The sequence below is a fragment of the Setaria viridis genome, chromosome 8 (assembly GCF_005286985.2).
Source record: "Setaria viridis chromosome 8, Setaria_viridis_v4.0, whole genome shotgun sequence".
NCBI lineage: Eukaryota > Viridiplantae > Streptophyta > Magnoliopsida > Poales > Poaceae > Setaria > Setaria viridis.
Window position 1 is genome coordinate 708,126 of NC_048270.2, and position 64,696 is coordinate 772,821.

Consider the following 64,696-nt stretch of genomic DNA (forward strand, 5'->3'; position numbering starts at 1 on the left):
TGGAGAGCAGCTGCTGCTCGACGACGTGGCGCTCCGGGCTGTCCTCGCCGTAGCTGGCGTCTAGCGAGTCGAAGAGCGCCGAGTAGTAGTGGATGGCCTCCACGAAGCGCGCCAGGAAGGAGCCCGAGTGGCTCAGGTCCTGCTCCACCATTGTCACCACCTTCGGGGCCAGCCTGCAATGCAACCCGTGGTCCACGGAGGGAGACAGCATCAGTACCAGCATTTCGTGGCCATTAGATTCCGCTGCTGGCAGAACAAGATTCAGCCAGCAACACTTAATGATGCATCAAATCAAGGACAATGCAGTTTATCTCATGGTTCCCTCAAAAGTACAGTGGACAGATGTATAGAAGTCAATCAGCTTCTGGAGGTTAGAGAAAGATAATGCCTTTGACAAGCTTTTGGGCTTAGCTTCGTGATCTATTAAGAAATGATGGTTAGTCGAAGATGACAGTTATTCCATTTCAGTAATCATGATTCCGGCACTAGGAACTAGAAACCTTTTTGGCATGGAAAGTCGGCCATGATGATAAGAACTTTCAGCTCCCGCCTAGTGATCCACTAACCAAATTCAAGCAGGATCTTTTGTGGTTGTTTCTGGGATCACCAAAGACCGTCGAAGAGTTCGTCTCAAAAGCATTGTAAAGATGCAACCTTTTTAGCCTAGAAAGTTGGCCATCATGACTAGTAAAGGTTTGGAGCTCCAAACGCAGTTTTTTAGTACGGAGTACTATAAACCAAGGGAGTATGCTTGTACCGGATGTAGTACTACGATTGATGGCTGACATGGTTAAAGTGTTTTCGGGATGGAAAGTAGTCATGATGGTAGAAGGAAGCAGCAAGGATAGGATTTGACATGGAAGGAAGCAAGAAGGCAACCTTTGGATGAGCCAGAGCGTGTTGGAGTCGGAGCCGGTGACGTCGTAGAGCGAGTGATGGAGCCAGTGGACGGCGACGGCCTCCCGCCGCGTGACGCCCAGCTTCTCCGGGTCCACATTGCCGGCCTTCTCGGCGACGGCGCAGAACTCGAAGGGCAGGCCGAGCGTGTCGGCGAAGTCGGAGAGGCGCTTCCCCGTGGCCTGGAGCGCCTCCATGGACGCGCCGAGGCCGGTGAGCCTCACCCTGGGCGGGCCGCCGGGGCGGGAGGCGAGGATGTGGAAGAGCCCCGGCCACTGAAGCCCCTGCATGATGTCCAGGTCGATGATGTGGACCCGTTCCTCCCGCTCGAACGCCTCCTGGATCGCCTGGTTCGCCGTGAAGTGCGAGAACTTGACGAACGGGCTGATCCCGTTGAATACCTGGAACGCGGCGGCGACGCGCCCGTGGAGGCGCGCCGCGGCCGGGGACGCCGGCGGCAGCGGCGCGTACAGGCCCAGGCAGGAGCTGACGAGGCGCGCCGACATGGCCTCCGCGAAGTAGGCGGCAACGCGCTGCGTGGAGGTGCCGAAGGGCGTGGCGAGCTCGGCGATCTCCAGCAGCGTCTGGTGCGCGTCGTCAAGATTGTCGGCGTTCACCGCCTCGGCGCACTGTAGCAGCAGCGTCAGCAGGTGTAGCCCCTCCTCATCGCGCTGCTTCCGCCGCTGCTCTTCTTTCCTCTCCTTGGCGGCCGCGGCAGCAGCGGCGGCGGCTGCGGCTGCTGCCGCGGCGGTCTCCTCCGCTGTTGGCGGCTTGGGCTCCTCCTGCTGCGGTGACGGATTCGTCGGCTCCCCCACCTGCTGAGGCTCGTGGCGGCGCTTGTCTGTTACTGTGAGTTGGGGCGGCGGGGGAGGAGGGAGCGCGGGCACCGGCGGGAGAGCAGGAGGATGCGGGAGAGGCTGGTGCAGTGGAGCGGCGGGGTCGGCGGCGTTGAGGAGGGAGCGGAGGCGGAGCTCGAGGAGGGAGGCGAGGCCGGGGTTGCAGGGGTGGATGATCTCGCGGACGTTGTGGATGAGCTGCGCGACGGAGACCACGGCGCCGCCGCTGCTGCCGATGATGTCGCGGATGATGCCGTCCACCCACGCCGTGGTGGACGCCGCCACCTCGCCCGCCGGGGGCGCGTCCACCTCCGCGTGGTGGTGGTGCTGCTGCTGGGCCTGGAACGCGGGGAGGTGGAGCTGGGTGGGCAGCGCGGGCAGCTGCGCGCTGGTGGCAGCCGACTGCGGCGGCGGGGCACCACCACCGGATGCGGCGGCGGCCGTGACGTCGGAGAGGTCGCCCGTGACGTGGCGGCGCGGCGGCGGGAGGTCCATGTCGGGCGCCGGGCGCTTACGGACCATGGCGGCGGATTCTTGCTGCTGTTGGTCTAGGTGGTGTAGGTACTGGAGGAGGTGGTGGTCTTGGGGGGAGGGGAGCGGCGGCAATAAGGAGGAGTGGGAGGAGGTGGAGGCGGTGGCATGGGAATAAGCAGGGGATGCGGCGGAGGAGGACGAGGGGAAGAGGAGGAGGGAGGACGAGCCCATCTACAAGCGCCAAGAGGAAGCCGCCGCGCGCATGGCGATCGGGTCGGGCAGCGCGGCGTGGGAGGAGGGAGGGCAGCTGGGATTTTTATGTGTTTTGGCGCCGCGCGGGCTGCCGCTGCTGATGCAGTGGGAAGCGCTGAGGTGAGAAGCGGATGGATGAGTGGAGTAGGAGTAGATGACCGCGAATGCGGGAAGGGAAGGGAGTAAAGAGGAAGACGCCGCCGGGAGACGAACAAGCACAAGAGGTTTGGTTTGGGTTAGGAGGAGACGCTAATTTATGGAGCCGCGGCAGCAGCAGTAGGAGCGGTAACATTTGCTTCGGGTTCCGTGCCTACTCTCCTCCTTTTCATTAAACTTAACAGAGAGTAAAAGGTAGTACATTTTTCAGCAACAATTTAAATTAGTTTCTTTGTCACCAACTAATGGAAAAAGGGAGCAAGTTTGTCAGTAATTTGTATTTGAATGTTAGTATCCATGTTCAGAAGAAAATGCCCTTTTTAAAAGTAGTAAAAATACAAAATTATGCATGGATATAAGGTTAGTGGGGCTTTTATTCATGATATTATACAGTGTAGCGCGAATGACTAGTAAAGTTTGCTACTTCATGTTTAAGCTAGCGTGATTATAGATCCATGTCAAAATATGAAACTCAAACTCAACCAATCACTTCCAGAGTGGTTAAACTCATTATCCGTGACCATTTTCTTCCATTACTTCTTCAGCAGCTCAGCTTTCGCTCCTCTTGACATTCAATACAGAATCTCAATTTGACAAGCGATACGCTTTGTAAAAAAAAACAACTTCCTATTAACTTATTGAAAAAAGCTTTCTTAAATATTTATTTGATGAAATTTATTGAAGACCTATTTAAACAAGATTCGAAATGTTTAGTGAGACAACTCTACAAGTTCAGAGGAATGTAGAAAGTAAATTGTAAGCTTAGGGACTCAATAAAACAACCAAGCAAGTTCGGAGACGCATGGTGCAATTTTAATAAAATGCACAATTAGTCTATATTCCCCATTTAGTTCGGAGAAAAAGAGATATGCCTCTAAAGCATGAGTTTCCTGTCTAAACTTCTCTTGTGGTTTTACGAAACTTTCTTAACTTACTTCTCTTCCGAATTAGCATAAAACTATGTATGTGACATATAGAGATAGATGAATACAATTGTATTTGCTGAATTAACAGCTCAATAATCATCCTAGTTGGATGATATAATGAATATGTTATCATTAGGAGTTTACTCCCTCTGTTTCCAAACATAAGTCTATTTGATACCAACACAGACTTCAATATCTTAACACTTTGACCAACAATACCTGTGTAAGTAGGGTATTTCAAAGAGAAAGTGCAATATGCTATGAAAAGTATGTTTCATAGGCAAATAAAATCAATTAACATAAACATTTTCTTGTTAATTTATATAATTTTTAGGCTCAAATTCAGGATTGGAGGCAAAAGTAGTTATTAGCTATATTTCGAAAATACCCAAGCCGTCCCACACACAATAATACCATTGCTAAATTTTCTTTCTACACATTGCTTCTTTTTTTTTTGTTGTCCCCGCTAGGTGATTGCATCACTACTTGATTGCACTTGTTGACCAGTAGTTATCGTTTACAGAAAGGTTTGTGATGTCAGCCTTGGAAGGAATCCTAGCCACTCCGGATTTGCACGCAGCGACACTAGTGTACCCAGGAGGTCGAAACGTTGTTGTCTACGGGGTCTTTTAGCAAGTCTTGTGTTGAACTTTGTCCATGCATTCTTCTTTTGACCATGGCACACGGCAGAATCATCTATCAACTCGCCTGTGAGGTCGGCGTGAGCCACGAAAGGCAAGGCGAAGAAGCAGAGACAGAGAGCCCCATCCCTGGCTGGGTGGCTGGCTACCGATTCCGATGTGCAATCCGAGTGAGATTCTGTGGTTGCGTCTCCATCGTTGTCCTGCTTTGTTTGTCACCGTTTCGCTATCAGCGCGATGGCCAAGGCTCTCAAGGCTCCGTCGTCATCGTCGGCATGCCGTTGCCCGTTGCGAGCGGCAATTAAGCTTTCTGCTTTTGCTCTAGTTTTGCAGGCTTCTCGTCCATCTCCAAACTTTCTGTTGGCAAGATAAACTTTCTTAGATGATGAAACAAAAGTTAACCACATTTTGCATCGGTGCAGTTTAACTAGTCGGATTTTGACTCTCGATCGGGGGAGTTTGCAAATGCCCTTGGTGGGTCTAGATCGTGAAAAGGGCAGGTGCATCGTGGATTGGACCCCGGCCGGCTTTCCAGTGGTGTCTTCACTTGACTTGCATGCGTGTGTGGCCTACGGGCCTCGTTTCCGGTTCCCGAATGGAAAAAGGGTCTCGCCTTTTCTTGCAATCTTTTTCGTCACTTGCCCTTGTTCTGCGTACCGTATGCATGCTTCCGTTTCCATTTCCACGCACGGCCGGCCATGGAAATGGAGCCGGCCGAGTGCATCGAATCGAAGCACACTCCATTTGCATTCGCGTTGCTCGGGGTCGCCGCTCGCTCCGTCCCCAGACCACATTCAACGATGCCCGTTGCACGTTGCTGTTCCAAGACCAATTCTCCTCTCTTCTAGGGTCTTGATCCAGTGATCCTTTCCCAATGTCCCCTTCGTTGATGGATGGAGTCAAATGCTACTGCTTCCATTGCACTACTCCTAGGTAGCATATGGCTACAGCAAATTTTCTGCCGCCATTACTTGGCTGCAGTGCAGTGCAGCCAGGGTTGCTGAGAGCATAGAGAGACGAGCTCAGACAAGCCTGCAACCTGCAATCCTCACTCACTGTTCACTCCGATTCATAGGTGCGCAGGCGGCGGCCAGGGCAGCACCTCAATTTACTCCCCCTCCACTGATCATCTCATCTGCCATGGTCTCCTTTCCTTTCCCTAGCGGGCAGGCTACAGCCAGCAGGCACTCCGGCCTGTCTTGCTAGATCACCTCAATTCCTTTGTAATCTTGATGTCTCTCGCATTTGTAAATATTCTGGGACCCAGATTAAACGGACCAGCAGCTGCCCGTCCAACCAATTGTGCATGGCTGCATGCACACCACACGGCCGGTCTGCACCTCACAAGTAGTCATGAGACATGTAGCACAAGTATGTATAGCTCGTTGATCTCCTGAGCCTGTGCTGTCTTGGCCCCTCTCTAATTTTGCTTCTTTGCAGCATGCCGCGCATGTTACAGAGCTAATATGTCGCAAGTTCGTCATTGTCTGGCCATCTATTGGCTCTCACGCGCTCCTTCATGGATCCTCTGGCTCTGCTCATGCGCCGTCCACCATGCCCGCACCATCCGCTGCCTTGCCGAAGCGTCCTTGTTGATTGCCAGTTGCAAAAATTAAAGCAGCGAGTATGAGCGCCAGCATCCGCGTCTCCGTAGTCCATAGCACAGTGCTGGCACCTGCCCAGCTTACTTTGTTGCCATGGTGCTTCCGAGTGCTGCATGCAGCCGTGTAGCAACTAATTGCAATGCCAAAGCCAACTAACACTTTAGATAATTTAGGTGCCAACCATTCCACACTATATATGCTAGAGAACTATACTCAATTAAGCAACTTATTGAGAGGACATTTGCATAGATTTTTAAAAAATACTGCACTATTTCATTGTTTAGAAAACGGGCATACATCAATTTCTATGTATATGTGTTGTTGTGTCATGAATACTAGGAACTTGGCCGCAAAAAGCTGGGTCCGCCACCGCTCACAAGGGAACAGTGCTACTTGGAAATGGAATTATAGTACGAGTACCAAATTGTAAGGAGTTCGTGCAAGTGCCTAACCCTGTGGGCTGTGGCTCTCTGTGTCACATTTCTCTTAATCACAGCAATGGAATCAAAGATCATCCGCCACTGCCTCACGTACGCCATGCATTGATCAAGGACTATGAATTAATGGTAACACATGATCCATGTGTAGCCGTCTACCGTACCACACTGTGTTGCGTCCAAAAAAATTAGATTAACCTAGGAGAAGCTAGACAATTGTTCATTAAGAAGAAGAAATATGCATCCAAATTCAAGCTAGAGGGGACTCAAATCTGGATGGTTAGAGTGCACGACCACACCTCCCACTCTAACCAGTTGAGCTAGGCTGGTTGCGTCCTCAGCCTGCGCTCGGTTTCAACGCTCATGTCTGTGACCCGTGGAGCGCGCAGTCAATTCAACCATGTCCATGTACCCGTACTCTGGGCGGGCAAGTGTTTACTCTTTGGTCTGACTTCTAAATGAAATTCTAAATGAAAGTCTCATAGATCGCTTCACCTAACGTAAGTTATGGACACGACTGTACGCTTCAGGTTCTGCTACTACTACGGTAGCAGCGCTACCTGCTTTTTTCACCCTTTCCCTTAAAAAGGATTAGCTCAATAGTTTTCAAGTTTAACCTAGAAAAGAAATGGTCAGATGTATTTTTTTTCTATGTTTCTATGATACCTCTCTTTTTTTAGTGAGTTTTGTTAAATATCCCATTAGCAATAAAGTTAAGGTTAAAGGTTTGTTTAACCTGAACAAACATAAAATTTAAACGGAGGGAATATTATCTTTACCCTTTGCCCTTTTTTTCCATGGAGAACTTTATTTCTTAGCTCTCTAAAATGGAATATTTATGATCTTTCTCTTCGGAAGCAAGACCTGTTCATATTCTGATTTCTGAACTAGTTAGGGTTGGTGTCAAGACTACCCATCGTTAGATAGATCATCATCATAGACACGCGACCCCATTGGCGCTGCAGACTTCATCGATCATGCATGTGTAGTAGCTGGAAAGAACGAAGGAAGGTTTGGGTCAACACAAAGAATGCGTCTGCAACTACTCTAGTAGCCTTTTCGGTGAGCATTTGACTTGTTGCATTGGAGGCACGTCGCTCGAGGGCCAAGGATCCTATGGCAGCTGGCTCAACCAGATCGATCAGGAATCCATGTGTACTCTACGAACGTGCCATGAAAAAAGTGACTCGGATTTCCAGGACTACTCACACGCTTGCACTTTTCCTGTCAGCAGTCTACTGAGAATAAAAAGCGAGCCATGATTATTCCATCGGATGCGGGTACGGACGTGACATTGTGAATAACGACTAGCGGAGGATCGACTTCCATTACCGGTAATTCTTTACGCGGTCGGTAACCAATACTAAACTGCAAGCCATATCACATTATTACGGATGATTTATTTCTTTTCGTTTTTTACCTTTTTATTTTAATTCATATTCGTATTCAACGCAACTTTTACTATTATTATATTAATATATCAACCCATTCAAATCCAAGTATCACAAGTATCAACCCATTCAAATCATTAACACTCAATAGTTCCTACATCAATACTTAAAGTCTTAGAAAAAACAAGTTCAAATCCATATAAAAGAGTACAATAGAGTATATCCATGCATGCTACATATTTAATAATTTGTGTCGCTTATGTAGATATGCCACATAGCTTAAGTCTCCAATCGTAAAGCCTACAACTTCATCAATATAAGCTAGAGCATGAATTAGTGCACTCTCTAGCGCTTCACAAGGACGATCACATGCACCACCATAAATCTCGAACAATGGAGGCGACGTCAACTGAAATGGCTTGTAGAAAGTGAGATGAGCATTGTCGGTGTTTTATATTGGCAACCTACCAAAGGGGTATCCGAGGTAGTAGATTGGTCGGTGGGGAATCACCGAACCTAGAACTTGAAGGTAAAAGCGAGGACACAAGACACGGATTTATACAGGTTCAGGCTGCCAGAGTAGCGTTATACCCTACGTCCTGTTTGGGGTGTTGTATATTACGCACTGTGCTAGAGTGTTGAGTTATGAGGATTTGATCCTCTGTTGTCTCTAAGCTGCCGATCTAGATACCCCTGCCCTCCTTTATATACTCCAGGGGGCGGGATTAGTAGTCGGTTACAAGGAGGAGTCCTAGTAGGATTACAGAGAAATCCTTGTAGGAGTCCGCCTTCTTTCTTCTTTGCGGGTGCTAGGGATCTATCCCTGACAAGCCCCCGAGTGCTTCATAGTCGAATGTAGCAGTCTTCGAATATTTTTAAGATCCTCGCCGAGTAGTTCTTGTGCTCTTTGAATACTTTGTCTGGCTGAATCATCAAAGTTCCTCAAAGCTGCCACGAGGCTATGGTGTGCTCAAGCCTTGATCATCTTGATATTGTTATCTTCATATATGGAGGGCGGCGAAAGTCGCACTCCATATGGAGTAGCCCCCGAGCCTTAGGTTGAATCAAAGAAAATCAGGCTGAGGGTCAATAAAATCTTGAATCTTCTTCTTTTATCTTGAAAAAATTAACTATTGGGTGTAGCTTATCAGCTTCCGAGCCTTGGATTGATTGAATAATCAATACAAGGATCTTAAATCTTCACGTAAGTCATCATCCGAGTAGTTTTGCGGCGTCCAGCCCTCGAGCTTATGCCCAAGTGTTTGGAAATTGCAGAGGGATGAACTGCTAATTTTTGGAAATTGCTAAGTGTTTGGAAAAGATGAAGTATTTGTAGGTGGGACACTTTAGAACTAGTGCTAGCCTTTGCCCGGTACTAAATTCCTTCATTTAGTACCAGGCAGGGCTCCCAGCCGGTATTAAAGTTGCTTAATGGCAGGATCTGAAATTAGGGGCATTTAGTACCGGTTCCAGCATTTGCCCGGTACTAAATTAATCCATTTAGTACTGGGCATGCTTCCAACGGGTACTAAAGTTGCCAAATTGGCGGGAGCTGAAACTGTCCGCCTCCAGTAGTTTTCTTTCCCGCCCGCATTATCTTAGTTCTAATAAAATGTTTCAATCATTATGACAAGGTTGTCACATGTATATATGTATATATGTATATATATGAAATAGTAAAGATAAAAATTCATCACAAATATTAACTAGAGTACATTACATATGAAATTCATCATGCATATTAAATCTTACATAAATGAGATACTTAGAATCTAGGATCGTCCATATCGTGACCGTTAATCATCGCAACATACAAACTACAATTCATATTGATAATATCGATTCCTAAGAACCTATTGACATAATCTAGCACATATATTAAGTCTTACATAAATGAGATATTTAGAACATAGGATCGTCCACATCACGACTGTTATTTTAGGAGACAAAAAAGATACACCAATCCTAAAATAATGGTACAACATGAGATCTATGAGTCCATCTACTATGGTTGAATATCATAAAGGCATCTTGAAATAATTGTCCAAACGTCTTTTGGAGCAAGTGCCATATTTTTCATAATAGAAGTATGGTGGTCCAATAGCCTACCAGGCAAAAGACCTGTTCACATGTCAGTGAACAAATCTCTGCCTGAACCGGCTATTGGCCACCATACTTCTATTATGAAAATCTGGCTCCAAAAGGTGTTTTGAAAACTATTTCAAGATTCTTTTATGATGTTCAGCTAGAGTTTGTGGACTCGAAGTTCTTCTGTTCTCTGGCATTGGAGGAGTGGAGGTGTTACATCCATTATCGGTCCATTGCATCGTATTACGTGAAAAATGGACATAGAGCTTCATATTAGATAAAGAACTTGATTAATATTAGGTAGGGGAAAGATAGTTAGTCCTCACTCTAAAAACTCTCTATTCTCCTTGTTCTAAAAGATCAACAAGTACTCCATTTGTAACATAAAACTCATTCTAAAAAACTCTCCATTCTCCTCATTCTAAAAAACTCTCCATTCTCCTCGTTCTAAAAGATCAACAAGCTAGTACTCCATTTGTAACATAAAACTCATTCTAAAAAACTCCCCATTCACCTCACTCTAAAAAACTCTCCATCCTCCTCATTCTAAAAGGTCAACAAGTACTCCATTTGTAACATAAAACTCATTCTAAAAAACTCTCCATTCTCCTCACTCTAATAAAGCAACAAGTACTCCATTTGTAACATAAAATTAACTCATTCAAAAAAACTAGAATACTATGACTAGAGGAGGGAGAATGAAGTTGCTAGAGGAAGCTAAGGAAGCAACTCATTTATATATAGAGCAAATGGTTGACATTAGTACCGGTAGTAAATGGTTTCATTTCGTACCGGTTGAAGCTACTAACCGGTACTAAATGGCATTCTCACCATTTAGTACCGGCTGAAGCCACCAGCCGGTACTAAATGGCTTCACGAGGAATCTAGCTGTCGGCCAAGCGGTCCACATGGCGCCATTTAGTACCAGCTGAGGCTCCAAATTGTTACTACATGACTCCGGTGGCACTGTGCGTGACGACTAGTACTGACGCCACGCGTTACTACCGGACGAAAAGGCGTCCGGTACTAACTTGTTGGACGAATACTCCGTGTCTATGTTAGTCTTAGAATTCTACGAAGTCAACTTTATAAATATGACCATTGACCAGCATTCAGTCAAATTACAGACATGCTTGGTGTATAAAAGTTATATAAGTAAATTTATATTCCATAGTATATCTTTTTACGGTATTAATTTTGTAGCAATAATGATATGCTTCAAGAGAATTGCTGATCAAATTATAGCTCTAGAAACAATATCAAATCCTAATTAATGAGCCTGTAAAAATGAATGGAGGTAGCACTAAAACTATAGTTCAATAAATATTGTGCAAATATATAGTTTTCAAATATTAAGAGTTAAATAAATATATATTTCAAATATTAATAGTTAAATAAATACAATTTTCTAAATATTGTATACTGCTCTTGTGTGTGCACGCTCTTATTGGTGCTTTGGGCTTTGCACCTGCGGCAACCGCATTATTGACCTCAGTATTGGCTACCACGACACAGGAGGACTATAATCACCTTAAGCAAATCATCGGCTTACACTCCGGGATAAAATGATTATGATGCTTACATCACGAGTGAAAAGGAATGGTATAAATAGCCCTTAAATCAAAGCCCCCAAATGTCAAATGGGGTTCTCTCTATTTTTCTACGGCCACAAAAATATCTTCAACTTCATCAATAGCTATCATGGATAGAGGGATTCCTAGAGACCCCCTAGGAACGGAGTGTATATGTGGGTGCTCAAAATAAGGAGCCAAGTAGAGGTCTGCTGGAGTTTGTTTATTTGACTTGACCTCTAAACTTGGAGTAAGGGACTGTTTAGAGCCAAGTAGAGGGCCTGCTGGAGTTCGTTTATTTGACATAACCTCTAAACTTAGAGTAGGAGGCTGTTTAGAGGATCTGCTGAAGTTTCTCTAAGGATATTAGAAGAATCCGGATGCTATACTAAATTTTGGAAATTTTAACAGTAGTGCCCCTCTAACTTGATACAATTTGTGTTTTTGTTTCCCCGCTGACAATTGCAGTGCATTCATCATTGGAAATGTGATAACACTGATTGAGTTTCCAATACAACTCTCTCTCTTTTTGGGTGAAACATAGAAATGTACCGTGCTAGTCAAAATGATTAGTGGTGATTAGCAGCATTTTGAGCAGCAGAAACGTGCGCGGTGGGCACAACGCAAACATTCAGCCAAGCAACAGGGGGCGGGACCAGACAGAGATAGCAGTAGGGTGCATGCATGGCTGATATGTGGTGGCGGATAAGGAATGAACGGTGGACGAAAGAATACAAGGTATAGAATACAAAAAAAGCAAAGTAAAAGGTCGGGCAAACGCGATGCAACAATCAGTTTGATCAGGTAGCTGCTGCAAGCCTGCGAGAGCATGCTACAAGCTACGAAACAGGCCAGGCTGCAGTAGTGAGGACCCGTTGGATCGATCGACGATCACGGGTATTTGTTTGTTGGCAAGTCCGACATACTGCGCTGCGCTGTAGTAAGATGACAAGTAGTGAAAATTCTGAATGCTAATGTATACTGTACTACTGGGATGATACTGTCATACTGCGCAGGTATATACAGGGACGGAATAACAACTAGAGCATGAAGGCATGAACATCGTTTTGCTGCCAAGCATATATACTGCAGACATATTTGCGCAGGCTCTCGTTCTTGTGCATTCTTGTTGCATTTGCGCAGGCTCAAGCTTGCGTTCAGTTTCAGTGGATGGGAGCTCTGTAGCGTGCATGAGCATGACAATGGCAGTGACAGGAGGAGCGGGGGCAACTGACGAGTGCACAAGACATGCGCGGCCGCTGGCTCTGAATCTGGCTGGGGTGCCTGCTGCGAGAGTAAGGCTGCGCGTGTGGCAACGGGCAAATATTAGGTGTCGCCTAGCAATGCATTCACGTGACCCCCTCGCTTAGCATGAGTGCCCTGTGCCCCGCTGGTCCGCGCATGGCTGCTGGCCCATGCATTATTCTCCATCCCCAGCTACACAAATTACTTGTACATGTCTGGAACCGTTGGGTCGTTGGGAAATTAATAGTCAGATCAAGCAATGTTAAGGACGTACAAATAGGGAGGACAAATAATATAATAATCCAGAATGTTCATATTCAGACAACAAGTAGAATAGAGGAGTAATCAAATTAAGGGGGTGTTTGGATATTAGGTGCCAAACTTCAGTAGTGTTACATTGGATTTCGGATGCTAATTAGGAGGACTAAATATGAGCTAATTATAAAACTAATTGCAGAACCTGAGCTAATTCGTGAGACGAATCTATTAAGCCTAATTAATCCATCATTAGCAAATGGTTACTGTAGCACCATATTATCAAATCATGGACTAATTAGGTTTAATAGATTCGTCTCACGAATTAGACTCCATCTGTGCTTGTAATTAGATTATGTTTATACAGTATCAAACATAGGAAAATCAGGGCAAAAATGAAAAAAAAAACCTATTTCAGTAGACCTGATACCGATAAGACACATAATAGGCATGGACCCTGCATGCATGCGCGCGTACAAGATCTCCACAACACCGGGGGATGGGTGAGAAGAAGGTGACACAACACAAATGTCATTCTCGATTACACCCTGATCTTGGACAGAATACCGATTATTCCGGCGAGACAAGCAGTAAAATCTGAGGTTTGGGGCTACAATCATATCATGACTAGCAGTAGAACCCGTACAGTACCAGGTTGGTGGTATTTCATGCATGTCGGTCCGGCAGCCTATGCATGCATGAGCATGACCACTTGTTGTTTTGGTTCTCTCCATACACAAGCATGTTCTTCTCTTCTTGGAATCACCTGCATGTCTGCAACATACCCGACGAACTCAAGAGTTTCTGCATTACTGTTACCTAGCAAGACCGACGAATAGGTATTGAAATTTCACTGTTTATTGTATCTGAAATGATCCATCGAGGTATTAGACTGTAGGAGCACGCACGCAGAAGCTCACGCAAGCTGCGTGATGAGCTCTGAGCAGTCCTGCTCACTGTGCAAGCCGTACGTGACACAAGCCCATCAGTCTTTCAATCTGAACGTAGGCATCACTTCAGTTCAGGCCTAACAACTTGCATGCCGTCGAGACCCGCAGGTGGTTATTGCAAACATCATGACCATATTATTGACCTCCCTTTTTTTCTGCCACACAAGCGGCCCAGAACTTATGCAATGCAACGCCCTTATTTTCAGCTATTCTTTTGAGAGCCTTTTTATTTACCTGCTTGGCGTGCTAGGCCTCTTAAAATATTAATAATATACTATATATACTAATAATGAAATAAAAGTTATACAAGCAAACACATATATATAGTAAACAGTAGTGATTAATCCACACACACGACGACGCGACGACTTCCGAGGCATGCAATGCGAGCTGGTCCATCACATTATCATATCACGGGTTGCAATGCATCGAGCAGTGTTGCATCTTGCATCCATCGGCGTGTTCCCCTTGTCCCTTGCTAATTCCCCACGCACACCACCTTGACATGAGCTGAGCTCTCTCCTCTGCACCTTTCCCCCTTGTATACTTCCCTGCCCAACAGTATCTCACTATACACAGCATCCTGATGCTGCATGCGTACCTGCTGCCCCATGTGACACTGCGTGCGCCATACATGTCTCCCAATGCAAACCTGCTGCTATATTTTTGTACACATTTGTAGTAGTAGCGTGTTTGTCCCCTCTTGTTTAGAGCTAGCTACACGCCATGCCTCCGTTTGGATTGGACTAGCTTTTCTGTCTTGTTGTTTAGCCAGCGACTGGATCTCTCTACTTGCATTGTTTAGGGGTTTTATTTCCTACATTACCCTTCGAATTTAACAACTAATTTCTTAAATGTTCTTATTTATTATTTCTAGTAATTCCATTTAAATAGCTAGGAACATTGCATGCAAATGACAGTATATAGATCATCATCAGCTCTTTGTCGCTACACCTATCTTCCTATGCAAGTTGTTGATATGAAGAAAAAAAAAAGCTAGTGTTCTTGGCGAGAGTGTTATTCAGACTAATGTCGTACATCAGACGTCTGAAATGCGGCAGCTTTTGCTGCTACTTACTGTACCGTACCCATTCATTTCCGGGACCATATAAACGCATTGTATGTTATCGATCCATCCATCCGTCCATCCATATGTCTATCATCTCACGTCCAATCATAATGCATGCGAACAAGTACTAGATCAGAGGTAACAATATAAAATGTTGATCCAACAAGTCCTCTCCTTGTAAGAAAGACGTCAAATCGGTCGAGAACATGCTCAAATATATCCTAGATTCATACACGATGCATATACATTTCACGATCGTCATCTCTTTTATCTAGTTGGTATCTCTCTCGTGCTATTAAGCTAGTTCACAAATTTGCATCGTGAAAGAATATTTTGCTAACTAAACTTATTAACATGCATGCACGTGCGCTAATCCATCACATAAGGGTAGATGTACACACATCCAGGGGTGGAGGAAGAAAAAGAGAGCACCAAGAAGAAGGAAGTTAAGGATGAGCAAATAAGCCTCCTAGGATGCTAGCCTGCATCGACCAGACCAATGCACACAACAACTGTGGTCTTTTTAAAAAGTTATTTTCTTTTTTTAAAAAAGGCTTCAACCTGTGGTTTTCATGTGCTTAATTAATTTCTTCGTTATATTTTTCATGAGCATCAGAATATCTATACATGCATGCCTGAAAACAAGTTGCAGTTACTGCAGGTACGGTGGGTCGTCACGATATACATGTGTGCTGCTGCGCCCTGCAAATTACTGCATGTGTCGGGGCTAGCTTGCAGATAGATCCATCATCCATGGAGGAAGGGATGGAGCTACGAGAGCTGGCAGAAAGGCCCCAGCAGAAGTACTGGGCTACTGGCTGCGAATTGAAGAAGATGAAGAGGTGTTGTGTATATGCACCTAGCTCGTCTGACCCCGGTCGTGCTTGGTCGGTTGACACATGATCAGAGTATTACGATGGGTATCCAAGGCCACTGCCTAGCTACCTGCTGGGACCATGCTACAAGTCACTCCGTCCGTTTATTTTTTTTTTCAGTGACAGAACTACTCGGATCCGTTTCATCTCAAGAAGGAACAAAAGAAACTGCAGTGTATTACTCAATCCTCGCGTGATGAACAATGCACATTGTTAGCATTACGACGCTCAATTGACGAAAAACAAGCGTACGTGTACTCAGTTGTATGGCGCGTCAAATAATTTTTTTGGTGTGTATTATATATTTTTGTTTTTAAAAAAATGATGGCGTGCATAAACTTGAGGCGACAAGAGATACGTCACTGTACTGCAGCCCAGTCCAGTAGTGCTGGTTGTTAGAGACCAAGCCCAGTCAGTACTGAGGCTCCAGGCCCAGGACAACGAAGGGAACCAGGCCCAGCGCTGTATTTGTCTTTGTGATTCAGACTGAGAACTGGACAGGATAAGTAGGCGTTCATCCGATTGCTCCAACGCATGTCAATCACCTGTGATAATGGCGGCAGAGTATGCATAAACATTTCATCTCAGACCTCCAGTAAAGGACAAAGATAGGAAGTTCAGCTTAAGCGCATATACTGCTTCCAACTAAAAAGTTCATGAAGATATGAATCAAGATCAACAGTTTGCTCCAGCAGCACAATCTGGTGAACTTTTTTTTTTTGAGACTACAATCTGGTGAACTAAAACTAGTAGAAAAAAGCACACTGCATCCATCTCCCATAACAACAACATCTAATAGCTATGTAATGACTTATTAGTTCTGTACAAACTGAAATTGGCATGCATGCAACGAGCAGGTGAAATGTCCAGCTTCCTTGCCAACTGCTGTTCATGCTGTTCAAGCATGCTTTAGCTACTACGAGTAGTTGCTATTTGCTACAGTAGATGACATTGATCGTGCGCATGCACACTGACCCCAACGACGTATCCTAACCCATCTCTAGCTCCGATTCCCGATGCTATTCCTGCGGACCTGATCTGGCCGTGGCGGCCTTCCCGCCGCCGGCAGGCCATCGGCGCCCAGGCCCAGCTCCGCCGAGATCATGGCCCCCGGCCTGGCGTAGGACTGCAGCACCAGCACGGACGCCATGGTCTGGAAGTCCCTCGACGCCAGCAGGTCCCCGATGGGCCCCAGCTCCGGGCACTCGCTCCACTCCGCCATCCCCGCCGTCAACCCCGGCAGCCCCGGCGTCTTCCCCACCACGAACAGGTTCTTCCCCAGCGCCTCCACCTCCCTCACCTGCGCCACCATCTCGCTCGCGTTGAACACCCCCCGCTCCCGGTACTCCACCCCCGCGCCGCCGCCGCCGGCGGCGCTCATGCCGTTGGCCCTGTCCAGGAACTCCCGCAGGCACGCGTCGTCGGCCTTGCGCTCCTTGAGCGCGTCGAACTCGCTCCCCGCGAAGCTTCCTCCCTTCTGGACGAAGCGGAGCACGGTGAGGTCGATGGCCGGGTTGTGCACCATGCGCGTCGCCAGCGCCACCACCTCGCGGTCGTCGCGCCCGCCGAAGAAGAGCGCCGCCACGCGGGTAGTGCACCCGGCCCCCGCCACGCCGCCGAGGCCGCGGTCCACGAGCACCCCCACCGTGCACGGCGAGAACCGCTGGATGCTCTGGTTCAGCGGCTGGATCGCCGGGTTGAACACCTCCAGCCCGCCGTCCACCGACCGGTGCTTGTGGAACGGCAGCACGATCAGCGCCGCGTGCCGGTCCTCCGCAGCGGACGTCACGTCGTCGTGCATGCTCACGTACGGCGACACCGCCGCCACCGTGCGCGCCGTCACGCCCGCCGCGTTCTCCTCGTACGCCATGAAGGCGTGGGAGATGTGCTTGAACTGCTGCTCCACCTGGCTGCGCCCGTGCGCCGAGTGCTCTAACGACGATGACGGTGCTGACGCGTTGATCAGGAGCAGTGCCGACGACCGCCCGGCGAACTCGATCAGGTGCAGCGCCTGCACTGCCACCGGCGACCGCTCCGAGGGCGACGCCACGTCCAAGAGAGTCAGGAGCGCCGGCACGTCGCGCGGCATGTGGACGCACGCCAGCACGTGGAACTCAGCGTTGGGCTGGGGCCACGCGATGGTGCGCCGCTTGTAGAACACGAGCCTCCGCGCCGGCTTCACAACCATGGCCAGCAGCGGCGTCACCAGCGCCGTGATCAGCGCCGACATGAACACCAGCACCGTGAACGACTGGTCGCTCATGATCTTCTTGTTCTTCCCGATGTTGAGGATGACGAGCTCGATGACTCCCTTGGTGTTGAGCAGCAGCCCGATGGAAATGCCGTCGTGCAGCGGCATGCCGAACACGCCGGCCACGCTCACCGCGGATACAACCTTGAGGATCGCCGCGGCCAGCGCCGCCGCCATCAGCAGCACCGCCGCTGGTGTGCTGGTGATCTTGGCGGTGTCCGTGCGGAGGCCGCTCATGGCGAAGAAGAGCGGCAGCAGCGTGCCCACCACGAAGTCCTCCACCTTCTCCACGATGGCCACGCCGACCGGCCCGTTGGGCACGGCGAGGCCGAACACGAAGGCGCCGAAGATGGCGTGCGTGCCCCCGGCGTCGGCCACGAGCGCGGCGACCATGACGCCGACGAGCACCGAGCACTCCTGCAGCTCGGTGACCACCTCCCCCTCGGCGACGCGGCGCGTCAGGCGCAGGAGCATCGGGCGGACGACGAGGTAGCTGGTGCCAACGATGAGGAAGCCCGACACGAGCGTCCAGAGGCACGGGACCATGCCGTAGCGCACGTGCGCGAGCGCGGTGGCGACGGTGAGCCCGGCCCACGCGAAGGTGTCGTTGATGAGGGAGGCGGAGATGGAGAGCTGGCCGACGTCGGTGCCGGCGAGCTTGAGCTGGGCGATGTTGCGCGCCAGCACGGAGAAGGCGGTGGAGCAGAAGGTGGCGCCGAGGAAGACGGGGAACGAGAGGCTGTTGATGAACTGGGCGCCCGTCCTCCTGGAGTCGTCGGTGCTGACGGCGACGTAGCCGGCGGCGGCGCCGACGAGGAAGGGCGGGAGCGCGGAGGAGGCGGCAAACCAGAAGCTGCGGAGGCCGGCGCGGAGCACGGTGTGGAGCTCGATCTCGACGCCGATGGTGAAGGTGTAGTAGATGAGGCCGAGGAGGGACATGGACTCGAGGATAAAGAGGCTGCGGACGGGGAAGGCGATGTCGGAGAAGTGGGGGAGGCGGCCGAGCACGGAGGGGCCGAGGAGGAAGCCGGCGAGGATCTCGGCGATGTAGCGCGGGAGGCGGAGCGGGGAGAGGAGGAGCGCGACGGCGCGGGTGGTGGAGGTGATGAGGATGATCTGGAAGAGGAGCAGCGGGAGGGAGAAGTCCATGGGGCTGTCCCCCGTCCAGATGCCGCTCATCGTGATCTTGCTCGGGTAGAAGCACAGCAGGTCTGACCGGTCCGCCGACATGATGTGCTTCCAAAGCTCCGCCAGCGGGTCGCTCACCGCCGCCGCCGCCATCGTCTTCCTAGCCGGCGATGACTACCGGTTATGGGATCGATGCGCCGGGGAAGGAGAGAATGAATTGAAGCGCGTGGGCGTGGGGTGAGGAGTGATCCATGGCCATGGGAGGAAGGAGCTGCTGCTATTTTTGTCTGCAGTGGGAATGGGACACTGCATGCATGCACACGCACTTGCATTTTGTTTGGTCTGTGGTTGTGAGCTCTGCATGGAGATCAGGTACACCACTCTCGATCCGATTCAGCCTCTCTTCGGTCCAAGCCAGTAGCCGCCGCTTTTCTTCTTCTTGCATCGGTCCTCCTGAAGAGGAAGGCGTCGGAGGAGGGATCCTGGAGCTGAAGAAGGAGTTGAACTGTCTCATGGATCGCCGGAGGAAGGACCGCATGGCGGGGAAAGGAGGCCCAGCCGGAAAGGATATCACGGCGGCGGAGGTGTGCCAGCCGGCCGAGGCCCCTGGGAAGATGAATAAGAAGAAGGTGGTCGCCGCCTCGTCGATTACATGATTGTAAATCCCTACGTGCCCTGGTATGGCTTCCGTGAAGAGATGCTGCCCAAGCTCCACCTACAGCTGGAGCCATGCCAAACAGGACCTAAGATGGAACCATTGTTCAGAACCGAACCGAATCTTTCTCTGGCTCTCTGGTTCCCCTAGTATAGTAAGCGAATACTATGCCAAAGAAAAGGCTATCTGTGACAAGAAATTGGAGTACGATCTGGCCCTCATCAAGCAATATGTAACCAAGGGCTACGCATAGGACTATGCAGAGGTCACCGATGACGAGGATGAGGATATTTAATTAGGCTAGGAATTGAAGCAAAGGGGCTCACTAGTTCAATATTCCTTCCCCAAGAAGTCCACGCGAGCTGGGCTTAACCCAGGCCCCCGCATCAGCTCCCCCGCGGGTAACGCGTGCTGCCGCCACCAACCCACCCCCCTTGCCTCTGTGCCACCTCGCCGCCGCCGGAGGGGGTCGCCGGAAGCCTGTGTGGCTCCCGAGGACAGTGGCGGCAGGGCAACTCGGCCGGTGAGGGTCCTATGCGTCGGGGCGGGATGGCGCAAGGAGAGGCCGGGCGGCGCGCCGGAGCAGCGGTGACATCCCGGATCCAACCCCGCCGTGGGCGGATCCGGCTTCCCTATCCTTGGATCCACCGCCCCTGACGCCCGCCGCTAGCGATGTCTCAAAGAGCGTCGAGGTGCGCGGTGGCCGAGCGTCGGCCGTTCACCAAGCCGGTCGAGATCCCAGCTGCCTCCTGTGCATGGGCCGACGAGCAGGAGGTGTTCCGGGGGGTAGGAAGACCAGGTCGGCGAGGTGGTGCCGCTGCACGTGCTGCTATGGCGGAGTTGACGGCTGCTGGTGGGATCTTGGTGGGTGGCGCGCGAGGATGAAGGCTAGACAGCCGGCGCGGGCAACGGAGGTGCGCCGGTTAGGAGCGAAGCGCGGCGGTTGGGTGGAGCGCACGGCGATCGGGAGGAGCGCATGGCTAGGAGGAGTGTGAATGGGAGGCGCGCGGCGACCAGGAGGAGCGCGTGGCCAGGAGGTGCGTGGCTGGGAGTGCGCGCGGCGGCCGGGAGGCGCGCCAAGGTCGGGAGGAGCGCAATCGGGAGAGTGCGTGGCGGCCGGGAAGTGTGTGTGGTCAGGAGGAGCGCGCCGCAAGCCAGGTGGTAGTGGAACAGCAAGCGGACGCGTGGTGGCGGTAGGGAGGTGTAGGCGGTGAAGGGCGCTGTGCGTGGGTAGCTGTGGAGGGCGGTGATAGAAACGGAGGTGGAGATATGGTGGCATGGTGAGTGGAGGCGTAGCGGTGGCGTCACCTCGGCTGGGTTGCTGTAACAGTGGTCCGGGAGTGCCGAACCATGTACGTGCAGCGAGGGGTTGTATTGCTCCGGGCGAAAACCCTCATCGGCCTTCGTCCTGGTGGACATGACGATGACGTCCTAGAACGTCGTCTTTCCTGTTGGGGGCGTCATGTTGGAATTACGACCCTGCTGCACGGGGTTTTCTAGGTGAAAATCCTGTCCAGATCCTAGACGAGTGATGGCAGCACCATTGGTGTCGTGCCCTCCTTGGAGGCGTCGTCTCCAGAGACCTAACTTGGTTCGTGGCACTGCTAAACCATTGTCATGGGAGGCCAGAGCCGATGGCGGTAACTCCATCACATGGTGAGCTGAATGGGTGTTGCCGAGTCTATGTGCAGGCGATCGAAGTTATGGTGGTAGCCAGGGGTTGTTGCATGGTTGTCGAATTTGGCTGCTTGCAGCGGACCACAGCGGCTGATGTTGCTTGGCAGCGGTCAGTGTGGTCAGCGGCCTGAGCGATGAAAGAATTGGTTTTATGGTCATGGCGGCAGCCTCAATCCCGAAGATGGATCAATTGTAACCGGCGAAGAAATAAGAGAAGTGGCTACTAGACTTGATGAATTAGTGGAAAAAACAGCTGATGGATCCTTCGTGCCTGATCGAGAGAGGGACGAGCTGACAATAACACTTGGAAATCGTGAACACCCTAGACGATGCCAAGGCAAAGGAGTCATTCTGTGGAAGTATGCCTTTCGTCAGCACATTGAATCATATAGAAGTCACCAAAGAAGCAAGGCAGACCAAGCACGACAGCTGCGAGAGTTGCAACAACAAGTAGCAGCAGCAGAGGCAAGAATCGAGGAAATAATAGATGAGCGTGTGGCCCTAGCTCTCAGCAAACATGCCAGTCAACAAGCAGCTGCTGCAGCATCAGGGCCACATGTCGACGTAAGCCCGACTCAGCATCGAAGCAGTGTCGCTTCCACGGAAGCCGCAGCTGGAGGAAACATTGAAGCCGCAGCTGGAGGATGTACTGAGGTCATTGAGGAATGATACCCCATGGACGACATCACAGGGAGAGCCCAGTGTGAGCTTGTTACTCCCGTAAGAAACAAGCTTATAGTGGTGGATTATGGTGTGGTTGAGCAACCGATGCAAAGCCAAACACTACATGCCGTGCAGATTCAAGCTCACTATGCCAAAGTTGGGGTGGACCGAGTGGCCGACGGTTGGGAGGACCTAGAACTGGAGATCCCTGGAGGTACGGGGAAAAGAATCTAGGACAAGCTATCCATGGTTGGATTTAGCGGCCCAAGCGCTTCATAAGGATTACGCAGCCGAATCCCCCGATCTTGGGATCATCTCCTCAAGGCTCAATGGTAAGATCACCTACGCCATCTGCCAGGGCACACTCTCCACTACCAGATAGGTCTCCTAGCGTGAGTGCAGTACCACAAAGGGATCCAAGCATGAGTCCACCTTCCCTTCCTACAAATAAGCGTTCAGTTCCTCCTCCACCTCCACCTCCTAACAAGAAACAGAAGAAGCAGAAGGAGAAAGCACCAGCTAAGAAACTACCTTATGATAAGACAGCCTCGTCCAAGGTTGCAGCGGCTGCTGAGCACGTAATTACTCATTTTTAGAATAAGCTACAATGGAGAAATTTTTCATTTATATGTTATGTTATCAAATTGTAGAAAATAATGTTCATTTCTTGCTAATTCAATAATTTTTCTATATTCTCTAGCTATTCAAAATTTTTACTACAATTTCCACAGCTCAAACTTCACCCTATCCATAGCACCATAGGGGAAGTGCTGCCAGATTTGTGACCATTTCTTGGGGATTGCAATCTTTCAAGTGTTCTAAAGGTTAGAAACTTCATCCTCCGTTGATACATGCATAGTAACAGGGCCGGTCCTAAGATTTGGGAGGCCCGGGGCGAAAGTAAAATTTGGGGCCTTTTAATATAAACATTATACAAATATATATATAAAATAGTACCAATACATAATTAAATGTATCTAAAAGCAATATTCATATAAAATTATTTATACATATTACCTTAAAAGTTTCTTCTAACATTCCTCGATGCAAAGTCACTTATGATAGAGTTTATGTCAATCTCATCCAACAATTTCTTCTCGATGCATAATGTTGCCAAACCATTTAACCTCTCCTGAGTCATTGTTGACCTCAAATAGTTCCTCAATAACTTCAACTTTGAAAAGCTTCTTTCAGCCGATGCGACAGTCACAGGCACAGTAAATAAGAGTCGGTAAGCAATGGAGACATTAGGATAACAATCCACATCTCTGACATGCTCAAAAATCTCCATAGCAGACATTACGTCATCTGGCAAAGTGAATTTCATAATCTTCAATTCAGAAATAAGATCATATACCTCAACATCAGATGAACCATCAAAAGAAAAGGTTTCTGCAAATTTAATGCAACATTCTTCAAGTTCATTATCATTTAATGACTTCAAAGTGCTTGAGCTCATCAAAAATCCAAATATATCTTTAAACACCATGAGTTCTTCAAATCTGTTCTTCAAAGAAGCGATTGCCATATCAACCAAAACAAAAAAATATTCAACTTCAAAAGCCTTCTCAGCTTCAAGAATTTCTTCTTGGCAATTACTTTCATCAAATTGTTTCTTCCTCGTAGCACGACGTTTTTCTGAAAATGATGCCTCCACACCCATATCTGTTGCAATACCTTTGGCGATGATCAGACTGGAAGAAAACCCCTCATTTCTGTAATTCTCAAAGTATTGCATTATACCTTGTATTTGCTTCAAAGTAGAGTCAATGCACATGGCTGGTGATTGCAACTTCTTGCTCACTTTATTTACAGCAAATAAAATAGCATGCCAGATAACCATACCAATTAGAAACTCAAAGCTGCCAAGTGCATCAAATAAATTTTTTGCATCACTTCTATCCTTAGGTTCAACGTCAGAATCATGATGTAACTCAGACAAAGCAGATCTTAACTCAGTAGCTTGATATCTTATTGCTGTAACACTTTTGATTCGACTCTCCCAACGAGTATTGGATAATGATTTCACAGTTAGACTAGGAACATGTTTAAGCAAAATATTCCATCTTTTCGTAGAACCAGCAAATAACACATATATGCGTTGAACAATTCCAAAAAATGAAACAGCTTTCCTACTAGATTTTGCCATATCACAAAGAGTAAGATTTAGACTATGGCACGCACATGGCATATATAATGCTCTTGGATTGATATCAAGTAACCGTGTTTTTACCCCTTTGTATTTTCCTTTCATATTAGAACCATTGTCATATCCTTGACCCCTTATGTCACTAATATTTAGGCCAAATGACTCCATAGATTCAAGCAATACATTAAAAAGCCCCATACCAGATGTGTCATCCACCTTCAAGAACCCCAAAAAGTACTCCTCAATTTTTATCTTGCCATCAGACAAATTAACACATCGAACTAATAAAGTCATTTGTTCTTGATGACTGACATCAGGGGTACAATCTAGGATAACAGAGAAATACTTGGCATCTTTAACAACCTTTATGATATAACTTGTGATATCAGAAGCCAAAAGAGAGATCAACTCATTCTGAATTTTGTGACTAAGATAATGATAATGAATTTCTTTGTTCTGAATACGTCTAAGGTGGTCTTGCATTACCAAGTCAAATTCTGCAATCATCTCAACACAAGCTAAGAAATTACCATTACTATCATTATAAAGCTGCTCACTGCTTCCTCTGAAAGCCAAATTGCGTTTACCAAGAAATTTCACAATGGCTATTATTCTTAACAAAACTTGCCTCAACCGTTCTTTCTCCTTTGTGATTTGCTGCTGCAATTCTTTGTCAATTGTTTCCTTTTTCCGCAGTCTAGCTCTTAATTCATTCTAACTATTCATGTTACTAATATGCTCAACACTATTTTCATGTTCTTTAAGCTTCTCACTGATATGCTTCCAATTTCTTAACCCATCACCTGCTAAGGAACTAGGACTCTTGCTAGTGCTAGACTTGAAGATTTTACAGCAGAAACAAAAAACTTTGTCAACATGCTTTGAATAAACTAACCATTTTCTATCATGTACCTCTCCATTGCTTAATTTTCTAGAATAATGAGCATATGAAAAATGTCTTGAGGCAGCATCTAGAGGAAATTTGATATTTTCTTCTCTTATAGGCCCTTTCTCGACTAATATGTCTCTTGCGTTATTATCAAGATTATCCCAATTTCTTGGATCATAAATATCTGAAGTGTAAATTGGTTCCTCATCAACACTAGCAGACTGTGCATGTGCACTTGATGCATTTATTGTGGTCTGAGAGTCACTTACATTGTTATCATCGACGTTGATGTTAACATTTTCTTCTTGATTCCCATTAGTTGGTTCATCCGCAACAACTATTGCCAACTCATCTGGGTTCGTCGAGGCACCCGTATTACTCTTAGGGTCATGATAACTCTTGCAAAATTTATCCATAGCTCCTCTCTGTGATTCTATCAACTCATCCACACGTCTTTTCCTTTTCCTTTTCTCGCAGCCTGATTCATATTTTCTAGACGACATGATATCCCACAGTGCTGAAATTATTATAAATACACAATAGTTATAAATTGGTTAATATTAAATAACTTGTGATAGTGAATTAATAATTAATGGTATGGAGAATTGGAAAATTGATAATCAAGCAGCCTACCTAGTTGCTGTCGCAGTCGAATAGGAACAACCTGATCTCGTTTCTCGTCGAGCGAGGTTAAACAGAAGTACAGAACCGGAACAAAACCCTCACGAGACACAGCTGACAGCTCTGGAGGGGATCACGGCCACGCGCGGGAGACCGGGAGTGCGACCACCACGCATGCGCGATGCACGGCAGTAGGCGCGCAGCACGCTAGCACGGCAGCAGGTTGCAGAACTTTCGGCGGCGGGCGGCGCTAGGGCCTAGGGGCGACGGGGCGTGTGCGCAGGCCTGCGTGTGCGAATTTGCGATGGCCGATAGGGCCTGTCACCTGTGCGCCTGCCTTTAATTAGGAACCAGAGTTGTGTCGTGACTCGTTATCTTTTCCCTGGGCCTCCGTTGTGACCTGTCTCGCTGACTGCCTAGGGGTGGGGCCCCTGGGATTTGGGGGCCCAGGGCAGCCGCCCCCCCTGCCCCCCCCAGGGCCGGCACTGCATAGTAAACTTCAAAAACTAATCCATATGTATATACTAAGAAAAATTAGATTACGTACTTCAATTCATTTCCTTATTGTTCAAAAATCAATCCATGTGTAATATTTTGTAGATGAATCGGCAATGGATGTACAACGCTGACAAACGTTCCATGGAGGACATTAATGGCTTGCGTGGTTTTCTCGATCAGGCAGAATCCAACAAACTGTCGTTCGGTTTCATTTGTTGTCTGTGCAGAAATTGTAAAAATGAGAAGGATTACACATCCATCAAGACTATTCACGCCCACATATACAGTCCTGGATTCATGGCAAACTATATTATTTGGACCAAGCATGGGGAAAGAGGAGTTATGATGGATGATGATGATGAAGAAGATGATGACAACATGCCTGACTGGATTCAAGGAGGTGCCTTTGCAGATGCTCCAATGGACGAGGTTGAACAAGAGATAGGCGAGGTAGAAGGTCCTCTAGATGAGCTAGGTCAGGTGTTGCAAGATGCAAAGGAAGACTGCGAGAATGTAGAGGAGTCAAAACTGTTCGAGTGCATGAATGTTATTTAATTTACTATGCAATAAATTAATATAATAGCAATTGTAAAATAAAGGAAAAATAAAAAGATGGGTGGGGAATTGAAACAGATTCATGCAACCCCTCTAGTACCGATGCTTAACAACAACCAGCACTAGAGGGGGCATTTTCATTTCCCGCGCTGGGAGACCCTCTAGTACCGGTTGTTTTTAACACCCGGTACTAGAGGGGCTCTAGTAGCGGGGGTAAATTGGAACCGGTACTAGGGGGGTTAAGGGGCGCTCAATGCTCTACTCTTCTAAACACTTAGCTATTTTCAGTACGTGTTGCGCTTTGTTTTCCTCCTCCTGATCTGCCGCCTCTCCACCGCCGTTGCCCCCGTCTGCCGCCTCCGTCGCCGCCCCCCGACACCGATGCCCCCCCCCCGGCGCTGCGCGACGCCATCCCGGCCGGCCCCAACAACACCGCCCCGCCCCGACCCGACGCCGCCACCCCGATGCTGCCGTCCCGCCCTGCCCCCGACGCCGCTGCCCCGTCTCTACCCTATTTTTATTTATTTGATTTTTTTACTGCCGCCCCGACGTTGCCTCCCTATCGACCGCCGCCTACCCCGGCCACGCCCTCCCGACGCCGTGCGACGCCGTCCCGGCCGACCCCGACGGCGCCGCCCCGCCTCCGACGACGCTGCCCTGTCAGCCGCCGTCGCCCGGCCCTGCTCCCCCGACGTACGCCGCCCCGCCCCCAGCGTGCGCCCTGCAGACTCGCGCTGACGTAAGCCCGCACAATATGATATATGTATGCACAATATGTCTATATACAAATATTTGTAGTATTATTCATATATGTGTATGCACAATATGTATATATATAATATTATCTCAAATGCTATATTAAAGATAAATAGAACTTTCTATAAATTACCATATTAGAACTAGTATACGTAAAGGAAACAAATACGAAATACAAATATAGACTAAAGGAACATAAATAAAAAAAGAAAGAAAAAAAACTTGTACCGGTTGGGATACCAACCAGTACTAAATGGCTTCCCACGCGGGGAGGTGCCCTCCTAGTTATTTGAACCGTAACTAAAGGGTCCCCCTCTAGTACCGATTGGCCAGTACCGCATGCACAACCGGTACTAGAAGGGGGTTATGAACCGGTACTAGACGTCATTTTTTCCGGTAGTGATTGCTGAGTCGGCATCATCGTCTTCACTGCAAGAAAACGACCAAGGTTCTCCTCCTGCCTTACTCATTTCTTTCTTATCTTGTTTTTTTTCATATCACTACAGTAAGTTGCAGTTATTATCTGTTGCATGTTCTTGACTGTTTTTCTTTGCTGATAGCAGCAACCGTATCCAACATCTTGCAAATGTCTTTACTCTGCTGAAACTTACTGGATCTTTGGCCTGAATGTACACATTATGTATCTTATTGTTGGAATCCTGCATATCTCTATTTGAAAATGCATATCCATATTTGAAAATGCTAGATAGATGCCATGTTGTTTATCGTTAATCATTCAGCGCTTACAGCTTCGTTTTCTCCACCAATCATCATTCATCAATATGTACATATCTACATGATTTAAGTGTACTTGCCAACTCCAAATAACGACCGGGTCATTTTCCCAACACCTTCATCATTCATTCTTTACCTAAGCACTCAGTTTATCAAAGTTCGAGTATGGTTCCTTGTGTGCATTGCGTCGCATGCTGAAAGGTAAATGTAGAAATGATGGCTGAAATTGGTATTTTTTTGGCTTTACAAATTATAGGACACCCTTTTCCTTAAAATAAAATAATGAAAATTTGCATGCTGTTGTCACGAGGGTTGTTGATAGCTGTAATCTGTTTGCAACATCATGCTACTTGCCCTGTATCCTGGCCTAATTTGTCTCCATCCGAGTAAAGCTATAAAAGCAATAAATATTTCTTCTTATTTTTGTTCGCAGTGGATGTAATGAAGCCTGGAACAACTGAGGAATGCAAAGATTTGTTGGAAAATTAGACAACTGCATGATTAAATTCCGAACTAGATTTATCATAGCAAGAATAAAACCTAGCATGCACATCTCTAACATACTAGGCAACAACAAGCACGACTTCATGTTCTCAAAAAATATGCTAAAATAGGAGATCAGATCACGGCATACGTACTTAACGGGTGCAACTATGACAACAAGTGGTGCTGACGGAATGACGACGATGTTGCGGGCGGAGCGTAGCAGATGTCGTCGAAGATGATGGCCCGCTGCAACGCCGGACTTGGATGGAAGACGAGCCGTGGTGAAGACCTTGAGCAGTCGCGCGGAGCGCTTCCTAAAAACCTTATTCGCCCTTTGCCGGTGTATGATCACAAGAGCGAGAGGTTCTGGAGACCTGCTCTCCCGTTAGCCGGTGCACGCCGACGCTCAGGATGGAGTAGACTATGGTGGCGGCGCAGTAGCGAGAAGAGGCAAAAACCCTAGCTCGATTAGATGTATTTGCGGTAGAGGACGATAGGTCATATATATAGGAAAGCTCACGATCTCACGTCGTGATTGTGATCTAAATCGATTAGGCTTCCATATATCTCGCTGACTTAAAGGTCAAGTAATCAAAAAATAAAATGGCAAAAGGAAACCACGCCACCGCAAGGTTGGAGGCTGGATTTCGGTGGACCATTCACGCAGGTGTCATGTGGCGGAACCGCCCAACTTAAACTGGCTTAAGTGCACCTAATCACTGTCAGAACAACAATTATCCGAAATGCACTTAAAACAGTATAAGTCCGGTAGTCCGTCGAGTGTCTCTAGGACTCCTCGAAACATCCACGACGTGATCCATAGCCATACATCAGGATCACTTCCACGATGGGAACATACATATCGAGGTGCGAATTATTACAAACCATAGTTTGAAACAAACTTAACAATGCAGGTTAAGCAGTTCTAAGAGTTTAAAACATAACTGGTCTAGGCAAGTTAAACAACTGAGTTTTATTTCTAGGGTATTGTGAGACTCGTAAAAATACCCTAGTTCTTCGGGACTTCTCCCTCGGCGGACTCCTGCTGAGGTTCTGAAATAGCAACGAAGGATTCCCTGGGTACTCAGCAAGACTAACCTGATTAACCAATATAGATAGTTTTTCCAAAACTGAATGATAGCTGTTTAGTGTACTGACTGACTACATTTTGCAGAAAAGAGCTTACTATAAGTGGAACCTTAGTTTTATCTTTTATTTCAGATTGAGTTTGTTACCTGACCAGTCTAGATGGTAAAAATATTTTTGCAACTAGATGGAACTAAGTCATATAGCATATTTAATTTCGAAAAAATGTTGCATTCAACTGGATTACACTACGATGCTTAACGGTGATCAAGTGCATTCATAAACGAGAATTGCGATGATCCGGATCAATTTACATCCTGTAGGAGATACCCTGACCACCAACTATGTACAACTATCCGGGTTGCACATAACAACCTTTCGATTAGTTGTACCCAAAGATTGGGAATATGACTACCCGAACAAAAGGGACGCACCCCCACATGGGACCCCACGTCTGGCCTGATCTCCATGTGAGTTTCCGGTTACGCCCCTGCCATTCTCCAGCACGACAAGCACGGGTACGAAATATTCCTGATCAGAGAGCCAACTAACCTACCGGGCTTTACTGGTCCCATACCCAGTAAGCAACCAGGTAAAACTCACTTGATCAAAGGTTAAGACAACGATCGGGCCTTAACCAACTTAACTTAGCAGACAGAACTACGATTTCTAGCTTCTGTCCACATTTCCAAATTTCAGGCTATTTCTTTGATTAACATGTATGACCAAATTAACCTTAGAGTTGAGCAACTAAGTTGCTAGAGAGCATCTAAGCATTGCTAAGCATAGGATAGTTACTAATTAGTTGAACAAGTGGCAAAAATGTCCTGAAAGACAAGGTATGATTATGCATAAAAGTGGATTGCAATCAACTCCTAGGTTTAGTGCACTCACAAAGAAAATAACCAATAATTGGACACATGAAATAATAACTCCAAAATAGATAGGCATAGATGCACCGGGGCTTGCCTTGATCTGTAAAAAGGTTAGTGTCGTCTGATGGTCCGGCTTCACAGGGGATCAACTCAACAATCTCCTTAAACTCCGAAGGTTCTTCACGTAAATCCAAGAATTCCACTTCTGGAGCTTCAGTGTCTACGATTTAGTACATGCAGGAGTTAGAGATGTAAACTTTTGAACACATGACTATACAACTTTCCTTCATGATAAAGTTGCAAGCCAACAAGTGACTATACAACCTATCTTCATGATAAAGTTGCAAGCCAACACTAAACTACCCATAAAGATTAACCCACCATTTTTAATCTCTTTACTAACCTATCTTAGGCCCTTTTCTTTTATTTTTAGAAAGCATTATAAATATTTTCTAATCTCAAAACTTAATTCCTATAGTTTAATAATAATTTATGAATAAGAAAACATTATTCAAAATTTTATGCATTTTATAAAGGTTAAGCATTTATTTAAATACCTTAATCAAAAGGCATTAAATAAATACCTAAATTTTATTATTTTGCCTAAGGTTTAAAAATTTAATGCATAAAGGAAAATAAAACAATCCTAACAAAATTAGTTTCACTATTTTTGGACATTTCTAGAATTTCCCGTGAATTAAATGGTGAAAACCGGATTTAAACTATTTATCTACAAAAGGGAAAACTTATGATTATCCAAACCCCTGGAAAAACCTTTTACACTCGCCCCGTATCTACCCCTGCGACTGACCTACGGGTCCCAAGGCTCGGGCCCTCCCCTCTCTCTCCCTAAAGACCCTCTTCAAACCGGCCCGCCCCTTACTCCCAACCACCGACGCGTGGGCCCCCCTGCGGCAGACCCTCTTCTACCACGCACCAGGGGCAGGGCACGGCGGGTAGGGGCGGCAACTCGCCGGCGGCGTGGCCGGGCCGGGGAGCATCCCCAGGCTGCGGCGCACCTGCGGGTAGCGGCGGTCCCCCTGGAGGCGGCCTGAGCCGGGCCCTCCACAGAGGCGGCGGCCATGGACTGAGGCCGGCTGGCGCGGAGCACGGCGGTGGCGCAAAATCGGCTATCGATGCGACCTACGGCCTCTACACGACCCAGCTACACTCTGAGGATCAAACAATCGAGGGAAAAGGGTTGGCACGGAGGAACCCACCAGAGGATGGTGATGGCGGCGGGCGGATAGAAACGGCGGCGATTCGGGGCTCGCTGGCGGGGAGCTGGGAAACGGAGGGGGCGTGGGGTGTTGGCGAGGTGTTGGTGGGGCTTTGGGCGGAAGGAATCGAGGAGAGGGACGACGGAGCTGCAGGTTTGGCCGGCGACGGCGCTACTATGCTCTGCTCTCGGTCGAGGAAGAAAAAGGAGCGGTGGCCCGGTAAAAGGATAAGTGCGACGGCGGGAGCAGTAGATATACGAAGTCTTTACCGTGCGCATGGGTGCCACCTCGGCTAGCTGGTAGGCTTGCGTGGGCGCCGACGTGGCCCGGCGCATCGCGCTGGCCGGCGGGCGAGAGTGCCGGTGGTGGCACGACTCTGTCTCCTGCTCGTTTCCCGCCTTCCTTCGTCAGGCACTGTAACAGAGCCATTTGCCCTTCTTTTGACTCGATTTGAGTAGCTCAAACTTGCCCCATATGGTTCAAACCTCATCTATTGGTGTTCTATAACTAACAAAAATTCCATTTTGCACATGAACTTTTATACCTTTTACATTAGATTTCTCTAAATTTTTCTGGAAACATGGCCATCCACTGCTGTTTTCAGACTTAGAGAATTTATTTCAGCAACTCGGCTGAAATCTGCTTATTTGCCGATTTTGAGCTTCATTTTAAATTTGAGTCCTCCATTTCCTCTGGCCAACAACATCTCACTTAGCTTTTCCAAGGACCATATTCCACTAATGTTCAAAAAAATTTGCCCACTTATATGAATAATTATGCAAAAACTAATTCCAAAGTTGGGTACTCATTATGATTTTTCAAAATCGGGTATTTTTCGGACGGGGAATAGTAACTCCGTTAATTCCTTTTTTAAAAAAAAATTCAAATTTGACTTTGAGTCAAATTACCTTCCTTATGCTCCAAAGCTCATCATTAACTCTTTATTGACATCCTTAGGCCGTCATTAACACGAGGTGTTCATGTCGCGCGCCCGTGCCCTTTGCCCCACCCAGCCCGGCGAGGCAAGGCGTGGCGAGCAAGCGCTCGCATGTGGAGCTTTCCTGCTCTCCCCACACACATAGCTTGGAGAAGTGGAGACAGCCTCCATATTTATGTTGGCCATCCTGCTCCTCCACTAGCAATGTGGGACTAAAGATTTACACCACTCTAACCACTTGCTAATGGCCACATGGACCTTTAAGATTTATTTGAAATTTCTGAAATTGTAATGGGCTAAGCCCATTATTCCATCAAGATTGACATGTTCAAGGGTTCGATGTGGCTCGCGGCGGACAAGTGGGGAATTGTGAAGGCTGCTGAAAGCCCAGCTGAGTTCTCCGTGAAGGAGGACAACAACCTGTCCTTGATTGAGTTTGAGCTAGTGATCGTGGTGGAGTGAAAACCTTTGTGTAGGAGGTGGCATGTTATGTTATGTTGCCGAACCTATTTGTAGCAAAAAAAAAAAAAAACAAATCGTGGTTGATGTTATCCTCCTATGCGTTGGAGGTTGACCGGTGGTGTTTATTTATCAAAGTCAACTGGTCCACATCTCTGAGATAGATTGCAGTGTGATGTAGCCCATCATCGTTGGACCTGTCATAATGCCTTGTTGCCTATTTGCTGACGTCGTTGGGTTGCATATTGCCCTGATGGTTTTTGTTTTGCTTTGCCTTGCCTCGCTGCAACATGACTCGTGGTTCCCGTGTAAAGTTTGTTACGAAGCGCCATACAATCTGCGTTTGAGTTGCTTGTGTGGTGATTGGTGAATGAACTCTAGTACATTGCTGCAGCTGCGGCTGTTGGTTGAATGGAGCTTGGTGCTATAGGTATCAGGTGATCTGAATAGGATGCACAAATGGGCTATACACGTAATTAAGCAACAGCGAAACCAAAGCACGCCAATTGCGGATGTTCCACAAGGGAAGGGAATACAAGCAATCTGGGTTGGAGTCGTGGATTAACGGTGGTGCCCCTTGACCCTCACGTACCCGCCACACAGCTAGGCTCGCAATCTCTGTACGTCCAGGGCTCCAGGCCAAGCCAAACAGGATGATCCATCTGACATTGCCTTTGCCTCAGGTATACACGAACAATCATCATCAATAGCACACGGGTGAACCGGTTACGTGTAGCTCTCACGCGCAGACGGAGGCTTCCAAGCGGTGGGAACCCCCTCTTTCTCTCTCTCCGCTTCTCCTGATGCGAAGATAACTTGATGACAGAACGATTCATCTGCTCTTCAGCGCAAACCGCTGGGAGAAGAGGTATGCTCTTTTCACAACGTAAGATAAATTTTGTCAACATGCTATTGTGATATGTGGGAATTTTGTTGGAGTTATATACTGTATTATGTGCACAATGATTCAGGGATTGCTAAAACCGTGGAGCTGTTTCATTTGGTTTGTTACATGCAGAGCTTTGATGGAAAGCAAGCTACTCGGTGGAACAACTCTCATTGTAGACCGTTACTCTTATTCCGGAGTAGCGTTCTCAGCTGCTAAAGGGCTTGACATTCAATGGTGCAAGGTGAGCTTGGTAACATTGGGATGTATAATGATTTTCTGCCTTTGCATAAATACCTGGAAGTTGACAAGTGATGTCTGTACTATTTCAGGCTCCAGATGTTGGACTTGTAGCTCCAGATCTTGTAATTTAAATGGATGTACAACCAGAGGTATTCTGTTTATACTCACTCGGTCTATGGTGTTCCATCATGAAGGTGTTCTAGATTTTTTAGTTTTATTGTGCTTATGGTGTGTAATGCATTTGACTTGTGTTACATTAGTTACACACTGTAGGATGATGGCCATTGTTCGGCCTTAACCCAATCAAAATAATGTTTACATATAGAACTCGGTGATGAACTGATGATGATGTACTTAAGGTCGCACTGTATGGATTTCTGTCTTGAAACGCTAAAATCAATCCATTTATTTCTGAAGCCTTTTGCTGCTGAGAACTTTTTGTTCAGAAATTTTCTTTGCCCACCCACCTATAATGCTTTATATCAGCCTGTATGCTAAATTGATTTTCGATGTTATGTGTCACCTAATCCATGCTTCAATAGTTTACATTGATTGTCCTCCTGCGTCATTATGGTATGTGAAATTATTGCTACAGAAAGCGGCTGAAAGAGGGGGCTATGGAGGTGAGCGCTATGAAAAGATTGAATTCCAAAAGAGAGTTGCAGATCATTATCATTCACTCCGTGAATCGACATGCAAGGTAACTTAGTTTCTGCAAAATCACCACTTTGTGTTTGCTTTGCCTCTTGTGCTAGTGAGTAGTGACTAGTGAGTGAAGTTCTATGTGCCAAACCCAAGGAACCAGAGTGGCAACCTATTTTCTCTATATATTCTGTTCAACTTTCCACGATCAATTTGTGACCGCTAATATTTCTAATTTGCTATGTGCCAAATAGAAATTCCATAGTAGGTGAGAAGCAGTCCTTAATGTAAATTTTGATTATTTCTTTTGACAGTGCTCAGGGCCACAATACATGCTGTTTTTGTTAACCAGTTCTCGAATGGATCCCAATATCGCTTCACATTTGTGTTTTTGAAGGTTGTTGACGGTTCCCTTCCCATGGAGACCGTTGAGGAACAGCTGAGAGAACTGGCTACGAACTGCATTCAAGAGTGTCAAGAGAAGCCACACTTACCAATCTGACTTGGGGAAGCGCCACCAAGAAACGCACAGCTCAGCACAAGCTGATGCATACCTTGTTGCACGTTGTGTGATCCACCCTTGCTGGTGATGAGAAACTAAGCATCTGGCAGCGCTTTCATTTGCCATTTGCTGTATCAATGTCCCGAGTGCAATATACATTTCGACATTTAATTGGTGCTTTCAGATAGGCTTATTTTATCCGCTGGAGTTCGGGTTGCGTTGTGATGCGGAACACGCGACGATACGAAACACGACTTTCAAGTTTCATCATGTTGCTGGACTGAACAAATTTTTGTAAAGGCATGCGTCATCACTCGAAGCAATAAACTACTAGCATTTGAAATCTTATTTTTTAAATCGATGTTCTTTACTTCCCAGGTGGTTGCACAAACAGTAAACATACGCAGGAAAGATGCACGTAACATCTATAACGAAGAGCATACCATGGCCTTCATGGAACATGGTAAAACATCAAGTCTACGATTCAGAAGTCAAGGATAAACCACCAAGGGTACGTTTTGGTTTTACTACTGATAACACAAGTATAGCTCGCGGTGCACCTTGGCACAGGTAGTACTTGCAGGGCCTCAGTTACACATAACTGTCGATCAGAGACTTCCTCATGTCATCGACGATCGCTTGAAGACACTCTCGATGACCGAGAGCTCGGTGGCTGTCGTGTCTGAGCCACAGAAGGCAGTCCAGTCGTTCACGGTCATGCTTGCAGCAATGACCTCGCTGCCTCTGTTCACGGTTCCAGCGACGAGAGTGGAGAGCTCATCAAGGTTTTCAATGGATGTGTGAGCAGGGGCGGATCTGAGCCCCGGGCTGCAGCCCGGGGCGAGGCCCAAGAGTAGTGGGAAGTTTCTTCATAAAATTGGCAAAAAAAGGCTTCCTGACCCATTAGCCCACCCCGAGAAGAAGTCAGCCCAGCAACTGACCGTCGCCCTAGCCCAGCAAAAATCGCACTCGGCCGGCTCCCGTCCGCCCACACCCCCCGACTCGCCGCCTCCCGTTCCCGTCCCAAGAACTCCCGACCGCCCTGCGCCCACGCGTGACCGCGTCCCGCCGTCTCCGGCTCCCCGCCGGCCGCACGCCGCACCTCCACCGGCCGCGCACACGGCGCATCCCTGGCGGCCGTGCGCCGCCACCCGCGCAGTAACCAATGCCCTTGTACAAATGCCCCATAATCTGCATTGTCCACATCACCTTTAACTTTATGAACAACCAAATAGCATATTTTGCTTAGGCTTAATAAAGAGATGATGTATTTAAAGGATTTTACACTTGTACTTAAAACTTTTACCCTGTTGTGATATTCATAACTTTTCAATGCAGCTGAAATGGTCAGAAGACAAGCTCTCTTTCCTGGTGACTCTGAGTTGCAACAGTTGCTTCCCATTTTCAGGTATGTTTTCCCTTCTGCATTCAGACGTTGGTGCCATAATATGAGTAATACCTTGCTTAGTTGCTAGGATAGTGTCATTCTTTTGGTCGTGAAGTTATGGTTCTCTAACCAAGTTGAAGGAATGCTGCATTAAATTAGTTCTTGCTTTGGCATAATCTGAAATGTGCTATTATGTGTGATGACAGTTTGATTTTCCTCACTCTTCTCTGTTAGACACTACTAGTACCCTTGGTTGTTCTAACTTTCAAGAAATAGCCAATTGTGCATATATAAACGACATTCTACCTCAATCTGGTTTTCTTCTCAGTTGTACTATGGATTGACAGAAATTTGCTTCTGGAAAAGGTTGTTGGGGACACCTTCTGTCGTATCTACATTTTCTTTTGGTCTTACCCCTGTATGTTCTTAACATGCTTCATATCAGTTTGTTCATTAGTTTGTCAGTGATAACATTGGCTAAATTGTCACTTCATAGCTAAATCAATATCTGATTATGCCCTGAAAGAGAAAAGTCTGCTTATGGCTTTATTAGGATGTTTTGTCCAAAAGAAAGAAAGAAATTGAGCTCTGTTCAGCAAGAGTACAAGCTCACGAGAGACCATATCAAGGCCGAGCCTGCAACTTCTTTGGCTACTAGTAGCTACCTAATGGGTTCTTATTGGGTTGTAACCATATTTGGCCAGCAGTTTATATAACTTATGCACTAGAAAGTTGGGGTGGTATGGTGTCTGATTGTGAAGGTTTGAATTGGAGTGGATTATATTTATTTCCCTTGTGAGAATGGGTTGGTGGGGTTACAACTTGGGTTACAACCCAATTAGCAGGGTTAACCGTGGGTGTCCTCGCTCGCAGCCGCCACACAGCGCTTAAGACCTCAAGCAGATTGACGTTGTCGCCGGCGCCGAGAAGCAGCTGGGACTCGGTCGGCATACGCCCAGATGCGCAGCCACCGCTACATCAAGTTCAATAAGGGCCCGACAATCGTTTACACCACTGAGTCAAGGCCTACACGGTATAAGTATAACCCTTCTCCCTCCCCTATATTTGTAGTGTGGTGCGTTACTTTAGATATGATGTATCTGTCTGATGCATATGCATTTGCTTCAGATGCTTGGCAAATGAAACTGACATGGTTTGTTTGTTAAACGTTAACCAATGGGGGAGAAGAACTGAAGTTCATTTTATTAAAAAGATATTTCTGATGAATTTTGATCACTATTTCTGGTTGCTCAGCAGAACTAAAAAATGTTTTCCCTTATCAATGCCATTCCCATCTACTGCTCTAGTACTTCTACGTATCAGTTGGTTACTGCTGGTCTTGAGAAATCTCAAATGGTATTATACACCATATAGTTAAAGGATGCCAGGGTATGAATATGTGAGACATTGTTATCACTATAATCAGCCCTATACTGTACGGTAATAGGTAAGACACAAGACTTAATTTTTATGAAATGAACTCACTGATCTAATATTCTAATCAATAACGCCATATGTTTCTAAGATCCTAAACCCTAATACCCTAACCCAAACCCTAAACCCTAAACCCTAAATACAAATCCATAACCTCTAAGCTCTAAAAACTCTAAAAGCATAAGTTAAGAAACCCAAGATTGTCTAAAAGCATGTTAGCTTCAGCTTCGCTGAAGTCCTACCATATGGTAGGAATTGATGAGGAGGAGCCGTCTCCAACTAGCTCCCTTGTGCCCGCAAGCAAGCTAGTACTAAATAGAAAGAAGAGAAAATAAAAAGAAAAACTATCAAGTGTTATAGTGACAAAACATAAAAAAAGAAAAGATAAAATAAGAAAAAATATATATCTAGAACAACTTGTATGAACTCGTGATAAACAAAAATTAGGATACAAAATAACCTATCATGGGAAGAAAATGAACTGAAAAGGTCAATCAAAAAATACTGAAGAAAAATAAAATGGAAGGGAGAAAATAAACAGAAGAAAAAAAATCATGTTGACACAAGAAGAGAAAATAACGGATGGAGAAAAGGAAAAAAAAGGAAGGAAATGAATGGAAGAAAAGAACACGTTAGGAAGAAAGCGAAGGAAGAAAAAAAACACCTAAGAAAATGAAACCGAGTAACCAATGGAAAAATAGTTACGAGAAAAACAAAAGAAACCGAAAAAAGAGAAACGGAGGAAATCTGACGCATACATAGCATATTCCAACAAGCTGAAGAAAAAAACTATCATGGACTACGTATCTGAAAAGATATAGCAGTGGGCTGAACATCCTGTTGTTGGACTTTCTATACTTGTTCAAACTGATTTAGGGGGTGTTTGGATACGAGGTGCTAAACTTTAACAGTGTCACATCGGATGTTCGAATACTAATTAGGAGAACTAAACATGAGCTAATTATAAAACTAATTGCAGACCCCTTTGCTAATTCGCGAGACGAATCTATTAAGCCTAATTAATCCATCATTAGCAAATGGTTACTGTAGCACCACATTGTCAAATCATGGACTAATTAGACTTAATTACACTCCATCTGTGCAATTAGTTTTATAATTAATCTATATTTAATACTCCTAATTAACATCAAACATCCGATGTGATGGGTGTTAAACTTTAACACTTATTGCCAAACAGGCCCTTAGTCCACAAGCAGCAGAGGACGCACACGCATGCCGAGGAACCAATCCCGCATCGACAAATAGTTATCCGTCGCAGATGCGTTACATAGTCGCGACGCTGGCCGACGCCCAGGGCCTCGAGTCGCGTGTAGACGGGCCACCTCGAAGTTGGGCCTGTAATATACACCTTTTCTTTTGCTCTGGGGTTTGTAGGCTTGTTGGGCCTGGATTACCGACCAAGTTGCTGCAACATTCGGCCCACATTTATGGCCCGGCCTGACACTAAACCCCAAAGCAAGCGTCACTCGCCAGGTTGTCTCCTCCTCTAGCGCGCGTGCCCGCCCGCCGCGCCGCCGAAACCACCGCCGGCCTCCTTCCAGGCTTCCACCGAAGCACGCGAGCCGCGGCGAAGAAATTCATCCCTCCTCCTCTTCTTCTTTTCCGTCTTCCGCTGCTCTCCGCTCCCCTACTGGTATTGATTTGGCGTGGATTGGAGTTCCGTCCGCGCTAGGACTTGGGGATTGATTTCTTTCGTTACCTATTGGTGATAAACCCTGACTCACTTTTTTTTTTCAGGTTCTTCTTATTCAGCACACACAAAATCTATTTCAGTTGACACCATTGGATTGTGGTGCAGTTAATTTGGCAGAAAACTGAGCTAAAACCCCATGGACGACGGTATGGCCTCCCTTGCAGTGGAGCCCAAGCGGGAGCAAAATTTTCTAGTGAGGGTGAGGATGGATGCCTGGACTCAGCCGTTTGCAGTTTCCCACAAGGTGAGGTTGGTGCACATCCTCAAGAATCTCCACACCTCGGAGGTGAAAATCTACTCGGACGCATCCAAGGAGTTCATTGAGCTACTGGATGGTGAATCCGGTGAGGAGGTGCTACGGGAGTACGTGCAGCAGTCGCCGCAGCTTGGGGAGCTGGTCGAGGCGTGGCGGCTCCACCGGGAGAAGCCGGGCATGGCGTACATACTTTCACTCTTTGCGACAGTCCTGGGCCACCCTGATGGTAGGCTGAGGCGACATGGTTCTGTTAAGAAGAGTTTGGATGGTGTTGCGAGGATGATTCTGGAGGACAAGGAGAATATGGGGGATGTGTATATGGAGCTGAACAGCGGAGAGTTCCGGCGGCAGAATGCTGCGTTGGATTTGCTGGCTGCAATCGTCAGGCGTGGTGGGGGTTTGGCTTCGGAGGTTGCTGAGAGATTTGATTTTAAGATGGCTATTTTGCCACAGCTCGCAGGGACAATGAAGAAGAAAGGGAGCAGGGATGGAGGGAATCGGCGGAAGGGTGCTGAATTTGGGTCCACAAGGCGGTCATTTGTTGGGTTTGCCATGTCATTTCTAGAGGTTGGGAACCCAAGGCTGCTAAGATGGATCCTTCAACAGAAGGAGGTATACTCAGGGGTGCTTCGTGGAATCGGGAATGATGATGCCGAGACTGTCATGTATGTCCTCTCAACTCTGCGAGATAATGTCCTGGTAGAGGAGTCACTCGTCCCACCAGGGCTCAGGAGTGTCCTCTTTGGAAGTGCCACATTGGAGCAGCTGAGCTTGATTTCAGGGAATCTGGATGCAGGGGAAGCGGCTGACATTGCTCATGAGGTATTGGTCATGGTGTGCACTGATCCAAAAAATGGATTAATGCCAGGAGCAAACTTGAGAGGTAATGAGAAACGCTTGCTGGATCTCATGAAAAAGTTGAAAGCTGCTGAGGTTGCTCACCACAAAAGTTTGTTGCTGGCCATTGTGAGTAAGAGGGTTTCTCTTTGTTCGGCATACATGAATGAATTCCCTTACAATATTGAACCACGGTCATCTCCTTCTTGGTTAGTTCTTCTGAGCATTTATATGTTTATTATTTTTATAGTATAATATTGTCGTGTCGATCTAATTATTATTTGCAGGTTTGCAGCCATCTCCCTTGCAGCTGATGTTATAGCTTCAGCAAAATGTGATAGCATCGTTCATACTCTTTCATCCAATTCACATGGTCTGGTGTCTGTAGATGATGAAGAAGTTCAAGTAGTCTTGAAGTGCATCGTGCCCAATGTGTGCTCCCGGGCAGTGATAAATAGGGGATTGCTGCATTCTGATGATCTTGTGAAGCATGGTTCACTGAGGCTTGTTTTTGAGTCAGTTAACCTGTTATGCTATATTATTGAAGCAATCAATGTAATGGTATCAAGAGGGAGAGCAAACTTAGAATTCATTGGCTCAACGAAAGTAACCATCAAAATAGATGATTCCCCAGTATTAAGCTGTTCTGATGCTGCAGATGCATCCTTAGTTGATGAGGTTCACCAGGGAGATGAAACGCAGATCAAGAGGTGGGCATCTCTAAGAGAATACATCCAAGATGAAGTTCATGGAGCTATGCCTGATCCTCAAGTCCTTCTCAAGTTACTCTCTTCTGCCAGTCAGAAGCATCAAAATTCCTCTCAGAGTATGCAAAAGAAAAATGCTCAATTTTCTGAGCCTCCTCAAAAGAAACGAAGATGCAATGCTTCCAGTGAGGTTGATGATATTATTATTGGTGGGATTGATGCTGAGCAGGGTAAGGACACATCTGAAGACCAAGACCTGGAGTCCAAACAAGATCACACAACCACCTTGTGTGAGATATGGGGCTTAGATAAACAAGATCCAAAGATGAAAGATGCAAAAGTTGTAGAAGATGTCTTCCACTCGAAGTTGCTGGATGTTCTCAGGTTTTATTTGGTAAGGTGCAGCTAAATTCAATTATGCTTTGCTTGCACTTGCCCTTTTATTTGCATGTTCTGAATGTATTTCCTCTGAAATTGACCTGAATATTTGTTTTGTGCACTTCTTTAATTGATGGGATTCATTGGCAGTTTATAGCCTTAACATTCTCATCATTTAATTTTTTTTCAGAAGGTGATGCCCAGCTCTTTTGATGGATCATATGACTTCTTTAGGATTATACCACCTAACCCATTGGATCTATCCAAGGATGAGCAACAGTCCCTGTTATCTCTTTTACTCGAGTATTCAGGCCAATCTGGAGGATGTTGGGACCTAGAAAGAGTTCCGGAATCAATGTACAAGTATCTACAACCTTTGTTTTACATCATGTTGGATTCACAGATTAAGAACATCCGTGATCAAGCATACATTTTAGTTAAAGCTGCTATGGCGAGTTCTGGTGCGTTTGATCAGAACTTCACGGAGATTGATGCATGGTTGGTTTTCTTGCCTGGTTATGAGGCCAAATGGTGTATAAGAGAGAACCAATTAGTTGGAGCACCTAATAAATTGTCATACATTGTGATTCCTTTTCTCTGTGATGCTATTTCAGTAGTTGGTAACAACTTGTACAAATACCAAGAGCACACACGCAAACTTATCTCTAAATCAGGCCAGTTTGAAGGTATTACTTTCTTCATAATGTTAATAGATCTGTAGTTACTCTTTCATTATATTATGTCAAATGTATGTTCAAGCTAAGCTAGTTAGCTTGTCATGTTCCATCATATCAACTACACCACCTGATACTCATGCTTTAGAACAGTAATGCAAAATGGAATGTCAAGAATAGGCAGTTGACTTTTTTAAAAAAACTTGCACATCACCTGAAACCTAGTAGTTCTATCAGGCTGCCAAGTTTTTAGAGGGTATGTCCTTCCATCTTATCATCTGACCATTTCAACAACATGTTTGTTGATATGCTTATGTCATGTTAGCATTTATTTAATTGCAGTTGTTTTCTTCTTTTGGATTTGGATTTAGATTTATGCGGTTCGTCCTAAAATCACTCCATGACATTTTCTTATTATAAACACTTTACATTTTTTTTTACTTTTAATCACCGTGTCATCTTGTTCATGCCTCTCATTCTTGTCCGTTCTGCTATAAATGTTGTCTTATGAGATTTAGCTTCATATATATGCTCAATCTTTTCCGTTGTGGTTTGTAGGCACTCCAGCTTTCAGCCCTCTTATTATTTGTGTTCTTCAGAAATGCCTTAGGCTACTTGACTTAGAGTCTGGAAGTATGAAATTACATGAGAAGTCCACAATTTCATTGTATGTGTGCAACACAATCCACCTTATTATGCAGTCTCAGGTATATTGGACATACCTTATACTATGACATTTTACGGATTTGCATGATGAATTGACTAATGCGATAATTGTAACAGGCAGACGTGCATTTATTATCTGATCTTATAGGTGCTGTTCTAAATGAGAGATTTGATAAATTTTCATCTGAAGAAATGAACTCTTTGATTTATCTTGCTGAATGGAGGCCATTAATAACTATGCTGCATTTCTTGAGGAGAATTTCTAACCAACACACTCATAGTCTGTTCACCACTCTGGTACATTCTCCTGAGTTTGGTGGTAACTCGTTGTGCTCTGTATCTAGAAAGGTTGAAGAAATGTTGAATCAAGAACAAACTAGTTCGCTGGATGATGTGGCTACTGCATTCTTATTTTCAATCATATGTGCACCTCCAAAAGATATTATCAGTGACTTTCCAGATCTTCTTGATGTTGTGAAAACATATTTTCCATATCATCTTGCTTTCTTGTCGTCGGTTCTTTTTCTGCAACATGATTATCTAGCTAAAGTTGCTAGTTGTTGGCCAGATATATTCTTCAGCAGCATCAGACTGTTTAAGGATGATTTGAATGCTGACCATGTAAACACTGTTGAGGACAAATGGAAAAACCTCTCTGTTTCTACAGAATCAGCTCCGCTGAGTACATTTTTAAGTGTCAGTCCCTTCTGTGCACTGTTACCTTCAGTATTGAGCCTTGCATTTTCTGTGTCAGATGAAATTAGGGAAGCACATAAGGATGCACTTCTAAGACTTCTTCAAGTTAAGCTGTCTGAATGTACATTCAGTGAGGTTACCTTGTATCTGAGAGTCATCTTGTTCTGGAGTCATCACCTGCTATCGTCATATACTATTAAGTCTTCAAATGTTCTTGAACAGCTATGCAATTTGTGCTTTGCTCTTGTTGATAGAGTATTTGAGCATATTCAAGTTTTGGCTGCTGACAGACAGTCACAATCTGCAGACCTGCCCTATCCAGTTCAACATATCCAAGACATTGTTGATTTTGTTATTCACCATCCTATAATTGCCTTGTCTTTGTCACGCTCTTTATCCAATTGCCAGAATTTATCAGATGGGAGTTTGGAACATCTGGAAGAGGCTTTGGTTGTTTTTTCGAAGGAAAATCTGCACCTTTTAGATCGTTTTGTTCTAAAGCTTTTGGGTAAATCGTATGACCTTTTACTAATGGTTGGTAGCTTTGAAGCTAACTACTCTAGAGATGATGGCCCATCCCACGAGTCACTGTTTGCTACTCCAAATCTTCTGCTGGAGAACATACTGTTGTTGTTCAAGGAGAAGTTTGAGCTCTGCATGGGCAAAGTAAACTTTGGACTGCTTTTGCCAAATTTCTACATGGTTCGTGCACTGTCGAAATTCCTTTCTCCTGTCAAACTACTGGACCTTGCAAATTGGATATTCACAAAATTGGCGGATTGCAGCTCCAGTTGTTCACCTGCTTTTGTTCCTGCTGCTTTGATGTGTCTATATATTACTGATGTTGCCATGGAAATGTTGTGCCGTTGTCTACAAAAAACTGGTCAGAGATCAGAATCCTATCTATTATGGGACTTGGAGATTCATGTCACCACCATTCAGCAAGCTTATCACATTGTTCTTCATTTTGCTACTAAATGGAATCTTGAATTTGCTGATCATTGCTTGCTGAAGATGCTGGGTCGTATCCATCACACTGAAAGATATGCAGGATGGAGCACCGACTATATTGCGTTCCATATGATACTATCTACATTGGTCATCAATACTCCCATTGATGTTCTTCATCACTGTATCTTTCCCGCATCTAAGGTTAAAGCAAAAGCCTTACTGTTGCTTTTGGAAGCAAGTCCTATGCATATGAACCTTTTTGGCAAGATATTATTGGAAACTTTTAAAAAAGACAATTCTCTTCTGCAAGTCAAGGATTCTGATTCTAATGCTTCATGGCCTCAAGAAGATGGTGCTATACTTCTATTGCCTGCTGCTTTATCATGCTTGAAGTGTCACAGTGATGACAATGGGCGGTGGGCCAAATTCCTTGAGCCAGTTTCAATCTTTTATTCTGAACTCCTATTGTGTGATAAAGGGTTTTCAAGCTGGAAAAGCTTTGTTACCAGGAGCATTTTTGAGGAAGATTTTAGTGACTTTATACCCACATCAGTTAAAGATATAATGATTTATTTCAGTGGCACTCTCTTGGGGAAATCAGTTATGATGTTGCACCACTACTTTTCTTCAAAAGAAATGTCGAGGAAGCAACGCTTGGACATAGTTGGTTCAATTTTTCCAGAGTCATCTGAGCTATTAGATTCTGATGTTAACGATATTAATCCGACTTCATGCAAGGGCATTGTGAAGGTTACTAATGAACTGTTTGCGAAGATATCACTAATTAGGCTGTTGTTATCTCCTCCTAGAAAATTATTGTCCAGTGAAGTAGCTTCGGAGAGGGAGTCCAAGAGATTGCACAAAGCAAAGCTCAATTTCATTAGCATACTGGTCAGAACTATGGATAAAATATTCATGAATCTCCCTTCAAGTGACAATATCTTAGCACACTCTGCTAAGGAACAAAAGGTCATCCATTTTCTGGAATATGTAATTCTCAAGAATATTATCGAACTATCTTCAGAGATTCAAAGTCATCTAAACCAGCTGAAGTCAATACCATTCCTTAGTCAATTCATCAGATCATCCCTACTGCATAGATTCAATGATCCTGTCGCAATAAAAGCAATTCGATCTATTCTTGTTGTGCTCTCACAAGCAAAGTTCTCTGCTGATGAAATTATTGAACTTCTACTGGGTCACTCCAATTTTATGTCAACAATAACATGCAATGGAGTTTCTGAATATCCATCTGCTTGTAACCCTTCAGGGGGGATGCTACAGCCAGCTCCAAGTATTTTGAAATTAGTTGATTCTTCTTTCATGGAAGAAAACAAACCACAACTTTGTACCAAAGAAAAGGGGAGAGTTGAAATCATCAGATTACTAAGGGTACTGTATGTTATTAAGAGCCGGCAGCAGAACAATAGCCAATTGAGGGAATCAAGAGAATTGGTTTTCTTGCTTTTGTCTATTTATGATGCAACTCTTAGTGAAACAGATTTGGAGATACTTCATCTTATGAATGAGATAGAATCAACTGAGTGCAGAACCATTACTGAAGTGGACCACCTGTGGGGATCTGCAGCTCTGAAATTCAGAGAAGAACTGAAACTTGATTTTTCAAAATCAGATACACAGAACATAGAGAATGCAGAAATTACTGAAAGAAGAAGGGCACTCTTTCGGGAGAACATACCCGTTGATTCCAAGCTCTGTGCAAAGACAGCTTTGCTATATTGCTATAAAAGGTCTTCAAGGGCTTCTGCTTTCTCCCTGGAACAGCTTCAACGGGAGAACTTTACTGATAGCTTCGAGGTAATTTTGTAAAATAATATTGTCAACTGAACTTTGGGCGTCGTTCTAGATTTTGTGCTTTCACAATAATGTTATTTGAATCTCGTTCATTTGCCTTCCTCAATCTGATTCTGGTTGGCAGGAAACGTCTCAAAGAATGGATGCAGTTCAGATTTATGATCCCATTTTTATCTTGCGGTTCTCAATTCATACCCTTCTCATGGGTTACATTGAGCCTGCCGAATTTGCTCGATTAGGGCTGCTTGCAATAACACTTGTTAGTATAGCATCTCCTGATCAAGAATTGAGGATGTTGGGCTATGAATGCCTAGGAGCATTTAAAAAATCCCTTGAGGTACATGCTATTTCATTAATCTCGAAATTTTACCTGTTGTCTTGATTGGTTTATTTGCTTATCAACTATTCCTATCTGCTTGTGTTAGATTTTGTATGTGACAAATTAGCTTCACGCAGTGAATGTATTATTGGCTAATCTACATGCTTGTATCTGTATGTTTCAAATTCTAGCATTCGTAATAATGGTTACATGCTTGTATCAGTATTGTTAAAATTCCATTCATAGTTTACATTTTCTTTGTTGGTTAATGTTGTTCACATGTAATTGCTTTTATGCTTATTTGATTTGTATGATGTCAAAATATTTATTCTTATTAACATTCTAGGAGCAGTTTGAGTGCAAAAGGCACTTGTATAGTATTCTGTATCTGTTATCCTTACATGAAAAATATATTTAAAGCTATTTTCACATATTTACAGACTTCTCAGAGAAGCAAGGAAACGTGGCAGCTTCAGCTCCTTTTGACATATCTTCAAAATGGGATATCTGAACAGTGGCAGAAGATACCTTCCATTATTACTGTTTTTGCCGCAGAAGCATCTTTGACGCTACTGGATAGCTCACATGCTCAATTCACTGCCATTAGCAATTTTTTAATGCATTCCACCTCTGCCAGTCTGCAGGTAACTCTTCTTTTATTTATTTGCATATATGAACTATCTTGGAGTGTGTATTGAACAGTATGGTATTTTAGTATATGATCTTTCTTTCTTTCTTTTTGCAGAGCATTCCGTTATTTCCAACCTTGTTGCAGAGTAGTTCAGTTCATTTTAAAGCTGAACGTTTGTGGATGCTTCGGTTACTATCTGCTGGATCAAACCTAGCTGATGATGCCAAAATATACAAGAGAGGAAGAGTCTTAGAGCTTGCTCTTGCGTTCTGTTCTTCACCTGTTTCAGATTCTGAATCAAAGGTTTTAGTCCTTAAGGTAAATTCTGTAGTTTTTTAGTGCATTTGAATTTGAGTTCATGGGATCTAGTATCTGCTTAGATATTCGAACATTTATTTCCATTTGATATGCTTGCTTTGCATTGTAGATGTTGAAGAAGTGTGTCAAGCTGCCAGTTCTAGCTCATCATCTAGCGAAAGAGTCTGGCCTTCTGTTGTGGTTATCCTCTGTTATTTCAATTGAAGGATCCGGTGGTGCTGAAAGTTCCTGTTCTAGAGTAACTGAGTTAACGTTGGAGGTAAAACACTTATAATAAATTATTTTCTGCTCTACTGCAAGCCCCTTCAGAAAAAGAGGGGGGGGGGGGGGGATAAAACACATGATCTGTCATCTTTTTGCATGAGTCTTCACTGCAACTGGCAATCCATTAATTGTTCCATGAAAGTTCTGTTGATGAACATGAGGATTATACTATCATTTTATTTATGCAGAACACTGCTTTAGATACTGTTTGATATATCATATAGGACATATTGATCTGTTATTTTGGTAAATTTTCTGCATTTAGTCAAACTCACTATGCTAATGTTATATAAACACCCTTGTGGCATATTAGAGTTGGAACAGATGGAATATTAGCAACCTCCTTATTAATTGGTTTATGGACATTAATCTTTTTTTACCAAATTTATGGATTAATCATTTCAGCTCCATATTAGGTTTCTTTTTGGTTTGTTATACTTTTGTCTTTTGAGACAGTTAGCTACATTGCAATCAAACTATTCTAGTAAAATTCTGAGCAGTTTTTATATAGCAAACAGTTGCTGAAACCCACATTTTCTTTGATTATTCTATTTATGAAGGGATAGGTTTGGCACAACTGTGTTATTGTTGTCAATTGTTGTGTTTTTCATCTGAATGCTAGAATTACCTTGGATAAAAATGATCAAGTGACTTGTTCTTGTGTGTGGCTTTTCTGCAACATCATGACTTCCTAGGTGTGTCATAAATCTTCCCTCTGTTGTCAGACATCTTATTGTGGTCTGGAGACATTACTTGTGTATAATTTAAGTTTTTCTAGCTTTGAAGGTATTTGGTTTGGGGCAGATTTGCGAAGCCATTTTTAATCATTAATTTGTAACTTGATTTGCTTTCTTTAGGTAGTCAATGATTTCATATCATCAAGACTAATTACAGATTGGCTCCAAGAATCTGCCCTTGAGCAACTCTCGGTGATATCAGCAGACCTTTTTGTCCTTCTAATTAACAATGCCAAATTATTGAAAGGAAATGTTCCCTTGTTGACTTCAGTGCTTAGTGTGATTACATCAACAATGAGGTTGTCTATGAAAAGGAAGATATACCAACCGCATTTTACCTTGTCCCTTCATGGTGTATTTAATCTGTGCCAAGCTACTGTTGGCAGCTCAAGAAGTGCAGAGCATAAGCTTACAATGGAACTTGGTATCGATGCCATTCTTATGAATGGTCCTATGCCAATTTTATCTGAAATGGTACTTTATTCGTGTACTGCCTTTAATTCACTAGCCACTAAAAGCACGTTTTTAGCATTGTTAATTTGTTTTAATTATCTAAAACTGTGTAATCCTTATGTTCCTTTTTTTTGTAATATTTATCTGCTTGAAATTCCGTAGATTTGTAATTATTTGTATACATATCATGAATGTTTAAGTTTTATATAGATAATGATTAGGTATCTGTAGCATCATGAAAAATGTAATCTTATCTATGCGTACAAATTACGGAGCAGTTGTTTTTTCTGCCCAAGGATTATATGGAATTTTATGTAAATCTTTGTTTTGTTTGACAGGATAAGTCAAGAATATCAATGGTTGTTTCTTGGGCAACTTCGAACATCTTCTGGTTGTACCCTAACCAAAGGTCTATATTGGAAATATCCTCAAAAGAGTCACCAATAAATGAGTCTCCACTTTCAAAGCTTTTGCGCTTGTTAGTGGCTTCTGTAATACTTGGGAGGATATCCAGCATCTCTCATGGAAAGAGTGGAGATCTTGCACGGAGCACCAGCAATCTTGGAACTCTTTATTCTTTCTTGAACGATGCATATGAAAGGGTTGAAACGGTAGAAAGTTGCAGTGCGAATGATACGCTAGCTGTCATTATATTATACCTTCAAGACCATGTGCAAAAGAACAGTGATTCTTTGCCATCAGTTGTGATGGCTCTTTGCTTGTTGCTTCTTGACAGATCCAGTAAGCAAGGTACACTTCTGACTTTGCTGCATTCTAATGCTGATCATAAAGAGATTGGATGAACCTAAATTAGTCTATAAACTGTAGGCTGTCTTTGTGCTCTTGTTGTCTCCTTGCTGGAGTAATGAGGCATCTCATTCAATTTTTTTCCTCTTACCTTGTTGAAGCAGTGAACAAGCACCTGGCCGACAACCATGTTAAGATTGAAATGCTTTGCTCAAAGATACGGTGTCCTGCTGAATCTAATCCTTCATGGAGATGGTATGGGCTCTGAATGTAGACTATTCAATTTTTATACGCTTCTCTGATGATGACACAAGCGCTGGACGTCTGCATGTTGCAGAATTTAATAATGTTTATTCATCTTCAGGCATTACTATCAACCCTGGAAGGATCCTGCTGCACCGCGCACGGAGATGGAGCGCTTGGAAGAGGAGCAGGCGTGCCGAAGCCTCCTGATCCTATTTTCTAATGCCTTCAGTGCCCCCCTGCCGGAATTTCCGGTACTGTCACTAGATGATGTTGAAAAATCTGGCCTGTTCCAGTGGGAAAGGGAGTCCACGGTTAAGCTGAAACATTGCGATTAGTTTGCTGAAGCAGTAAGTTGAACCTAAGACTGCTATATTCCCACATTTGACCTGTGTACAAGTCGTAGAATTGTTGGTGTTTAGAGGAATGCTTGGTCCTCAGTTGGATCAAGTAGAGCTCCGTGCACAGAGCTTAACGGGACTGCCGAACGCAACCATGTTCGACACTTGAACAATTTTGGTCTGGCATTCACTGCTGTTCTCCTTTCGATTGTATAGGGCATCTACTGTTGTACAAGTCTTGGCAAACAGAGTGGTACTGCGCCTGTGTAATAGGTTGGAATCGAAACCCATGTCGGTCCTGATCGGCGGCAGGACCTTCACGGTGAGCGGCACCGGCCGCACCCGCACGGTGCTGTTCCTCCCCGCCCAAATCATTCATGGGACTCTCTTCTTGTTGCCCCTATGCCCACTGCTTCCACTATTAGAAACCATTCTGTGTACTGTAGTTTTCCTAATTTAAAGAAGATGCCATATGTATTTTAATGTCTCTTTTTGTCTGATTACTCCAGCCTTTGGCATTGCTCAGTAACTGCAATATTCATGTCATCTTAATTAGTAGCTCAGTTTTCCTTTTGTATCATTCCATGATGGTTATAACTAAGATCAGGGAATGTTTAACTGAAACTAACATTCTTTTTACGTTTTATCAATTTTTATTTTGTATATGTAATATTATTATTTTTAATATTTTATTTGATTTGAAACATGTGAATATGATTTGTCGAAGACCAGTGCGCGCAAAAGAAACAGGATAGGCCAGCAGGTGGCACATCAGTTTAGGAAGCCAACCGGTGGGTCTATGACCGCTGACCGGTTTGAACCGTGTTTCCTTCGGTGTACTCCTGCAGTTGGTTTGGTTGAGTTTGGATTTAGAAATAACTAGCAAAGTAAAACTTGAGATCAACCGGAAAGTAAACTAATAATACAAATAAAAGGATAGAAATGTAATAAGTATTTGAGTAGAAGGAAATATGTTAAGTCAAAATTCTATTGATTTTTTAGCAAACGTGTAAAGATCCATTGAGTATAATAAAAATTGAAAACTTTATAAGTTTTAAAAATATAGTGAGATTTCACCACAGCAACGTACGGGCATTTTGCTAGTAAAAAAACTGTGTTGCATGTTTTAGTTGCGTGCCAATCTTAGCTGTTTGTATGACTAGAACTAGAATATGCACTCGCTGTGAAACTATATTATTTTTGGAAGAAATATAATATTGCATTGTACTAATAACACAGAACTGGCTATCAAAAGATATCAGAACAAACCTCAAGAAAATACAGGACCGAAACTCTATCGGTACATACAGGCAACGTTTTCGCTATCAGTAGTTTATTACACCATCCAAATGTTAATCCAGACCGGCGATAGACTAGCGAATGAAAAACGAGCCCTTTATAAAGACGCTGAAAGATAACGTTGCTTAAATTGCCATAAATGGGATGAACAAGGGGAACCAAATTAAGATGCCATCGTCAATCGCCCTGCAGGGTGCAGGCGAACGGACATACTACACGTACCAGCATGCGCCCAGTGACGTGGTCGTAGATGTTGCTCTGGCGGATGCGCTTGCATGGCCACGACAGGAGTCACAGCATCACCACCGGCCACACCGCCGTGGTCACCATCATGGCCAGAAAGTACACCACGACCCGCGCCGCCGACGCCACCCGCCCGTCGTTGGCCGCCGCAAGGTACGCGGCTGCCTGGCGCCGCGCCCACGGCAGCCACCGTCGCCGCTGCCCCGAGGTGGTTGTGGCGGTATCCAAAGTGCCAAAAGAACGGGAGAGCTAAAGCAGAAAGGAGAGGGGCAGGTGGAGGTGGAGCCGCGAGGGAAGATTCTAAAACCCATGAATTCTCATCGGTCCATTAAGGGTGTGTTTGGTTACTGGGTTGTAGTGGGTCGGAATGGGTTCGACCCATATTGTCCCGTGTTTGGTTGAAAAAGGAGGTGGGTTGGGTCCAACCCAGATGGGAATATTCCCACGAGATCCGGGTCCGCTGCATTCCTCCAAAACGGAGGAACCACGCCGACCCAGATGGACGCCGTGCTTCTCCGTCGCCGCGCTTGCCCGCACACCAGCGCGCTCGTCGTCTCCCTCGGTCGCCAGGCTCCGGGACGCGCACCCGGGGCTCGCCGTCGAGGAGGCGGGCGGCCCGGCGGAGGCGGCGGTCGGCGCCGGGCGACGAGGAGGCGGCCGGGAGGGAGGGAGCGGGCGGCGCCCGGCGGAGGGAGGGAGCGGTCGGCCCGACGGAGGCGGCGGTCGGCGCCGGGCGACGAGGAGGCGGCCGGGAGGGAGGGAGCGGGCGGCGCCCGGCGGAGGGAGGGAGCGGGTGGCGGCCGGCGGAGGCGGCGGTCGGCGCCGGGCGACGAGGAGGCGGCCGGGAGGGAGGGAGTGGGCGGCTCGTGCACTCCGTGGAGAGCCATGTCAAGACAGTGATGGCGCTGGCGCATGGGAAAATGGCCACCACCGGGGAGACCCGGCTGCTTAGGGCGGGCATTGATGGGTATGTGAAGTGATTTGATTTTGGGAAGCTTAAGATCACGCACTAGTTGCGGCACCCGCAGCCGCTCCTGTCCGTGGCTTGTTCGCCCTGTGGCACTGTGCTGGTGGCTGGGTCTGCAAAAGGGAAGATTTATATGGGCAAGAGGAAGAAGAAGGCTGTTGACGAGGAGGATGAAGGGAAGAAGGCTGACAGTAGTGAGATTGATTGGGTATCGCCAGAGCCTGAGAAGCCAGTGTTGAAGCCAAATTACTTCCGGTACTTCCTCCGTGGACAGAATGAGAAGGCTAAGGAGGGTGACTTCGTGATTGAGAAGCCTAAGAAGGTTAAAATTGCGGAGCATGATAAGTTACTGAGAAAGTGAGGCTCTGGTTTCAGCTTTGGTTAAGAACAACCCAAGAAGCGCTGTGGCTGTGATGGAGGAGCTGGTTGCGAGGAGAAAGCTGGTGAGATGCTTTGGGAATTTGGATATAGAGGAACTTGGGCTGCTGCTTGAGTTCCTTCGCCGGAATGCGACACTGCCAAGGTATGCAAGGTTCTTGTTGGGTGTAGCAAACAAGGTTGTGGAGATGCGAGAGGAGGATATCCGATCTGATGATAAGCTGAGGATGCACATCAGGAATCTCAAGAGAATGGTTGGAGAAGAGATCCAGATACAGCACACGTTGCAGGGGATTCAAGGAGTGATTTCACCCATGCTTGCACTTGCCGGCGGATGAAAAAGATGCTTTTCTTTGTACGGAGTTTTTTAAGGAGTTGATGGTGACGCAAGGAACACGATTTAGATAGGTTTAGGTCGCTAGATCGCGTAATACCCTGCGTCCTGTGTGTTGATTGTATTGAACTTCTTAGATGTTGTTTTGAGGGGGTCCTTGCCCGCCCTTATATAGTCGGGGGAGCAGGGTTACAGGGTGGAATCCCTAGTCGGACACGGTTACAGGATTCTACTCCTAGTCGGTAGAGTAGTTCCCTTGTCTGTTCCGACTAGTATTCAGAGGTCTGTAGGTCTGCGTTATCCTGTGACACAGCCTAAGTCCTGATCATGTCCGAGTACGCCCCCGAGTAGGCCGTACAAGGTCTACTCGCGGGCCTGGGGATGTACGCCCGACATGCCTGGACTCAACCGTTTGCAGTTTCTCACAAGGTGAGGTTGGTGCATATCCTCAAGAATCTCCACACCTCGGAGGTTAAAATCTACTCGGACGCATCCAAGGAGTTCATTGAACTATTGGATGCGTGTAGATGGGCCACCTCGAAGTTGGGCCTGCACTATACACCTTTTCGGTTTGTAGGCTAGTTGGGCCTGGATTACCGACCATGTCGCTGCAACATTCGGCCAACATTTATGGCCCAGCCTGGCACTAAACCCCAAAGCAAGCATCGCTCGCCAGGCCGTCTCCTCCTCCAGCGCGCGCCCACCCGCCGCGCCGCCGAAATCGCCGGCGGCCTCCTTCCAGGCTTCCACTAAAGCACGCGAGCCGCGGCGAAGAAATTCATCCCTCCTCTTCTTCTTTCTGTTTTCCTCCGCTCTCCGCTCCCCTACTGATATTGATTCGGCGTGGATTGGAGTTCCGTCCACGCTAGGACTTGGGGATTGATTTCTTTTGTTACCTGTTGGTGATAAACCCTAGCTCACTTTTTTTTTCAGGTTCTTCTTCTTATTCAGCGTACGCAAAATCTATTTCAGTTGGCACCATTGGATTGTGGTGCAGTTAATTTGGCAAAGTGGAAGCCTTTGTTCCTTTTCCCGAATCGACTTTATTTCAGTGCCACTACATGCATACATATACTGGCTTTATGATGAAAAGTGACCAATAGCTAAGCAAACATCATGAGAGCCACTGCCTACCATCTCCTATCCTATGACTATGAGTGGATCTAGAGCCACTGTCTAATTTTGCTTTTCGAACTACTATAATACTATATATATGGATATGGTAGCATCACTATTTTTTTCCACCGCATTTGGGATAAGGTAAAAATAAACAAAAAAAAAAGGAAAAATTACCAAAACAAAACCCACGACCTTCTGATCCGAAGTCAGACGCGCTAATCCACTGAGCTATGCGGTCGTCTCATGCCTTCATTTGTGGCAAAACATCATACTTCGGCAGCAAGGAGAATGCAGATGGCCTTTGCCGCCCAGTCCAGAACATTATAGTGCATTGAGATCACTCACCGGACCAGCAAGGCAAGCAGTAACACAAGCTATGGACTATAGGGTGCATGGAGGAAGAATTAGAGGTCATCGACGGCGATATGAGCATGCACAATATATGATCAATTAGGATAGGAATCAAAGCAAAAGGAGGTTAATAATTTTGCAAGTAGCTTAATTGCATGTGTGTGCAAGATGCAACTATATCGTCCAAGGTGTTGGTTGGGCTTTTGTTTGCAGTACTAGCTAGTTTTTCTGTTCAAATTCCTCATCCTGATGGCCTTACATTTTGCATGCATGCATACATACATATCTTACCAAACCCAGCCATATCCTGTATATATAGTCTTTGTTGATGCAATAATTGTTGCTTTTTGCCAGGATCTGCTAATTAGTTCATGTCAACCGTTTCGACATACTCAGCGGCAGATATGCTTTTCTTTTTATTATCACCAAAGCATACGCACATATTTTTTTTTGCATAAATGTTTTATTTAATTTCTTCGAGTACACACATATGATGGGCTGGGCTGCAAATTGCTCGGCCGGCCCTTTTTCATGATGGATTAAAAGGCCGGCCGGCCGGCCCATGGAGGATTTGCTTTGCTTTGCTTTGCTTTGCTTTGCTTCGCATTCGTGCCCGTGTGCCGTCCATCCCGCAGCTAGAGTACAAGTTCCCCGCAGCCGCAGCAGGCGGCGGCAGCCAGCGCCACCGCTCACCGCACCACTGCCTCCACGATTCCGCTCCCGCTCCCGCTCCCGCTCCCAGGCAAGCAAGCGCTCGTCGCCCGACGCCTGCCCGCGTTCTCCAATTGTTCAGTCGAAAGATTTATGCTGGCGTAGCCTCACACCTGCATCGATTGTTGCGGGGATTTCTTTGGCTCAGCTGGAGATTCTGGATTTGCAGCTTCTGTTGCTCAGGTCAGCGGAATAATATTCTACCTGTGGTACGCGCGTGCATTTCCAATCCATCTAGCTCTAGTATACCTCTGGTACACGGTGGTCACAACTGGTCATTGTTCTGACCAGGTCCCTTTGCGCTGTTGAAGCACTCTGGGAAGGGAGAGACATCGATAGACTGTAGTTTGTAGAGGTGGTACGACTTTTTTGGCAGTTGAATCCTCGATGAGAAATTTCATTATTTGGGTCTCGATTCGTGAGAGAGAAGGGGAACTGAAATTAGCTTCCCATCTGCAAGCCCTTTCCCAAAAGTTCCCCACCCCTTTGTTCTGCACTTTAACTGTATATTTTTACTCACTCGAAAGTCAAAAGGCAAAACATAGGTGATAACAAATGCATGGCCGCTCAACTACTTGTCCTAAAAGGAAAATGAGATGATTTAGAATTTACCTCGGCACTTTGTCTCATGTAAGAAGCATCAAGTATGATGTAGGATTCACAGTTGTTCACTAACCGTATAGATGCTGACCACAGCAAGATGCCAAATTATATAGGTTGCAAGACCCACCTAATCCAACAGACCTGCTACATATTTTTTTTTATATGCTAATTCTGTTATTTGTCGTAAGTAGATATCTTGTGCAGCTGGAAAGTGACAATTCTGTGCTTAAGATAGCGACAACTGAAATTCCCTTTCTTCTTTTACAAGAGCTGAGAGGTCCTTCTCTGTCTTTCATTACAAATGGTTGCCCCTGCATATTCTTCCTACTATTCTCAAGGAATATATTCCGGGCACCTCTTTCCTCACTTTCCCCTCACCCTTGAGAGGCCATCTCCAATTCATCACCATCTTATTCCTTCATAAACAGGCCATCATTATACGAGATTGAGAATCAGCAACGACTGCAGGAAGATGCTGAAGAAATTGCTGCCAAAGACTAAGAGCAAGAAGAAGAAGGAGGCAGCCTCCTCTGCGATACCCACGTTGGATCGGCTCCATGAGGTCTGTCATCCACTTTGTACCTAATTCTTTGTTTGTCTTCCTTGTTCTTGATCTTTACTCTTGCTGTACTTGTGTTCCCTCAGTAGTAATATATCATCCGTAGGAGTCCTATAACTTCTTTGTTTGGCAAGATAAGTCTGGATTAGGGGCGTTGCAGTTGATGTAGGTTTAATATGTTCTCATCCAAAGAAGTTCTCGAAGTGAAGAAACTGATCACTTGTAAAATATGTAAAGAAACTTTTCCTTAGAACGGTGCCTCCCTCGTCGCTCCCCTTCTTAAGAGTATGCAAGTACTATAACTTTTTTTTTGGCAAGATAGGACTGGATTAGGGGTGTGCAGTTCATGTAGTTTGTGTGTCATGAAATAAGCCTATGCATTTTCAGTTGAATGCTGTAATTTAAACACGTGGGGTTTCTCAATTGAATGGATTTCAGAAGTTAGAGTCAAAGAAAATAATAGAAGATTAGAAATCCTCATGTTTGAAAAAAGAGGGGAAGAAGTCCTTCTTGGCAAAAGCTGCCAGTCTTCCTATCGTGGTAGGATGTGTATAGAAGAATATAAATCTAAATTCTAGATGGTCAGCTTTATTTTTAATCCTAGTTAAAATTTGTTTAGCACATACCAATTTTGAGGACTTAGTATATTTGGTGTTGACACTATGGATGTATCTGTTTTGCGATAATGCGCCTCTGTCTGCATCATAAGTGATTGTCAACAAATAAGCAAATTATGTTTGTGGTGCCAAGATTTGCCTTACAGAATGGTGTATTTTTACTGTTCATGTGGGTAGACTTTAGAAATGCTGGAGAAGAAAGAGCGTTTCCTTCAGAAAAAGTGTTCTGCTGAAATTGAAAAGGCTAAGGATTATACAAAATCGAAGAACAAGAATGGTAAGCAAGCATTACTTTGGAGGGGGGAAAACTCATCTGTCAGTCTTACATGTTATTACAATCTTGTGAGAATTTTTCATACATAAATGTTAAATTTGCAGATTTGTTTGCTTGCTAATTTTCATGAGCTGCAATTCCTTGTTGTCTGTTGCAGCTGCAATTCAGTGTCTAAAGAAAAAGAAGCTGTACGAGACACAAATTGAGCAGCTATCGAATTTTCAGTTGCGAGTTCATGACCAGGTGATGAAAAATAAACATCACAATTTCAGCTTGAATATTAAAGTCACTTTGTCAGAGCTTCTAAAAGGTTGCAATAAACTGACAGGAAATTAATTTTGTAGATTATAATGCTTGAAAGCGCAAAGGCAACTACTGATACTGTTGATGCTTTGCGCTCTGGATCATCTGCTGTCAAATCTATTCAGCAATCACTGTAAGGTCCCATTTCCCTATTATTTTGACTACAATGGCTAATTAAGCTGTAGCACACCGCAACTGAAAAGGTTGCTATTTTCTACATCTCTCTTAATACAATGAAAGTATATTCTCAATCTAGTAGTTATGTCCAAGCTAGCTCAGGGGCTCAGCCACTCAGGGCCTTTTGTTACGAAGTTTGTGCCCATTCTGAAGTTAACTGAATTCTTGTATTGCTGGGTCCCATCTAGTAGGCCATATATACTATAATGTTAATAATAACTGGTAGATGGATGAACTGGCTGCTGTAATTCTTGTGCAGGAACATCGATGACATTGAAAACGCCATTGATGAGGCAAATGAACAGACAGAAAACATGAGGCAGATACAAGAGGCACTTGCAACGCCAGTTGGTGCTTCTGCTGATTTTGACGAGGTACTGATGCTCTTACTTGGTAAAAATTCAGGATCGAGCCATTACATGAACAGTCAATTTACAAAATACGTGGAGTTCATTCCGTTTAATTTCTTGAAACAGGATGAGCTAGAAGCAGAGCTGGAAGATCTGGAGGAGGAAGATCTTGAGGAAGAGTTGCCCGAACCACCAGCGAGGATACCTGCGCCTGTGGAACCATTAGCGAAAGCAGCATCCTCGTCTAGGCAAGGCAGTGATTTGAGTGAACTGACAAAACTTCAGGCAGAGATGGCACTTTAGTTGTAGCTTCTAGCTTTTGCGCTGACATTGGGAGGATTGGCGACATTGCAATCTCTCTGTGTTCATCGATATCCTGCCATCCTGGTGCTTACTTGGTGTGAATGCTGTAAATTCAGGTTGTTGTACCACCTAGTTAGTTTGTACTGTAGCATGGTGTTTTGATCAGGATTCTGTTTTGATCATGTAGGCGTGGCATTGAAAAGCTTTATTTGCCTGGAGTGTGTTTTCTGCTTGGGAAGGCGCTGAAAATGGATGGAAAAGGAAGCACCTTACTCTGACAGTGAGAAAAATATATCTGTCGATAGACGGATGGAGAAGGAACCGCTAAATTCCGTTCCGACTCTGCCGCCGTTGGACGGCTGATTTGAATCCGATACGGTGCCGGTTGCGGGCGCGAGGCGATCCCATATATTTGGCTGGCGCTTCCCGCGTTCCCTTAGCTTGTTTGGGATCTGCTTCGATCGCGATGGAGGCCGGTGATGGTGACCTGAAGAAGAGTAAGGAGGCGATGGTGGTGAGCTTGGATACTCAGGCTCAGCCATCCGGGATTGGCAACGGCAAGGACACAAGGAAGAAGAAGCTGGTGGTCAAGAATGTTGAAATATACGATGTATACTTAGAATATTCTAGAAGGTTTTGAGAATCACAAGAGATTTTGACAGGCATAAGGATAAGATCATGTCAAAGTATGAAGGTTCTAGAAGATTTTGGAGATGTTAAGAGCTTAGAGTGTGTTTGGTTACTGGGTCGAGATGGGTTGGAGTGGGTCGGACCCTCGTCGTTCCGTGTTTGGTTCGGAACGGAGTGGGTTGGGTTCGACCCAGATGGGGAATGTTCCCCTTTTGTTCGGGTCGAGTGCATCCCACCAATTTGGAGGGACCGCGCGGACCCAGTCCCACGCCGTCCACTCCGTCGTCTTGCCTGCACGCTGGCGCGGTCGCCGTTGGGCGACGAGCGGCGCTGGGAGGAGCCGGGACCGGGGACAAGCGGCGCGGTGGCGGGGCGAGAAGGTGGCGGTGGAGCCGCCTGCTCCATGGCCGTGGCACCATGGCCGGCGGCGCAGGTCCTTCGCCTCCGCGACGCCCCCATGGCCGCGGCCCCTCATGCCGGCGCGGGGAGGGGGATGAGGACGCTGGCGGCGGCGGGATCTGGGGAGGCGGCGGCGTAGGGAGCTGGGCCGCTGGGGAGGCAGGGGTGGCAGCGTAGGGAGCTGGGGAGGCACGGGGCGGCGCGCGCGGAGCTGGGGAGGCAGGGGTGGAGGCGCAGTTGGGGGACGGCGGCGCAAGGAGCAGGACGGGGGGCCGGCACATCGGCGGCTGAGGACCGGCTGGGGAGGAGCCGTGCGGGAGGATGGTTCGCGGGAGGAGAGGAGGAAGAAGATGGGAGGGAGAGGAAAAAAACAGAGGCTAACAGGTGGGTCCTACGGATGACAGGTGGGGCCTACCACTAACGGTGTTAAAAGGACATCCATCCAACCCTCTCAACCTCTCCAACCAAACAAAATATTGGGTCGGCTCCAACCCACTCATCCAAACATGAGATGGGTCGGCTTCAACCTGCAAAAGTGGGTCGGCTCCAACCCAACCCACTTCGTCCCAAAACCAAACACATCCTTAGAGTTGCCATGCTTCGTGGCAACTTATGAATACTCTAGAACAAAATATTTATATAGTAGGATAAGGATAAGAGAAAGTTCTAGAGTTAGATATTTGTAAAGAAGAGTGTGGAAGTTGCCACATGGCAGGACCATGATCACATATAAATAGAGGTGCTCCTCTTTCTTCTAGCCATACCATGGCATAAGAGGTCTCAAGTAGGAGATTGCAAGGTAGCCATGTAGTGTAGTGATGTCATGGTAGGATAGCTACACAAAGAGTGTGCAAGTGAGTCTTGTATCAAATTGAGCATTGAATAAAAGTTTAAGTTTTCTTGTAGAGAGTTGGTCTTCCGCATTGGTTTCAGTACGAAGATCTTCTTGAAGTAGTGTGGGTAAGAGTCTACAAAAAAAGTGGTAGCACATTTTGGTGCCACGTTTAGAAAGTCGGTGTCAAATTTATGGTCCCGATTTCTCAACAAAGAAGAAGTTGAAGCAGGAGCTCATTGACCTAATCCTCAAGGAGCCCTTTGAGCCTTTGGGAGACAACGACGATGACGAGGTCTTAGAAATGTCGGAGCCTTACCGCGCCTGCCATGCGAAAACTAGGGCTGTCCTTTAGGCGCTGGCGGAGTTTGACGCGGTCATCATCAACCAGTACCAAGCCAAGGGCTACGCCAAGGTCGATATGCTCGTCACCGACAACGCGATGAATTGTGATGAAGCAATGAATAAATTGATTTTTTTTCTTGTGTGACATACCATCACAGTTCATGCTTGATTCACTGCTGAATATTTATCTGACGGGTCCTTTGCTGGCAGAATCCAGCTCATTTGAGTTTTACTTTTGTCTGTGATATTAGGAATTATTTAAGTATGTTCGGTGACTGCTGTGCAAAGCGTTATAAATGGGATGAAAAGGAAACGCCATTAGTGAGTGAAAACGAAACCGGGATTGACGAAGAAACACACATGGCACGTTTTGCCTGGGTTTCGCCGCTTATAAAGATTTTTTTTGAGGAATTATTGGATTGCTGTTACCACAGACAGAGTGAGGATTGTGCGAGAGAGATGAAATCTTGGCCGTTCCCTGCGCAGACAGTGATGCGGTCGGCAAGTCTTAAAGAGGTGGCGATCTGAATAGTCTTTGGAATCAGCTGTGGTGACTCGTCATAAATAAGTTTAATGACTCGAGAGACATTGGAAGCAGTCAATCTCGCAGGGCAAGTACCGTGGACACCGTGTCCAGAAGGAAAAGAAGCTTTGACCGCAGCGTTGGATTTTTTTGTTGGGTGTCAAAATAGTTTTCCTTGTACGAGCTCCACCTTGATCGGATATCTAAGGTACGATGACACGTTGCGCAGGCGTCTCCTTCCTTACGCGTTTCATTCACTCGGTGCGATAGGAACGCATCGTGTCACTCGAGTATAAGCATCAATCGCTTCTCACGGTATAAACAGTGGATGGCTCCATCCATTCAAGACTGTCACCATCAATGACACGTGGGGCCATGGCTCCTTGATCTTGCTCACCTCAACTGACATCTTGGCCCCACATGGCAGCCGGCCCAAACAACACCCACTTTCCCCGGACGAAGGCACCAGAGCATTTTCGTCCTCCCTCCACCTCGCCTCGCCGCCACCACCGCCCTCCTCTCCCTTCCCCTCCTCACCTCACCTCCCATGGCGATAGCCCCTCCACCCGCACACCCTCATCATCCCTAACCCTAGATCCCCTCCCTCAATCCCACACCACAATCACAGGCACAAACCGCACTCCGCCACTCCTCCCGAGCCCCTCCCATCTCCTCCTCCTCCATGGAGCCGGGTACCAGCACCGGCTGCAGCGCCCGGACGCTGGCGGCGTGCGTCATCGGCGGCATCGTGTTGGGCGCCTCCGTGCTCGCGCTCCACCTCGCGGGGCCCGCTGCCATTCCGTCCCTGCCGCCGCTCGACGCGCTCAGGCGCCGGCTCCGGCGCCGCCGCCGCCGCCCCGTGCGCGTCTACATGGACGGATGCTTCGACATGATGCACTACGGACACTGCAACGCGCTGCGACAGGCGCGCGCCCTCGGGGACGAGCTCATCGTCGGCGTCATCAGCGACGACGAGATCAAGGCCAACAAGGGGCCGCCCGTCACGCCGCTCCACGAGAGGTAGTACCCTCTAGACCTTCAATTTCATATCACCCTATCATTTTTTTTTCAATCTCTGGTGTCATGTCATGCCTCGTGTAATTCTAGCATATGGTTGCATAACACAGGTTTCCAAAGTAACGTTTTTTCTTTAGTTATTACATGCTCACGACCTCCTGCAGTTCAGTTCTATTTGGGAATTCCAGCAGTTAGGACTCACCTCTGTGCAACCAGCTCTTTCAAAAAAAAAACTTTGATCTCTTTGAGATTCACAAAATTGTCGTGGATCAATCCACTCCTGCAATCTCCACAAAATGGGAACAATCCAGAGAGTTTTATGTTCTTGTGGGAGATAGTGTTGTTTCATCCACAAATTGAGTTAAGGCCAAGAGCACCAGTGTTCGTAGCACATCTTTAATGAAGTAGATGGGTTACTTTGGTTTGGCACTTTCCAACAAATACTCCTTACATAATCGTTTTTTTATTTTATCTCATTTTTTATAGTGTTATTCCTTTATGTATGACCTGGCTGTATGGAAGTTTATGCGTTTATGTGGTGTTATGTTTCTGATTCTTTGGATGTGTCAGGGAGTATCAAATATGTTGCTCTCTTATTCCTCTATGATTTATAGTAAGTTTCTTATCTTTCTTCGTTTTTGTGGTAATGCAGAATGATAATGGTCCGTGCTGTCAAATGGGTGGATGATGTCATTCCAGATGCACCTTATGCCATAACCGAAGAATTCATGAACAAGCTATTCACTGAGTACAACATAGATTATATTATCCATGGCGACGATCCTTGTTTGCTACCAGATGGTACTGATGCATATGCTCTTGCCAAAAAGGCTGGCCGATATAAGCAGATTAAAAGAACTGAGGGAGTTTCAACAACAGATATTGTTGGTACTGATTCCGCTTTAGTTTTTACTTGCAGTTTTTTATGTTAAAACTTTGTTTTACTGATTAATGATCTTGAAGTCTGAAATAGGGAATGTTTAGGTTCTAAGTCTCAGTTGCTAGTTATTGTTGACCGAGCGTCACAGCTGTCCTTCAATGTTGCCATTGATTTTAGATCTACCAAAAACTTCTTTTGTCAACAGTTGTACTGTCCAAAAAGATTTTGTCAGCTGATTTGTCCTTCAGGAAACCATGTGAACCTAGTGTCATATTAAGAAATATTTAAAGGGACGAGCAGTCCACAATTGTTCTTGTTCCCATGACTGCATGGA

At 45.8% G+C, this 64,696-nt stretch overlaps 5 protein-coding genes and 3 pseudogenes across 9 annotated transcripts in view; 5 read left to right on the forward strand and 3 right to left on the reverse strand.

The window, feature by feature from the left end:
* LOC117833491 (protein SCARECROW) overlaps positions 1–2,684 on the reverse strand; it is a 3,206-nt gene extending 522 nt beyond the window's left edge. Inside the window, exons 1-2 of the mRNA XM_034713005.2 lie at positions 880–2,684; positions 1–173 (exon numbers count right to left, since the gene is read on the reverse strand). The exon at positions 1–173 is cut by the window's left edge and continues 522 nt beyond it. Of these exons, the coding sequence (XP_034568896.1) occupies positions 1–173; positions 880–2,438 (1,732 nt within the window). The 5' untranslated portion in view covers positions 2,439–2,684. The remainder of the gene's footprint in view (positions 174–879) is intronic.
* Positions 2,685–16,446: 13,762 nt separating this feature from the next.
* Positions 16,447–19,318, reverse strand: LOC117866914 (cation/H(+) antiporter 15). The gene has a single exon (XM_034751212.2). It carries the CDS (start codon positions 19,197–19,199, stop codon positions 16,668–16,670), a length of 2,532 nt encoding a protein of 843 aa, XP_034607103.1. The 5' UTR covers positions 19,200–19,318; the 3' UTR covers positions 16,447–16,667.
* A 14,804-nt stretch (positions 19,319–34,122) lies between these two features.
* On the forward strand, positions 34,123–35,770 carry LOC117833179 (thymidylate kinase-like; annotated as a pseudogene).
* Positions 35,771–39,889: 4,119 nt separating this feature from the next.
* LOC117834564 (uncharacterized) lies at positions 39,890–51,711 on the forward strand. 4 transcript variants are annotated; one of them, XM_034714115.2, is made up of 15 exons: positions 39,891–40,055; positions 40,160–41,417; positions 41,496–42,309; positions 42,484–42,979; positions 43,526–43,674; positions 43,751–47,098; positions 47,220–47,432; positions 47,855–48,058; positions 48,160–48,363; positions 48,473–48,622; positions 49,485–49,838; positions 50,156–50,567; positions 50,729–50,819; positions 50,929–51,157; positions 51,365–51,711. In XM_034714115.2, exons 2-14 carry the CDS (start codon positions 40,252–40,254, stop codon positions 51,143–51,145), a joined length of 7,818 nt encoding a protein of 2,605 aa, XP_034570006.1. In that variant the 5' UTR covers positions 39,891–40,055; positions 40,160–40,251; the 3' UTR covers positions 51,146–51,157; positions 51,365–51,711. The 4 variants fall into 4 exon arrangements, with proteins under 4 accessions (XP_034570007.1, XP_034570006.1, XP_034570005.1 ...); XM_034714114.2 differs by having other exon boundaries at positions 39,891–40,127; positions 40,221–41,417; positions 50,929–51,711; XM_034714113.2 differs by having other exon boundaries at positions 50,929–51,711.
* LOC140223607 (uncharacterized) lies at positions 51,254–52,927 on the reverse strand (annotated as a pseudogene).
* A 536-nt stretch (positions 52,928–53,463) lies between these two features.
* On the forward strand, positions 53,464–54,662 carry LOC117833180 (protein SLOW WALKER 1-like; annotated as a pseudogene).
* A 1,794-nt stretch (positions 54,663–56,456) lies between these two features.
* On the forward strand, positions 56,457–59,950 carry LOC117834023 (vacuolar protein sorting-associated protein 32 homolog 1). 2 transcript variants are annotated; one of them, XM_034713631.2, is made up of 7 exons: positions 56,457–56,733; positions 57,582–57,715; positions 58,507–58,606; positions 58,761–58,846; positions 58,948–59,039; positions 59,343–59,457; positions 59,560–59,950. In XM_034713631.2, the coding sequence occupies exons 2-7, from the start codon at positions 57,626–57,628 to the stop codon at positions 59,734–59,736; spliced, it is 660 nt and encodes a 219-aa protein (XP_034569522.1). In that variant the 5' UTR covers positions 56,457–56,733; positions 57,582–57,625; the 3' UTR covers positions 59,737–59,950. The 2 variants fall into 2 exon arrangements, with proteins under 2 accessions (XP_034569522.1, XP_034569523.1); XM_034713632.2 differs by lacking the exon at positions 56,457–56,733 and having other exon boundaries at positions 57,439–57,715.
* A 2,950-nt stretch (positions 59,951–62,900) lies between these two features.
* LOC117833411 (ethanolamine-phosphate cytidylyltransferase) overlaps positions 62,901–64,696 on the forward strand; it is a 5,296-nt gene continuing 3,500 nt past the window's right edge. Inside the window, exons 1-2 of the mRNA XM_034712882.2 lie at positions 62,901–63,485; positions 64,135–64,370. Of these exons, the coding sequence (XP_034568773.1) occupies positions 63,148–63,485; positions 64,135–64,370 (574 nt within the window). The 5' untranslated portion in view covers positions 62,901–63,147. The remainder of the gene's footprint in view (positions 63,486–64,134; positions 64,371–64,696) is intronic.

What these genes read in the sequence shown, in the direction of transcription:
- LOC117866914 (XM_034751212.2), bottom strand. Translation starts at nt 19,199, where the DNA reads ATGGCGGCGGCGGCGGTGAGCGACCCGCTGGCGGAGCTTTGGAAGCAC.
- LOC117834564 (XM_034714114.2), top strand. Translation starts at nt 40,252, where the DNA reads ATGGACGACGGTATGGCCTCCCTTGCAGTGGAGCCCAAGCGGGAGCAA. An exon ending in CCACGGTCATCTCCTTCTTG is followed by an intron (nt 41,418 to 41,495) that starts GTTAGTTCTTCT and finishes TATTATTTGCAG; the next exon opens with GTTTGCAGCCATCTCCCTTG. An exon ending in TGCCAATTTTATCTGAAATG is followed by an intron (nt 49,839 to 50,155) that starts GTACTTTATTCG and finishes TTTGTTTGACAG; the next exon opens with GATAAGTCAAGAATATCAAT.
- LOC117834023 (XM_034713631.2), top strand. Translation starts at nt 57,626, where the DNA reads ATGCTGAAGAAATTGCTGCCAAAGACTAAGAGCAAGAAGAAGAAGGAG. An exon ending in CGTTGGATCGGCTCCATGAG is followed by an intron (nt 57,716 to 58,506) that starts GTCTGTCATCCA and finishes TCATGTGGGTAG; the next exon opens with ACTTTAGAAATGCTGGAGAA. An exon ending in AGTTGCGAGTTCATGACCAG is followed by an intron (nt 58,847 to 58,947) that starts GTGATGAAAAAT and finishes TTAATTTTGTAG; the next exon opens with ATTATAATGCTTGAAAGCGC.